The 72,089-nt window shown below is 45.1% G+C and overlaps 1 protein-coding gene and 1 long non-coding RNA gene across 2 annotated transcripts; one reads left to right on the forward strand and one right to left on the reverse strand.

The window, feature by feature from the left end:
- Positions 1 to 1,443: 1,443 nt before the first annotated feature.
- Positions 1,444 to 3,337, reverse strand: LOC132085405 (uncharacterized). The gene is made up of 3 exons (XR_009420207.1): positions 3,256 to 3,337; positions 2,611 to 2,711; positions 1,444 to 1,830 (listed from the first exon to the last, which is right to left on the reverse strand). It is a non-coding gene; the product is annotated as an uncharacterized LOC132085405 (long non-coding RNA).
- Positions 3,338 to 18,765: 15,428 nt separating this feature from the next.
- FOXF2 (forkhead box F2) lies at positions 18,766 to 24,642 on the forward strand. The gene is given in 3 exon segments (XM_059483934.1): positions 18,766 to 18,789; positions 18,791 to 19,967; positions 23,935 to 24,642. Coding segments are annotated over 3 exon segments (1,368 nt in total). The 3' UTR covers positions 24,102 to 24,642.
- Positions 24,643 to 72,089: the final 47,447 nt, after the last annotated feature.

Here is a 72,089-nt window from a genome sequence, read left to right on the forward strand (position 1 = left end):
CTCCTTTAGCCCACAGCTCTCTCAGTGTAATTTACAAGCCTAAGCTTGGCATCAACCAAGAGCTGCACAGTGCTCCAACATACATTCTTCCTTTTCATGGACACAGTCTGGTAATTTAATCAGGTCAACACAACAGCGGGTACCTCTCAGTGGGGCACAATTTCTTGTTGTTAATTGTTTTCTAGATAGAAGAATTCATGGTGCTGACCCTTGCAGCCAAGGACCCCACCAAAGCATCCAAATTCCATTTCTAAATCCTTTTGATTCTCACTCAGCAGAGCAGAGACCTGTAGCACAAGGAGGTGCTGGTCTGCATGTCTTGACTTATGTCTGCAGAGAGACTGAATCTACCAAGGACTTGCCCAGGAGCTCAGCTCTATAGAGGCACTGGAGATGCCCCATTTTCTGTTTCTGTGATGTCCAAATCTGATCCAGCAAGTGTGATACCTGTGCCATGCACTAGGCGAAGTCACTTTGCAGTCAAGGATCAGAGCAAAAAACTTCACACCTACACAACCCCCAGTGATGAGGAGATTCCTCTCTTCCCACTATCCAAATGATAATTGGGTCAATTTTCTTTTCCCAAGGTATTCAGTCTTCCATGTTCTTCAGCAACAAGCCCTGGACACACTAACCCTTTTCTACACAGGCTGAAAAATCTCAGATTCAAAACTTTCCCTTTTCTATCATCCACCCTTACAAAAGGAGAGGATGGGCCAAATATTCTGTAGGAATATTTGGCTCTCATTCTATTCTTGAAGCATATGCTTTCCAAAGAAAAAAGATAAGACAGAATTTGATATTACTTCTTGGACACAAAGCTAAACATCCTTCAATATGAGGGAATTTGTAGGTACTTGTAGGAAAAGGCACTTTCTAAGCCAAGATGGGTTTAGCTTTCAGCAGGAACATCAGCAACCCTTACAAACCTTGTGTCTCTTAGATCAGCTCGGTAGGAATAGATACATTACCATTAGAACTGATGAAACACCCACAGTATTCTTTCTCCCCAGTTAGCCTGAGCAACACCATTTAAAACGTCTAACCAGCATTGTCTTAGTTTGGAGCCAGTTTGCTGGCTTTCTCTGGACTCCAGTTTCTACAGCTGGTGATTAGTACACCATTAAGAATAAAAACAAAGCAGAGCCTCTGTGGAGGTGAGCAGATAATCAAGGCAACACTGCAGCCTGCAGGTGTGTTTTAAGATAACACCAGGACACACCTGGATACTCCCCTGTTCTCCACTCCCTGAGGACAGCACACTGGCAGTGACAGACTAGAGGATCTTCTGAAGTCACTTCAACGGGCTATGTATGTATTGAGTAGACAAAAAATAAATTATTCAGGCTGTGTTCATAACTAGAAGGAAATAATTATTTACCTTTCCTTCCCTCTCCCCCCCCAACCCCCACACTTCTCAATAATTGAAGGACTTGATGAAGGTTATTTGTAGAATTCTGTATTTATCCACAGATGTTTATGTGCATGGGAAACTCCATAAACCTCAAGATGATGAGCAATAAATGTAATTTTACACGGAACTGGGAGCATAAGAGGGAAATAGAGACTTGGGACTGAGAAGGAACACACAAGTGGGGACCAAATCAGCCAACACTCATTACCTTCTTTGATTTAGCAGCCAGATACCCTGTTAAAGTCCCAGTAGGCAGCATGGTGAGGGCAGCTTTTTTCAAGTCTATTGTCCCCTTCCATTGCTTTAACATATTTCTCTCCTTGGAGCTCAGGTGCTTTACCACCACCATTTTCAAGATATTTCAGATGATCCTCTTCACTTAAATTACCTCAGAACTTCAGATCCTCTGTCAACTTCTTAAATAAGAGCCAGAAATAACATCTTTTACTACTTTCTCCACATTCCTACAGTTAATGTTCTCAGCACAAAATTTTGATTAGTTTTGTCCTGCTATATTTTTTATTAAAAGTCTTCCATGACCTGCCTTTTAAATCCTTCTAATAGTTACTCAAACCATATTCTGCTCTAATGCCTCCATTCAGTTTTGTGACCTCAAAAGGCTTATGGATCTTTACTTCTATTTCCAAGAAGCATCCAGTAAACTAGGTACTCATCTCTTCTTCTCTGGAGAAAGTCTAAAATTCTTGGCATGTACTACAATCTCTCCTCTTCATTCCCCTGTCTCCCTTCTCTGGCAATTTATTCTGATGTAGCAGTTGTAAAATCCATCTCCCAAGTTTCTACAATACCTGTTATAACTTATTTTTGGCTGTGGTCTAAATGTCTGTGCTTAGGACATTTTTTTTAATTGCCATACCATTAGCATTAGTGTAGAGAGATCCCAAGTGCTCAGTTCACTGCCCTATTATTCTCAGTTCTGTTTCTGGGATAACGTTTATAAGACTCACCATTCTATCTTCAACAGGTGTCAGGATACTCATTTAGCTGTGGACTCTTGCCAATAATCTTTTGAAACCTAGTTCTGTCTTCTGTCAATAAATGTTTTCTCTCTGCTTAACTAACTGGACATCATATTTTATTTCTTCTTTCTCAGAGCACACGAAGTTCATGATAAGCAGACACAGAGACTCTATCTGGCACCTTTGCTCAGCCCCACACTCCCCTCTGGCACTTACCTGTTCCTGCCTGACTTTACTTATGAGGACAGGAGCTGTGGCTCTCCCAAGCCCCAAAATTGTTTCCCATTTGGGTAGGGTCACACCTGGCTGGGGCTCCTCTGCACTGACATAACAAAAAGCAGTCAGAGAAATGCAAGACACCTTAGTGCAATACAACAGAGAAACACTATCGCAAGTCATCTTCCCATCATGTCTCCAACTTAAGTACTTCCTACTGCACAGAACAACAGGGCAAGCAGTCCGAAGACCATTTCTGTACCCTTCTGAAGCCTGCCACTGATCATCAACAACCTCTCTGACCACCAATGAGTTCTCATCTCTCAATATTGCTGACATTGCACTCATGTCATCTTCTGCCTTTTCTTCTAGAAAAAGTCTTTCACAGGCTCACATACAGAATTACAGCTTGTCTTATGCAGACCCTATGCCTCAATGACTTCTAATTAACACCATATCAATAAAGAATCACACACCTTTACCTTCAAAGATACCAAGAACAAGGTCACGTGTTACAAAAGCCAAACAACAAAAAGGCTCAAGCATACATTGGATCACTTTCTGCTAAAGATGACAACTCCTTTTCTTCTGTCTCCCCCAGGTTACCCAAAGGGGATTGGAACAACTCACACTACAGCTACTCACCAGATTTTGGTTGGTCTAAAAAAACACATAGCACATTGCACTACAGCAACTTCCCCATTTACAAACCACAGAGAATACCCAGTTGTGACCACTAACACAGCCTGCAGGCCACCCTCACTTTTATGGTTGCCTTAATCAGCAGTATATTGAAAAGAACTGTGCTGCTCAGGCTCAGAGCATTTGCATGCATTCAGCCTGGCCCTATATTCCCTCAGAACAGCAGGCAGGTGGTGGTCATCACCCTTCACGTGGTCTCTCACATCTGTACAAGAGTGGATTTGGGATGGATGTTAGGGCCCCTGTCCCCTAGTGCAACTCCTAGAGGACAGTGTCTCTCCTGCAGCTGTCTGATGCAGGCACAACTGGAATTGATGTGATGGGCATTATCTATTGGAATGGCTTCTACTTTGTCATTTTGGCTACTTTTCCTGAGTGTAGATGGATCCCTCACACTGCTTGATGCTCACCCCAGTGGTGGTTTCCAGGATGGGTGCCAGGCATGCACAGAAGGAGTGAAACAATATGAAGCCATGACAAAAAGACAGAATGACGTGAACCTCATAAGTTCAGTTTATTATATATGTTTCAATATTCCAGTAATAGCTCCTTAACTTTCTGTGCCCTTAGGGTAGACATAGATGTCTTCAAAATCTGTGTGATTTTTCAGCCTCTCCAAAACTGTCTTCTTCTGGCCAAAAATTTCACTATGCACTTAAGGCCTTTTTAACAGTAATGTTTGAGTGTCAATCTGTAAGCAAAGTAATGCGTGATTTCTAACATTTTCTACATGACATAAATGGGCAAGGAAATGTAGCAGGAGTAGTAAGTGTTCGTGTTATGCTGTATTTTCAGTGAACAGCAGCTAAAGTTAAGATTGAGTTTGAATATTGTGTTTAGGAAAAGCAAAAAGCCATAGACGTGTCACTCATTTCAACCAGAACCAGGACTTTTTTATGATTACCACTACTTTAGAAGTAAAAAAATTATTATTGGAGGTTCTTCCTTGTTTCTTATACTCAATCCAAAGCTGTTGACATTAGTGGAAAGTTTCCAGTTTAGAATATTAATTGGATTGCTCTTTTACAGGTATATTTTTATTGAGAAAAAACAGAAGGTAAAATACCTGTGAAGACAGTGAAATTATCTCAGTGGAAGTACATTGGGATAAATAGTGTTAATGTAGTTCTTAATGAAGCCCCAAAAGAGCCCTCAATAATTCAAGTGAGTTCTTCCAAAGGGGCTTTTTTACTGGTCTAAGAAGAAGAGCAGAATGTAACACTCACTCCTGCACTTCATAATAAAACCCTCTTGAACACCAAAATAGCAGAAGAGAACAGAGATATTGTCTGTCTTTAGACAGTGTAATGCTGGCACCTTAAACAGCCACATGGATACTGTTAGCAGGCTAGACAGGTTCTGTGCTGAAGGACTCACAGTCCAAATAGGTAAGATAAAATGCAATAAAATAAAAGCAATCTTCTTATCCCTGTTTTATGGGTGGGAAAGAGAGGTCTGAAGAAATTAAGTGCCTTGCTGCTCAAAGCCATACAGGAAATCAGTGTCAGAGGCAACAAATTGAAACCTTAGTGTCATGGTAGTTCCTTCCTCTTGATACCACTTTGACCATCAGGGCTGCTTTCAATTAAGCCTTTTATTGAGGACATCTCTTTCCAGCTATGCAATTTTTTTTATTGCATATCCCACATGGTGGACCTGTAGAATTAAAAGTGTCTCCAGCCAGGTCCTTTACTGTGTTTTATGAACCTTAATGAGCCCCCCCACGGAAAGCCGAATACCTGCAGGGAGGGGGCAGGGAGCAGGGAAGCAGGAATAGGGAAGCAGGAATAGCACCATTGAACGCGGCTTTTGGTGTGCGGTCCTGGCTCACCCCGTGGTGGGTAAACAATCCCATTTGCCACGTTTAAGGACAGGCACAATCTTAGGAAATCCAAACACCCTGTTGGCCTACTGACCTCTAGATAACCTACTTCAGCAACAATGAAACTTACAGTGCGCCGGGGAGGCGGAGGGGCAGCGCTGGGAAGATGCTTTGCTGCCATAGGAAATGGGCCAAGGAAAACTCTGTCATCATTTTGATGTTCGTCTGATGAGTCTGTAAAAGGAGAAGAGTATCACATTTCTAAAAAAACTGTTTCCTGACAGAGATTTGAAGTGAATTTTTGTGCCCTAGCAGCACCAGCTAAGTGGTGCTGCCTCCACTTGCCTTGATCCTCTTACCTGACAACTCTGCTTTTCCACAAACCAGGGTGAAATGGAATCCAAAGAAAAAGTAGCTCCACACTGTACACAGCTTTTCAACCTGAAGGCACAGAGGGAGTGGGCAAATCAAGCTCTTCTGCCTTAGATATATAGTTTCAGTGTGGATTTTGGTCATTCATACCAGAGGATACCAGAAATGCAAGTGCAGACACAGAATTGAAAGTGAAGGGGAAAGTAGGGTCAAAAGCAGAAATGGGGGTTGTTTGCATGGCCATTGACAGCAGCACACATTCAGTAAGCAGCTGATTGTATAAATACCTTCAGTTCACCTTGCCTAGGTTTCTTTTTCCTGTGCACAGTCAGGTGTTGGTCACACTGTCATGAAATCCTTTCTGTACAGGAAGGGCTGGGAAGGGGCGTTACACAGTGAGGATGCACTACCATTTCCATTTTTCACCTAGGAATGATGCCTGCTTACATCTTTTGAAGTGCTTTCTTGGCTAATTCAACTGTCCCCACCCTTTAGCTAGTCTACTGCTCAGAAATGTACATGGAAGTGGCTTGTCCAGTGACAATGCAGAGGACAGAAGGGATTTTTCTTTATTTTCTCTAACCAGGGTCACTTTTAGCTGCTGGGAATGACTCTAGTGATTAAAAGGAGATTGCATGTATCAGTTTAATATCTGGTTTATATATCCAGTTTAATTTGTTTGTGTTTCTAAAGCTTGGACTTACTGTGGGAAAACTGAGGAGAAAGACCTTTACAGCTTCATCAGTTTTGTGGTGGAATACAAAGGGACCTCGAGCAGCACTGTTAGGTGGGCTCACCACAGCACCGGGTGAAGAGAAACACAGGCTACACAGAATAGTTTCATTGTAAGCCTGTCTCTATTCAATCTTTCGAAAAAATCATTTGACTCTTTCTCCTCCCAGTCCTTGCATGTGACATACTGGAGGTTTGTTATGCCCAGCACTTGGATAAATAAAATCACCGCACGTGGTTCATGTAGGAATAGCAACAGCCTTGAGTACAGTATTGTAAGAGCAAGAGATTTTGTTCTTTATCACCTTGTTACATTGGTCCTGCAAGCCTAGCCATAAAAAACACCTTGTAACCATACCTAATATCCAATATGTCTGCAGCAAAACACATTTTTCATGTATCGAATCCGGGCACGGCACAGAAAGAATGACTTGGAACGGGAAGAAAGACGGAACATTGAGCTCTAGGAAAACTCAAAGGAACATTTTATTGTAACATTTATAATAGAAGTTGGGGGGTTTAGTTTTGCCTTAAGGTGTAACTTGCTCATAAAAGTTCTGGAAAACCTGCTGTGTATAAGAACCCTGGCCTATGATGTCAGAATTCATTATGCACACAGGGGCTATTTACAGCCTTGTAAAGTTGTAGACAAGGAAATTGTTGCTGAAATATTGTTTCAAAAGTTTAAAGGTAATCATTCTACTGATGTATACACCTCAGCTATTGAACAGATCTTTTAAACTGTTCCTGTAAACTGAAAAAATCATATGGCTTGAGTTGTAAACATCCACTAATGTTTCTTCATATGTGCCACATACAGAATTATATATATGTACAGGGGTAATAGTGAGATATTTATTTTTATGCCAAAGTTATCTGCTAAATTATAAATTAAGCATATTCATAAGGTATTCAGAAATAAGACAAACTGAAAGCAATTTTCACTTTTTCACTGCCCTCTTTTCACTCCCCATTCAGACTTAAAAAAAAAAAAAAAAAAAGAAAAAAAAAGAGGAAACTAATCAAGAAAAGAGGGACAGCAAAGAATAAAATACAGAAAGGAACAAAAACGTTTTCAGCTTTCTAAATCTAAGGGTATTTTATCAAAAAGAGACTGAAGCATTAGTTGAAATATGTATTTCTTCACAGAACAACTGTGGATGCATGAAGCCCCATCTAGGATCAAGCAGAATTTGATGCAAAAGCCCTGGTTAGTTTAATGTGTCAGGAGAGTCTGCAGGAACCACTTGAGAAAGCAGTGAGTCTGTGCTTGTAACAACCAGGACTGGCAGTGCTGTATTTAAAACTGAGGGAGAAAAACTGTTGACTGTGGAGTGTGCTCTGTTTCACTTGATTGCTGCATGCTGTTTTATTCTTTGGCTCTAAGCATTTTAATTGCTGCTGTAGTGATTTTTCTGTCACCCTGAGCAGGCTTTGTGACCAGATGTTATTTGTCAATTGTCCCACAGTAGCTGGCAATAATATAATTGCAAAAATATAGAAAAATATGCTTAGCACTGGGGATTAATAGCCAATCCAAGCATTTTCCTACTGAATAATCTTTTTTCAAATATTCCTTCTCACAGCAGTCCAAATTATTTTCTAGCTCTGGATGAGGTAACTTCCCAAGCATTCCAGTTATATTTATTTTTTCTAATGCACTTGTCAGCTACTTCAAACTCCACCCCAACTCCTGACAGCAAGGCCAATTGAACACCCTCTCATGGTGGTTGCATGGGGGACCAGCTCACAGCCTCAGAAATGGACTGCACCCAATGGCAGGAGCCCAAAAATAACCCCACCACTTCCACTTTTTTACAGTGTGCCTGCATTGTTCCAGTCGCACTGAGATATTACTGCTGATTAATTCTGCTGTACAAAAACATGCAAAATGGAGGAAAGCTGTAAGCCTGCTTTTTTTTTTCCCCCTGCTTTTACTCATGTTCACAGTAAAATTTCTATTGGCTTCAATAAGCTCTGTATACCAGACTAGCACTATCACAGTTTCATTAACTTATCTGAATTAGTCCTTGTTTATTGCAGTGGAAGTGAGTGGAAAATCAAGGCCAATGGGATAGGAAACAATCCTATTATCCTGTCCATCAATATTGCTCTGGTTTTGGAACTGAGGTTTAGTTTTATCATTGGCTTTTTTAGTCACCTAAGCTTTTACACCTTTCCTTGCTTTCCACAGCCATTTTGGTGAGTTCACTCTTGTGTCAATCTTTCAATTCTCCTCCCTCCTTCTGCTGCTGGGCTTCCTTCTTTGCCAGATCTACCCAGGGGCAGCAGACAATTTGTCAGTGATTCAAGGTACTTACTGATCCACTCAGATGGCCACAGAAAATGAGTGTCTAGTTAGCAATAGTCCTCCAGGTCTGAGAATCCCTCCATGCCATCAAAACACGCAAGGCCCAAAAGGCAACAGTGTGCATGGAGAAGGGATCAAGGCACAAACCAGGCAAACTTCTATCACATCCCTCCAATCCTGTAAACCAAAGGCATCACCAAGTCACTTACATGAAGAATACTTATGCTGCCACATCTTATTCACCTGCATCAGAGATCACCAATGTCTCCAGACAAGTGCAGTGATATCAGATTTATCTCATGCATAAATACCATTTGCAAAATAGGATGGCTAAGATTTCACCTCTGTGTTGGTCAATCTGACATTACTCAGTAGTTGTGTTGGGAATTGATTGAGCCACAGCTGAGGTTAACATCATAGAAAGAAAGATAATTGTACATGGATACATGAATTGTACATGGATAATTGTTCCTTTAATACACAGCCTGTCTGGACTGCACTTGCTGGTGAGTTTATGCAAATGCTTTAGGTACATGCTATATGTATGCCTATGTAAAGATACAAAGGTAAAAGTTGTGTGTATGTGCAAACGTGTGTTTATACCAATGTATAAAAAAATCTTTTATGGTTTTCCATTTAGGAGTTAAGTAATTGATGACAGTCCTGTTGCTCCCAACTCTCAGCTGGGAATGTACCACTTTGCAGGGCTAGGTCCAGCCTCTGGGAAGAAATAACTTTAAAATAAAATTACTGATGATTTGGAAAGGCAGACAACCATTGAGATATGATCTGGATGTGCACAGATATCACTGCCAGTTATTTCTACATCCAGACATCCTGGTGAGATGAATGTGCCAGAGTGCTACAAGTGCTCAATTTTTTAAAGAAAATTACATATCTTCACCCTCAGCACCAGATTCATTTTTCTGTGTGGAGCTCAGAGACTTGAACCTGCTACCTTCTGTGAGGCAATTTCCCCTTGGATCCACACTGCAGATTTCAAGAGCTGGAATAAGTTATGCTTTGGAGAATAAATTAGTTACTGGCAGGACAACTTTGGCAACAGATTCATCTCCCAATCAGTTGCTCTGCTAGCATTCTTCTAGCTGGGAAAAAAGGCCATGTCCTTTTCCTCTTGGGTCTGGTGTTTCTTGGAATGAGTCGGTAATAAGATTCAATTTGGAGAGTGAAAGATGTGATGTTTTCTGTTAAATAGAAATGCTCCTGCTCTATTAAGGCCCATGGGATTTTTTTTCCTTTTCTTTCTGTCTCTTTTATGAGAACAAAAAGAGTAGAAGGGTTAGTAGTAGAAGGGGGGGGGGGAAGCCTAATTAAAATTAAGCAGGATTTGAATAGCTGAATTTGAATAAATACAGGACTTTCTATCCTCAGTACCATGAGAAGCAGCAGAGCTGCCTTCCCTGGGGGGAATCTCTACCTCTCATCCTCTTCACGGCTGTTGTTCCACTTATTTCTTGGCTCTCTCTTAGATGTCTTCAGAGCCTCCAAGCCAGTTTGTCTGATCTGTTGAAGCAATCAGATGCATGGTTAGCCATAAGACACTTTAGCTAATGTCTTCTCAGAGTGCAGGAAATTAAGCCTCTATCCCATTAAGATGTACGCTGTTCCAGCCTCTGGAAAAGGGGGAACAGGACATATTTCTGCATTCATGTGCAGCCTGAATCAGGCACTCCACACAATTTCTCTCACTGTGTAACTTGTGCAACAAGGGCATCTGTCAATTCCCACTGCACACCATGGCTGCATTGTCCTGGGGCTGGACACACAACAAGGAGACACACAACAAGGACTCCTGAATACAGTGAGTATGGAACCTATTTCCTTGGACATGGCATGGATCTCTGTGATGAAATCCAGCAATCTGTAAACTCCCAGAGCATTAATTAGCTCTCCTCACATCTATAATGCATGACACTGTATTTCTGGGGTGACAGCTGGAGATGGAGCCAGATTCTAACCACAGGAGCTATCCCTCCATCCTGAGGTCCTTCAACCAGGGTGGGAAGATGAAAGTATTTTCTTTTCATTTCTTTTCTTTTCATGAAGAAGAATGAGGACAAGGGAAAGGAAATAAAGGCTAAAGAAAAATTGTCCCTCAAATCCATTTTATCCTATTCTTATTTGCCTTTTTGTTTTTCTGAAGACTGAAGACAAGGAAGAGAAGGGAATTTAACTATATCTAGTGCTGGAAAAGATCCATTGCTTTGCATGTCACATGCAGCTTTAAAGGCTGTTAGGGTTTGCAGAAGAGGAATAGTAAAATGTCTTCACGACTGCATCAGCTTGGACATTTTTCTGCTCTTCTCTGGTGCCATTCAAATGGTTTTTCACACCCAAGCAGCCACAAGTGTTTCTTCCTTCCAGGGAAGGAAGAAGAAGCCAGAGTCGGTGCCAAGCTGCCCTTGAGAGACCTCGGGGAAGAAGCAGCCTGTGCCCATGCACTGCCCGGGGTGCCTGGCATCCAGGTTCCCCCTTTGGCCATGGCAGAGGGAGCCCCGGGCTCCCTGCTCACTGCCCAGACCCAGGACAAGAGGTTTATTCAGGTCCACATAACCAGCACCATCCCTCCCAACAAATCTCACCCTTCCTCTCCCTTCGGTCCAAACTATAAAAACTTCTCTCAAAGTTTTAATAAAGACGAACATATATATAATGTATGTGTGATGTCAGCCTCGTGTTTAAAAGGCATAGCAGCTCTTTATAAGCAGAGGATATTGCTCTGCCCTGAGACAAATCCGAGGCGAGAGTTTTCGCTTCTGGAGTGATGAGGGATGTTCAAACCCAGCCTGGCTGCGAGGAGGAGCGGGACCCGGCTGGGGCCGCCCCTCTCCGCCTGTCAGCTTGGGAATTTATTTTCGTGGCAAGAAGCAGGCATGGCTGGCGTTATCGGCAGGGATGACATGAGAGCCAAACAAGGGCCCCTTTGAAATCGGAGGGGTCCCCCCTCTTTCTCTCCAGGCAGTGGCATAATCCACCTGGGTAGGGGGCGAAAAATTTCGATATAGACGTATCTTTCAAAAGGGCGGTTCGGGAGCTGCTGTGGGAAGGCGCCCAGCGGGGCGAGGCTGGCAGCCCTGGGCTGGGGGCGGCGGGGTCCCCGGGCTCCTGTCCCGGCAGGTGAGGGAGGCCCGAGCCCCCATTCCCAGGATCCCAGCGCCACCCAGCGGAGCGGCCGGGCCGCGGCGGGGTCCCCTCCCGGGGCAGACCGAGCATCCCGGTGGTCCCACGGTCCCTCCTTCCTCGCCCGGACACACCGCGCGGAGGAGATGGACAGCTTGCGAGGACATGGTTTTACAACCTCACGTTGTATTTTCCGTTTTTCTCATCTCCTGCAGTGAAAGAGCTGGATCTGCCAAGCTGCAAAGCCTTAATGAATTTGGGAAAGCAAGCAATAATGGTGTAAATGGTGTGGCAGTGAAAGTTTTAAAAAAATAAATAAATAAAATAAAATAAAATAAAATAAAATAAAATAAAATAAAATAAAATAAAATAAAATAAAATAAAATAAAATAAAATAAAATAAAATAAAATAAAATAAAATAAAATAAAATGGAAAAATAAATCATGAGGAGGGTTTTTTGGCCGGGACTCCATGATTCCGAAAGGTCAGTGGTATCATTTTGACGTTGATTATGTAGCTGCTCTGGTCTCAAGTCGGCTCCCCTCCCCTCCCGGCGTGGTGTGCGAGGATTGTATTTGAAAGGGAGGAAGCAGATACCGAAAGTGATGGCTGATGAATTGTCTAAACCCTTCAGAGACATTTCGTGCGGGGGCTCGAAGGCAGCTCATCAATAAAAGCCTCCCGGATGGAGGAGGCAAAGCGAGAAAGGGTGATGGAAGTGGGGGGGATATGGACCGCAGAGGCACAACTGCTCCCCCTTTCCCTTTGATCTGGTGGGGGATCGTAGCAGACACAGGGCTTCGGAGGTATCGGTGTAAAAAGGTGTGTATGGAGGGGGAGAGGTGGGGAGATGCAGCCGGAAAACCCACAGCCCCAAAAAAATTAAAAAAAAAAAGCAACAACAATAACAAAATAACAAAAAAAAATTAAAATTGGTTTTATGGTTTCCTGCTCCCGCACCTTGAACCGGCCCTACTGAGGGTCACCGAGGCGGGAGGTAGCGGGACCGCGGCCGCAGCAGCCGTGCCCGGGCCTGGCAGGCTCGCTGCTGAGGTGCGATCTTGGATTATTACTTTTTTCCAAACTATGTTCGTAAATCATGTAATAATCCGGCACTCAGTAACTCTGCCCTACCTTTGAGTGGGTCGTTATGTTTTATGGGCTTTACTTAAAAATTAATGCAAACCTCTCACGAAAGGAGGAGAGGGGGGTACGGAGGGGGAGGCGGCGAGGAGGGAAGGAGAGGCAAAGCGGGGAAAGCTGCTCCTGATTAGCGCCTTCCCCAGCTCGGGGCCGAGGCTGCGGGCACCGCCGCGGTGCGGGCGAGGGGCGCAGGGTCCCCGGCGGGGGCTGCGCGCATCGCTCCGAGCCCTTCTTCGTCCCAAATTAAAACCCCCTCGCACACCCTGCGATGCTGCCGACACGCCAGCGGCACCCGAGGGCTCCCCCCTCGCTGCCCCACTTCGGGGGCGTCCCGCGGAGCTTTCCACGCGGGTTTCTGCGGGAAGAGGATGCTGTCCCGCCGGGAGCGGCGGCGGCCGGAGGGCTCGGGGTGAGGGGGAGCTCCTGAGGCGGGAGGAAAGCGCAGCCCTCCTTCAGGGCCGGGGGCACCGCTGGCTCCCTCACCCCACTGAAACTATTTGTCTGCTGCCAATGGTATGGAAAGTAATTAAGGTCGGCGCATGTATGAAAATTATTGACAATGTGTAAAGTTAGAAATCTCATTTGATCGGAATGTAAACTTGGGCGGGGGAGAAGCCAGTCAAAAAGGTGCCGTGTGTTCAGATCTCGGGCCAAAGCGTGTTTGCCCTTATTCGCGGCTGTCAACGGGGTATGCAGAGCAGGATCGGGAGACGGGGGGGCTCTTCCTGCAGCCTTGCAGGGACACGATGAATCCCTACAAGGGCTGCCGCTCACATTTTTTGCGCTGGCGCTGCTGACTGGCACTTGCGCGACCTTTACCACCGAGAAACCTTTAGGATGTGAACGGGTGGAGGGCACCGGGTCCCACCCGTGTCTTTTGCAGCCTTCCCTCGTAGGTCTGCCCGAGCCCCCAGCACGACTCCTTCCCGGGAGCGCGGTGGAGCCTCCACCTGCCCGGAGCCTCCGCTCTGCTGCGCCGGCACCTCGCCTCTCCTGTGATCTCGAAACATCCCGCTTCTTATTTTACCCCGCGCCTGTCACGTTTTATTTACACCGACAGAGGATGCTCGGAGACAAAAGAGTATTTTTTTTTTCTACGTCAAAGATGTTTTATATTTTTGGAAGGGTTGTGTTTCCTTTTAGAGAGGTGACCTATATCCTGACCGCTGTAGGGGGTTTATTTTGATGCTCCGGGAAGTTCAGTTGGAGCTGCGCAGAGATGGGAGGGGACAAAATCTTTAACATTGTCATCTGGTATAGGAAACTCAAAGTCTACGCACAAAAACACCCGGTTGGAAGTACTCGGGGGCTGACACAAAACCAGCGCTGTTGCTACACGAGGAGCGGGTCTCTGGGCAGGTTTATTGGCTGCGGTGTCCGCGCAGCTCCGGCCGGTGCTTGAAACACCCGCGTTATTTGCAGGGCAGCCAGGTCCCCTCCATGTGTCTGAGCCCCTGCTCTACCCCGCATCTGGGGACCCCCCTTTCTCCCGTGTCCCACCATCCCGAACCGCGGGACAGCACAGAAGGACGTGCGGGACAGGGTGCCCGTGGGGCCCGGCACAGCGCCAGCGGGTCCCTGGCACAGCCCCGCAGCCCGGTGGCATTCGGCGGGGCTGAGCCCTGGGTTTCGGGAGCTCAGACGGAGCTCAGCGGGCACCTCAGGCTCGCAGGGTGTCTGAGTGCCACGGCTCCCGGGCAGCGAGGAGGCTGCGGTGGGATGCGGGGATGCGGGCAGTCTTGGAGGGGGAGAGCTGGGGGGTTAAATGCGACAAAATCTTAGGCAAAGGTGTCCCCCGGAAAGTCTAAACGCTGAGAAACTCTTTTCCAGCCCGCTGAAGACACCAAATGCCTGTGAAAGCAGGACCTGTCCGGAGGCGGAGGATGGGACGGGCGGCGGGGGGCGGATATTTCTCGTCCCCGGTGTTCAATGCTCGCACTTCCCCTCGGCGGGGTCCTCCGGAGGCCCGCGGAGCCCCGGTTCCCTGCGGGACGCCCCCAGGAGCCGGGTCCTGCGGGTGCAGCGTGGGAGAGTCGAGCAGAGGCTCTTCTCCCACCTGCTGAGGCCGATTTTCCCTTGGAACACTCTTCCCCAAAGGCAACTAGATTCTGCCCTTCGGCTGGCTCCTCGCGCCAACTTTGTTTCCCGCCTGGTCTTTCTCTCCGTCCTCTGAGGACTGGGAGGCTGAACAAAGCTGCCCCGGCCCTGAGGGCTGTGGAACGGGGAGGAAAGGGAAAGGTGCGGCCCTACGATTTTGCGATCACCACACTCGTGTAGGTGTCCTGTGCCTGGCTTAGCTTTCTGCCACATTCAGACACTGGTGAAAAATGTCTTAAGGTATCTTCACGGAAAGCCAGCCAAACCCACGTGGCGATTCCCCAGGTGATCCCCTGTAAAATGCTGCGAGAGGTGCCCGCTCTGTGCAAGGAGAGTGTCTGGGGATGCTCTTGGAGTCAGGCTTATTTTTGGGGTTTTTTCCCAACACGGGAAAAAGCAATGCATTTGAGCTGAATGTCCTTGTCTGCCCTTGAGATGCGAGACGTCTCAACCCCTCGGATTGCCGTGATCATCTCCCCTTTTCCTCTGCTTCCGAAAGGAGGGAGAGACCGACTCTTCAACAGGAGCTGGGAAGAAAGGTCCTGATGGCAGCCTTCAGGGAGACTTCTATAAAAAGGGTCACGCCTGCTGCCCATTGCGTACGCTAAGAAAAAAAAAAAAAAAAAAGGAAGGGGGGGGCGTTAGAAAAAAAGCGGAAAAACCTCTCTAAACAAACATCGGGATCGCACGGCTACTGCCAGAGGTCCCGAGAAGTCAAGAGGTCCCGGGAGCAGCACAAAGGACGGGACAAGACCGCTGGGAGTCCCTTCCCATGCTGGCCCTTTTGCTCCCTGCGCCGCGGTGGGATTGCCCCCCTCCACGCCCTCCAGGTGGTCTCCCCGAGCCGCCGGGGCCGGGAATTGGGCGCTGCACTGCGGCAGCAAGGCAGCTTCCATCTCGTTAAAATGCCCGCATGCCCCTCATGCGGAAAGGGATCTCTGTCAGCCGCTGCAGATCGAGATCTAAATCCAGGCACCCTGAAACTGACAGTTGGAGGAAAATCCTCCAGGGCTTAAGGAAACGCACTTTTACAATACTGGAGGGATTTGTTTAAGTTTCAGTCTCGGCTTTAATTGAAAAAACGCTTCTCATCTGCAGAACCTCAGAGGAGAGGAAAGAGCCTGAAGCACACAGTTAAAAAAGGGAGGAAAAGAACAGAAAAAGAACAAAAAGAGGCGGGGGGGAAAGAACTCCAACATAACCGTAAACATTTATCTTTCATATTTGTCTTCCATTTTCTTAACTGGTTTAGTCTAACTTATTTCATTTAGCTCACGAAGCAGAAGGGACTCTGTTATGAACGTGAAACTGAAACCGCAATAATGAAGAGATTTCCTAGAATAAAAACTATGATTATACAACAACATCTGAGTAACCAAATCTGCCAAAAAGTTTAATTTCCGTATACTTTGGTAAAACAAACCAGTTGTGCTCCGAAACTAGGATCAGCTCAGAAATGGATACACCAACCAAAATAAACATCTCCACAAAACAGCAAATGCACTTCTGTTTAATCATAGGCAATTTAAATCATCTTTTAAAGTATCGGGATCATGTCTTGGAGACTTTTTAATGCTGTGCTTCAAACAAGTATCTGCTGCGAGGAAGAGGAGGTTGCTGACAGGTAGAGGATTGAATGTGTTAGCCCCGATATCAGAGCCGTGTCAAGTCAGGATGGAAGCAGCATTCGGCTGTGCCACCGGGCTGCCTCTCCCGGCTTTGCTCCGCTGCCTGTCCCGTCCCGCACCGCCGGGTGACATCGTGACACCCCGGTACATCGTGACACCTTGTGCTGCGAGAAAAAGATTTTTCTCGCTCGACTAAAAGTAATGCTCCAAACGAACAGTCTGAATCGGGGGCAAGTTAGAGTGATTTACAGGCGATGATCGTCCCCCCTGCCTTTAATTCCTTTGGTCTCCTGAAGATTGCAGAGATTACTTCAGCGCGTCATCCGAAGATGACATTTAGACAGAATTCCCGCCGAGGAAGGTGGAAAAGCACCCTCCCTCTCCGATCTAGAGCAAGGAAAGAAGTTTTTATATAAAACCACAGATATTTAAAAAAGAAGGGGGGAAAAAAGGCAAAATAGGTCGTTACAACGAGATCAGGAGTCTCACATCGGCCTCCCTGCCTTTCCAGGGAACAACAGGAAAAAAAAAAAAAAAAAGATAAGAAGACAGATGGTTGATAGAATTTTTCTTTTTTTTTTGTAATTATGGGAACAATTTAAATCGATGCCCTAGGAAAGGTAAACATGGGTCTATGGACCGACCTATTATTTTTTCTATTAAAATGTGTCATAAACATAGCAGGGCTTGGTAGTGTTTTTCTTAGCTTATCCTCAGATACAATCAAGCCATTTTCGGACACATTCCCATGTATGTAGCAGTGGTGATCTGGAGGAAGCTGTCGACGCCTGTTCAGTTAATTTAGGTTTTCTTTGTCTAATTACTGTGGAGCTTAGGGAAAAGGAGCTGGGCTCAGGGCAGTAAACTGACACTTGGGCTCTGTGTGTGGTATCCAGGCAGAGTTTGATGGAAAAAGCCTGCTTCCACTCAACTGCAGGTCACTGTCTGGGACCAGCCCCACCCCCTCCCTGCCCGTACCCACCAGCGAGCTCTCAGCACGGAGCTGCACTGGAGACAGACGGACGCACAGACACACACAGAGAACTGCAGGCACGCCGCTGACACGGCGTCCCGCTCTGCCCGCGTCCTTCCCACCCCCGTCCCTTCGCTCCAGCATCCCTGTCTGCTCTGCCTCTCGCCCCGCCGCCGTCCTCCTTGAGTCTCCAGTTTGATTCTGGAGCCTCTTCCATCATTCGTGAGCAGGCCTGTGCCTCCGCCGGCCCCTCTCCTGCCTGTCCCCTCCGGTGTCCCGTTTCCCCGGGCGAAGGGCGCTCTCAGCACGCGTGACCCGCTTCCCACGGGTGGAATACCCCAGGGCGTGCAGGGAGGGCGCATCCCTGGTCCTCGGACTCTGCCCCGGCTGCTCGAGAAAATGAATGACATTTTATAGGGCCATGGGAGGTGGCAAGGGGTAGCGAAAAGTCTTACAAAGCAAATGCCTTGCAGGCTTGAGGAGCGGTAAACCCTGCTGCCTCGGGCCCCGCAGGGTGGGCCATCCCTCACACGCGCGTCCTTGCACCAGCGCCCCTGTGCCACGGCGCGCACCCGCGGAACTCGGGGTGTTCGCCTCGCCCCGGGGCCGTGTCGGGAGCAGAGGGCAAAGCGGTGCCCGTGGGGCCCCTGAGGGAGCCCCGGGAAGGCGGAAAGCGGGACCGGCGCTAGTCCGGTAGCGGGAGCGAGCCGGGGTGGTGCCGCAGCGGCAGCGGCAGCGGCAGCAGCAGCAGCAGCGGCTCTTGCCCAGATGACGGGTGGACAGAGGCCAGCTGGAAAAGGGGTGGTCTCTTTCTTCCCCCTCTCGCTCCCCCTCTCCCTCTATCTCTGCTGATTTCTGGGCCGGATTTAGGGGGGTCTGCGGGAAAAGGGAAAAAAAATAATAGCGAGATTGAAGGAACTGATAGGCGATCGCGCTGTGCCTTTGACGAAGAAAAAAAAAAGTATATATGAAAGAGTAACAGTGCGGAAGAGATTGCGGGGCGGGGGGCAGGCTTTTGCGCTTCCTCTCCTTGCCGGATTAGGCAGCGGGATGGTCCCCAGGTGGGGGGCAGAGGAGGAAGCGGAGCGGCGCTGAGCGGAGCTGCGCGGCGCAGGGAGGGAGGGGGCCGGACCGGGGCCGGGGCCGGGGCCGGGGCTGGGCCGGTCCATCCCGCCTAGTGCCTGGCTCCGGCGGAAAGCAGAGGAGCCATTGCGCAAGGGACCGCGGGGAGGGATGCGCAGGGCGCTGCCGCCGCCCCACCGCCGCCCGCCGCGCTGAGGAGGTGCCCGCAGGACAGCGGCTCCCGCCGCCCCCCCCCGCTCTCCCCCTTCAGGGCACCCCCGCCCTGGTACCCACCCCGCCCGGCTCCCCCCCTTCCCCCGCAGCCTCACCCCACCCTGCCCCATTCCCCTCCCTCCGCCAGATGACCACCGAGAGCGGGCAGCAGCGGCTGGAGCCCCCCGTCCCTCTCCGCTCCTGCAGCCCGGCTCCCGGAGCTCTCCAGATGAGCCGGCCGCCCTCCTCCGCCCTGGAGACCTCCACCTCCTCTTCCTCCACCTCCACCTCCTCCTCCTCCTCCTCGGCGGCGGCGGCGTCCTCCAAGAGCAAGAAGGCCAGCTCGGGGCTGCGGCGGCCCGAGAAGCCCCCCTACTCCTACATCGCCCTCATCGTCATGGCCATCCAGAGCTCGCCCTCCAAGCGCCTGACCCTCAGCGAGATCTACCAGTTCCTGCAGGCCCGCTTCCCCTTCTTTCGCGGCTCCTACCAGGGCTGGAAGAACTCCGTGCGCCACAACCTCTCCCTCAACGAGTGCTTCATCAAGCTGCCCAAGGGCCTGGGCCGCCCGGGCAAGGGCCACTACTGGACCATCGACCCGGCCAGCGAGTTCATGTTCGAGGAGGGCTCCTTCCGACGGCGGCCCCGCGGCTTCAGAAGGAAATGCCAGGCGCTGAAGCCCATGTACCGCATGATGAACGGGCTGGGCTTCGGCGCCTCCATCATCCCGCAGGGCTTCGACTTCCAGGCGCCCCCCGCCTCCCTCGCCTGCCACTCCAACGGCTACAACCTGGACATGATGCCCAACGCCATGGCCGGCGGCTACGAGGGACTCAGCGGCGGCCACCACGTCCCGCACATGTCTCCCAACCCCGGCTCGACCTACATGGCCAGCTGCCCTGTGACTGCCAACGGGGACTACGGCCCCGACAGCAGCAGCAGCCCCGTGCCCTCCTCGCCGGCCATGGCGAGCGCCATCGAGTGCCACTCGCCTTACACGAGCCCTTCGGCTCACTGGACAGCCTCGGGGGCCTCGCCCTACATAAAGCAGCAGGGCCTCCCCGCCGCCAACGCCGCCTCCTCCGGCATCCACTCCAGCGTGCCCTCCTACTCCCTGGAGCAGGGATACCTGCACCAGAGCCCCCGCGACGACCTCTCAGGTAGGGGCGCGGAGGGGCGGCGGGGGCGGCGGGGAGCGCGGCCACAAAGGTTTCTCTCGGGGGAGCCCCGGACCGCCACGGTGTCGGAGAAAAGAGGCGCATTGTCTGCGAGACGGGAAAAAATACGCGTGGGTTGGAGCTGCTCTGTTTCGGGACAGGGGGGCTGTTTGAGGGGGGCGGCTGTGGGCACGGCGGCGAGCATCCCTCCCGCTTGCCCGGCGCCGAGAAGGAGCGCTCCGAGGAAAGCCTGGCTTCGTCCGGCTCCGTCCCGGTTGTCGCGTCCCCCTCCCGGTGCCGGCAGGGTGGCAGCGGGGCCGCCCCTCCGCGCCGTGCTGCGGCTTCGCTTGGCGGGGAGCGCCGCCGGGCATCGCCGCCGCCTCGGTAAACCGCGCTCCGCGGAGACGCGCCGCGGCAGTAATCAAATAAAGGCGTCAAATATTATCCTCCAAACCCTACCGGGAAAAAAAAAAAAAAAAAAAAAAAAAAAAAAAAAAAAAAGAGAGAGAGAGAAAGAATTAAAAAGAGAATAAAAAACCCTCCAACACCAAACCAACCGCTTATCTTTGCTCGAAAGATTAAAGCGGATCCAGTATAATTCTGCAACCGGAGGGAAAGAGTTTTCTGGTCGCTGTCTCCCACCCCCTCACCCCCTCCCCGGCCGGTGATTACAGACAATGTCTGCTCAGAAAAATCCGAGAGCAAAAATGGGTAAAAGATGTTGGGCTCTTACGGGGAATTTTTCCAAATAGCCCTTTTAAACGTGGGTCCCAGAGGTTAAGCAAACAAAGACAGTCTGGGCTGGACCACACCGAAGAGGATTTTAGCCTGACTTAACCCCTATGAGAGCGGGGTCTTGTTCAATTTTATGGGAATTTCAACAAGTAACAAATACAGGCGACCCTCAGCCCTGGGTCCCCTCCCGCCCCCTCCCTGGGCTCCTGTCAATCTCTCCCCTGTCCCCCTGCGAGCGCCGCAGCCTGCCCTGGCCGCCCCACAGCCCACTGTGCCGCGGGGAGGGCGGCGCCGTGCGAGTCCCCTCGCCGCCACCGCACAGGGGACCTGGGCTGTCAGGGCACAGACAACGAGCGGTTGCAAAGTTTCCTCCCTTAACAACAAAAGAGGCGAACCCCTAAAGAGCCCTGATGCGCCTTCTGGGCAGAGGCGGCCGCGGAGCGGGTCGCGTCTCTCCGGCTGTTCCGCGCAGGGAGAGAGCGGGCGGGATGCGTCCCCAGCCGGGCTCCCCTGTGCCCACAGGGCTCTGCTGCTCAGGTTCAAACCAACTTTTCGGAGCCATAGGGAATCCTTCCATGTGCTTTTGGAGCCGGGGCGAGAGGCCGGCGGGTTCACAAGGGCATCCCCCGCCGAACTACGTACCTTCTCCGTTAGGAATTTCTGCTTTGGTTTGTTGTTTTTGCTTGGATTTTTGTTTTCTTTTCTTTTTCTTTCTTTGGATCTTTTCCCCCTCTGTTTGTTTTACTATTTGCGGCCGCACAGTTCGCCACGCAGGGCCCATGGGGCCACGCGTGGTGCAGGAGTGGGGCTGGCCCGGGCAGCGGGGCTGGGAGGCAGCTGCCCCCTCCTCCTGCCAGACACCTGAGCTAAGAAAGCTGATTCCTGGGAGAGAATTTTTCATTTTCATCCAGAAACAGCCCAAGAATACCTCCACAAAACAAAAAGCAGAGGGAGAGAGAGCGAGGATTCTGGTCCTCCCGGAGTTCCACTGCGGTTTCCGAGGCCGGGCGGTTTAAATCCGAATTGTTTCTGTTCAAGGACGGATACAGACTCATACGAACCGCTGGACGCTGTCTTAATGTCGACCACCAGCGTCCGTTTCCAGCAGCTCAGATTTAATGCAATCACTTTGCAAAACGGTGTTTCTGCGCTTATTTTCTACAGCTTCAGTATCTGGGCCCAAGACTTTAGTGCAAACCATACGCAGTCCTTGATTAACTGAACAAAAAAATCAAACCAAATTCTTTATTTTATTTTATTTTATTTTTTAATTTTGTTTTTAGTGGATCCAATCCTCATTTGTACCTGATAAGTAAAATCTCTATGGCACAAATATTTCAGAAGAGTGAAAGGAGATGGGGGAAAAGGACCCGAGCTCTTTTATTTGTACTAAAATCAGCAATAATCTTTCCCCTGCTGTCTCCGCGAAAGCAGTAGCAAGTGAAATTCGCCTTTCCCTTTCTCTTAGTGAAATGCAAAGCAAATTCAGTGACTAATCGCTGTTGGTCGGTCAATAATTCTCTACCCATGACAGCGTCAGGGACGACTTAAAACCGTGAATTTATATCAGACTCAAGAATAAGAGAGGTAAAAATTGGAAACAGGAGGCTTGATTCTGCTAAAAGGATTTTGAAGCTGGGGGGCGGGGGGAGCCGGATTTTTTTCGCAGACTATTAAATCCTGCTAAATGATTGAATCAGGATTGTAATAAAGTGCCCCAGTTTATGGTGAGCATACCAGCAGGGTTATTAGAAAGCCGAGGAAATCCAGCGAAATAATCACTTTTATAAAGTGAGCTCTGCGGGGTGAAGGAGGGGACAGCGCCGGAGGAGAGCGGGCTGTGCGCGCCGCCGGCCGGGGCTGCCAAAGGGTTCGGCTCCGCCATCCCGAGGAAAACCGGGCACCTTTCCCTCCTGATTCTTTTTCTTTTCTTTCCTTTTTTTTTTTTTTTTTTTTTTTTTTTTCCCTTACACACTCACTCTCCTGCTCTTTCTTTTGTTGTTTTTTTTTTTGGTTTTTTTTTTTTTTTTTTTTTCTCCTCGCTTTTTTTTTTTTTTCCCCTTGACCCTCGGTCACATTTGACAGGATCCCGCTAGCCGATTTTGACGTCCACACGCCAAACCCAAACCCTCTCTGGCTCTGCCCTGCGGGCCTTGCTCGGAGCAAGGGGAGCCCTGCCCAGCGCTCCCCTCCCCGCCGGATCCAGCAGGAATCCTGCCAGACCAGGGATCCCAGCACCGTCCTACGGCTCGGAGTTGGGGCTGGGGTGGCGTCTCCCATGCGGCCCCCGAAAGGCTGCCTTGGGCTGTGGGAAATCACAACGGGAATTTGCGAGGTCATTTGCATGTCGGTGCCACGGATGTACTCGGCTTGTTGTTGTTGATGAACCGTAGGGTGTATCTTGTGTTTATGAAAGCGCACACGCGAAAAGGCGTGAACGCTCTTACACACACATACACATAAATAAATACATACTGTATCAACACACAAACGGATCCTGACTGGAATTCAACCTGCAGCCGCTCAAGTCAGAAGCTAAATCCTCCCAGGAACGGGGTAGGGAGCTGGAAGAGCGAGGAAAGGTGGGAATCGGGTTCAAATGGCTGTGGTGCGCGCAGGAAAACACGCAAGGGGCGTCGCCTCCTCTTTCCCTCACACACGCACGCAAAAAACACACTCTCCCTTATCCACTCCCACGAGGGGGCTGCGCTACCCCTCCGCGCTGATGAGTACCGAGGCAGAGGGCAGACAGAAGCAGTCCGTGTGTGCCCCCGCAGGAGGGATGTCCAGGGATGCCCGCGAGGCCGGGATGCGGCCGGGCACGTGTCCGTGGGCATCTCCCTCCGCACGCCTTCCTCCCCTCAGCCTGCGTGCCGCACGGCCGTGCCGTCTGGAAAGGGCTCGGGGCTCCTACGGGCACGGCCGCAGCTCCGAGCCGACCTGCAGGCGGTGGGGGGCTCCGCGGAATGCCCTTCTCCTCCTCGCTGGGGCAATGGAACCCCCGGGCTCTCTGCCCCGCAGCACGTCAGGCGCTGCCCCTGGGGGACCGTCCGAGTCCTCCGCCAGGGAAGGCAAAGATGAGTTACCAAACCTTGGTGACTCCTGGGCGTGAGGGAGCGGTGTGCCAGCTCTGTGCAGGCAGCCTCTCCTCCCTGGGGTGAGGGAGGAAGGGCTGCTCCACCCGGGCAAAGCTCTCCGACTTCTGAGCAGCTCTTGTTATTTCCTTCTCTTGCAGTGGGACTTCCTCGCTACCAGCATCATCCCTCCCCGGTGTGTGACAGGAAAGATTTTGTCCTCAATTTTAATGGCATTTCTTCGTTTCACCCGTCTGCTAGTGGATCTTACTACCACCACCACCACCACCAAAGCGTCTGCCAAGACATCAAGCCCTGCGTGATGTGAAGGCCGCGCCCCAACAGAGACAATCAGGCGTCACCGAGCAGAGCCGAGGTGTAGACGGAGCCACGCAGATTAAATATAATGTGCACTCTGGTAGCATTGGTAGTACACGAGTCACTTAGCGAATTTGCCTAAGGAAGCAGTGTTTTCCGTCCCACTCCACCCCCCGAAGGACACGTACAGCCGGTATAGGGCTCCAAAGGTCTTACCAAAAGAAAAATGCCTTGCGTGACGTTTTGGCTTAGGGGGGACCTAAGTGTCCTTATGCCAAGTCTGACCACCTTAATCACAAACCGCCTTTCTGCCATCTCCCAAAGAACCGAGCTTTGGGAAAGGGAACAATTCGACACGTTTTTATACGAGAAAGTGTCTTTGCATAAGAAAAGTAAATGTCTCCGCACCTGCGAGGACTCCCCCTTCTGTTACTGCGTTAGAGGGAAATGTACTTTTTTATTGTGTTCTCTCCCCGAGCCCCACCAAGGACACTTTGTATGGACTTCAGCACCGACCAATTGATATTATTAAATCAGTATTGTTTAGCCCTTTCGTGTATAGACTGTAAGAAAAGTTCATTTTTTTCCAGTATTGCAGCAATAAAACGTTTTGTTTTTTTATTTTTACAAAAGTTGTTTTCTACCACAATATTTTTTAAAAAAATATTTTAAATAAATCTCGTGTATACTCACACACTATTGCTTTAAAAGGAGAATATATTTGCACTTATGTATACTTTTTACAGTTTGCCAAAATATTTTGATGTAAAAATTTTTTTTCCAATAAAATGTATATAACGACTATCACTAGACAGGCGTTTCTTTTCCCTTGGCTCCTTCTGAGAAAACTCTTCCACCCCGGCATCCGAGAGAGTTGAGGATGCAATCCCAAATCCTCCAGTCACTGCAGGCGGAGGAGGAGAGCGAGGCCAGTGCCACGCTCTCCGGGCCGCACTTTCCGCCGTCACCCACTTCCCACCTTGCTTTCCACGGCTGCTGGATAGGCTTGGGAATAACCGAGGCAGAGGACACAAAAGCAGGAGGGTCGGGAGTGCATGATCCTCTTTTGGAGGGCGCCTCCAGGTCTGGAACGCCCTCCCCACTCTCTGGGGATGCGTATGGGCGTCCCCGTGTCCCCTTTCCCCACAGCGCCCTCGGAGTCCCTTTGTGCCCCAGGGGACTTTGCCAGGTGTGGGGACAGGAGCCCTTGTGCGATGCGGGCTTGGACCCGGGAGGGCAGGTCACGGGTGGGGGCAGCGATAAAACCGTGGCTTGATAAGGTCTGGGGCAAGCACCCACCAAAGTGAGGGCAGAGAACCGGGTCGGAGGGGAGAAAAATAGAAAAAAAAAGTACAAAAGAAAACAAAAAGAGGCCCCCCAAGCACCTCAAGCGAGGCGATCCCTGTCCCCACGGTGCCCCGTGGATGGCGAGCGGCCAAGAGTCGGAGCCGGGCGCCAGGAGCTGCTCGTCTGGGCATCCTGCAGAGCCCGGGGCCGCGCCAGCCCCACGGCCGGGGGATGCGCTCCGAACCCACCCGGGCCCACGGCGGGGACCGGCCCGGGGGCAGCTGGGCACGGCCACCACCCCACGTGGGACGGGGACACAGAATGGGCCCCGCACCGCAACGTGCACCGACCCCCGACTCTGCCCAGCACCGAGCCCGAGCGCTGAAACAGGGCAGAGAGTTTCAGCAAAATGCTCTGTGCATGTGTGCGCACATATAGGTGTAGATATATATACTTACACACACACACACACACTCACACACACATATATATATATATGTGCATGCACGCACACCCCCCCCAGCCATATATATATATATATATGTATATAAAAATTATATCTATGTAATTATACATAGACATAAAACTCTTCATCTTTAAAATACATATTTATGCTCAGACATGCCCTTTTCTTCCCTGAGCTTCTCAGGGCCTGTGATAAATTATAAAGTCAGTTTCAGCGTTTGCTCCGACCACAGTGCTGTGTTTACATTCTTTCCGAGGCAAGCCTGCATGGTCGTAATTTATATCCTAAACACTTGAACGTAACTTGTTTACACAGGAATGACAGGACCTCAAAGAGAAAAAAACTGCCTTTCCCTGCCGGCGGCCGGCGCGGGGCTCCAGTGCCCTCCAGCGGCCCCGGCCCGCACCGCGCCCGGCTCCCGCAGCCCCGCAGCTCCGCACGATGCCGCCGCAGAGAATGCTTTTTAATTATTATTATTTTTTCCCCCACCTTCTGAGCGCTGTTGTATAGCAGAAGATGTGAGTAACGCTCCCAGCGGCTGGTCTCCTAAGAGAGGGGAAAGATTTGCTAGGGCATCTTTCGGTTTTGGACTTCTGTGTTCTTCCTTGGTGATTTAAGACTATTAAGGTTCCCCTTTCCCCGTTTAAGCCTCTCAAACAAAGGACGTTTCAGAAGCTGTACTCTTTAGACATCAGTATGTTTCTGGGTGCTGCCAGTTAAACGACCTCAAACTCCTTCTTCTGAATTTAAGGGTGACTTAAATGACAGGGAGGAAAAAAGTGGACAGATTTTTAAGTTAATTTGATCTGATCTTGTTTTGATATTTGATTTTATTGCAGTACCTTCTACCCTAGGAATTCAACCCTTGTTTAGTCTAAAGAACTCCAGTGGCTGCAGAGCCAGTGAGAGTCATGACCAAGAGCTATGCCCCTGTGAGGACAAGGTATTTACATTTTAGCCATACAGTTAAAAATTCCCTACATCTTTTAACATTTGTTAACAGCCATTGAGCATTCCCAAATACTTCACATTTCAGACAGAGAAATTCTCTGTTAGATATCCAGCACATTGAGACTTCTAATCACAGCACCAGTGACGCAGTACTCATCTCTGAGACTAGTGGGGATTTACGGTGTCAAAGTGCCGGAGAAAGCTGAAATTTCTAACATTAGAAAAACCCCCAAAATCTAGATGTATACGTTTAGTCTCAGCATTGTGAAAGAGTCCAGGAAGGCAGACCCAAAACTCAGCATGCATTTGCTGGTCTGTAGGTATTCCTGTGGCTGCTATGCTAAAGTGAGCACCAGTGGGTATAAAACATGGGAAGGTCTGTGTCTCTGCAGCTCTCCCTTACTGCTCTTTTCTTTGACAATAGTCTACTCTCTTCCTCTTATTCTCTTGATTCCTTGCCTGCTAACATGTCCCTGACTGCTTTGTTTCCTATGTTTTGATTGTAGGGAGTTACAAGATACGTTTTCCCCCCTTTAGCAATGTTATAAGATACGTTTTCCCCTGTTTAGCAGTGTTATAACCCAAATAGTACCCAACAACAGTCTCACACCTCTGCTGTGTCTGGAAAAAAGTCACTGCCTGCTTTCAGCCTAGGACTGCAGCCTTCACAGTGACTTTGTCCTTTCAGGTGGGCTCAAAGGAGGATGTGAGCAGAGAACTTCTAGGTACACTTCTAGTCTATCCTAGTGAACATCTTGTGCATCCAGAAAGCTGCATGAGCTTTTCCAACCAGATCAGTCAGTTTAATGTACTAGTAATGCAAACCGTGCCTCCCTAATGACCCCGGACCGCCACAGCTACAAGAGAGCTACAACTAAATTACAAATAGTTAGTCATGTAGACTGATGGCATAGCTCACATTTGGTGAGGTGCTGAGGTAAATGGATTGAACATAGACTAATCCAAACATTTCCATTATTAGAACACGCTAGGCAGAGTCTCCGTGGGATGGGAATGAAATCACGCTGGAGTGCCTCAAACAGTTTGCGTGTGATCCGCTGTAATCTTACATATATATTTTCTCCATTCTCTGGTTTCATCACAGTCTTACTGCCTCAGTGGAGGGATTTTGCTTGTGAGGGTGTTTATATTACACAGAAAAAAACCCCACTCAACCACTTGAAAGCTGGGATCATTTGAGTAATCATTTTAACTTTGGCAAAATTAGCCAAATGCTGAGATATCTTATGTGGGATGTTGAGTTTCTAGCCGGTAGTGGACCAAAGCTTTCTATAAAACAATGACTTTATCAATCCCATTAAATCTCCTTGCCCATTATTCTATTAAGACCAACAGCAGATTAACATCTTGCTGTGTTTTGGCTCAGCTGGCAAAATACCTGTAGCCAACACAATATTTTCAGTTTAGTGTGAGAGTTTTAGCCTGCTTTGGATGCAAAGAAAAGTAAAGATTTTTTTAACTCAATAACAATAAACCTGATTTTATTGAACTAGAAAGATTTGCTCATAATATATACATGAGGTAATATTTAAATAAGACTGTTCAATAAAATGCTAGGTATGTCACTTAGAGAAAGCAAGGTGCTGTTTTCAATAATAATTTTAATATACCTGAGCATGTGAGTACTCCCATTAAAGTCAATGGGATTATGCAGACGCTTAGAGTTAAAAGTGCTTTGCTGAAGAAGGATGATGGGACGAGAATTAAACACTACAGGTTCCTCCCATGTGCTGCAGCTGAGGTCTGTATAAGAAAAGGAGTAGAATATACCTGATTCATATACAGGATGAAAATTAATTCAAAACATACTCCAGCTTTGAATAGAGATGTATTCTGCAAAACCTGCTGGCATTAATCTGCATGAAATACTGCCTTAGCTAATAAGAACACCCGGGCTTTATTTATATATTGAGCCATTTGATAGATATAAATGAAGAAAGAGGTAAATAGAAGCCAACATATTTTTGAATAAAAGCCCAGAGGTTCTTTCAGAGTTCAATGATCTTTGTGTCTAGATTATAAAGAATTCAGAGCAGCTTCATGTGACTTGCCAACTACTGAATAGAGCTCCAAAACATCTGTAATATTAAACAACTTCAAGCCTCCTTTTTATGCTTGTTTTCATCCAGCAGTGATTTATAGAAATCTATTGGCTTCTCCACTGGTCTTTTCTAAAAAGAAATATGCAGGGAGGAGGAGGAGGTTTTAAAATATGTTGGGATACTGCTACCAAACTGCAGCTGGAAATTAGAGATATTTTAACAGTGGATTTAGATTTATTTAGGAGATTATAGAGAAATACTAACTGCATTACATTGATTATTTTAAGCACTGCAAAATGAATTTGTGGTAGTGTGCAAAGTACAACTGAGTTCACAGGTAATGTGATGTTTTTAGGGCAATTCAAAGAGACTGTGCTGCTTTTGAGGAACAGGATTTCTTGGACTGGATCCCCACTGGGAACATTTTCCTTGCAGTAGAGTTGCAGCCCATTAATTCTTACTGTCCAAATATAGGTAGCATTAGTTTAAATTAGAAGTTTTATAACTGATTTAGTTGAGCTACTGAAATCCCTTTTGTACACAATCTTATCTCATTTTCAGAGATCCTCTTTGGATTGGTTTATACCTGTCCCGATTAACATATACCAAACACATTTTACTTGATGAAAAATCTCTCTAACTAGTTTAAAATCATTCTTTGAGACAGTGTCTCATGCACAGCAATTTTCTGATATGATGAAAAGTGTGATTTAGTTCAAACTGCATAACTGGTGTTTATGGACACTCCATTACTGTAATCCTTCTTTTAGACATGTACAGCTGCAAGCTGCACCAATATGACCAACTTTAAAGTGGTATCAGCTGCCCAAAGCTGATTGAAACTAAACAAGGCAGTGTCTGTGACTAGGTGTTCTTGTGTTATAGGGCTGCAGCTTTTCCCTTTGAAATAGCCGACTGTTAGAAATTGGATGTAAAGCATGATTACTATCATAACTTTCTGGACAATCTTATGGAATCAAGACCTTAAAATCAGACCTTGAGCCTTCTTGAATAAATGTTTTTTATAAATGTTTTTTTGGGTTGTTTTGTTTGGTTTGGTTTTTTTTTTTTTTTTTTTGGCTGGAGAGGTGTTTGTTTTTTTTTTTTTAAATCTGAATGTTTCCTTGACAGAGATTTGTTGACCACTGGTGGCTTTCAGAGCACTTTCTGGTGGCTTAGAGAAAGTTATTTGGTTACGGGATGGTGCTTCTCATCCTTTGTGCTGGAGACAATATGAACAATTGGGAGGGGGAAGATGTAGTGAAGATTAGAGTCAGCTACAGGATTCACTCTTCTTTAGAAAAGGAATAAAGAGCCTTCAATAGGCTCAAATTAAAGATAAATTAAAATTGCAGAACACAGAAATATTTCCGTGTTCTTCCACTTGTCTTTCGACACATGGTGTCTTAATGTCAGATGGTCTCTTGGCCATTAATGAAGGGAAAGCAGAGCTGTTCATCACAGAGGAAAAAGGGGCATCAGAAAAGCACTGAAGGGGTGTACTTTGATTCCAGGTAACTTTACAGGCAGGGCCATAACAGAGAGGGTGAAGATTCCAGGGAGCAATGTGAATGTTATCAAGTTGGGGCAATCATCAATAAAAAAGGTTCAAGAATAGGAGTAACATCTGCAGCCAAGATAGGAAAATCCACTATGTCATAATGAAAGCCAGAATTATTAGGTCCCTTAAAATCAGATATCAAGTTCTGCTCCTCATATCAAGTGCTAAATCCTGCTTTGATTGCAGTGTACTCCTTTTTCCTTTCTGAAGCAGAAACAAGCTGCCCTGGGAAGCGGGAACACTCCACACATCAGTGTATTGGTCTTGCTTAGTGTGAGGCAGCACGGATGAGTGGACAGAAAAAAAGCAATAGCTCAAGATAAGTGACCTCCAGTAAACAAACATAAGCTCGTTCCAGGGCAGCAGAGGAGCAGGGGGTAGGAGAATTCTGGCTTGATTACTCGTTGAAGGTGTCCAGTGTAGTCTGAACAAGCACAACCAGAGTGCAGGACTCAGCCAAGCTGCTCAGCAGGCTCAGAGGCTCTGTCAATAAAGCATTAGAAACTGTTTGGTGAAGCCTATCTTAGACACAGGCACATGTAAAGCAGTCCAGCCTTGCTCAAGCTTCCAGCAGTAGGCAGTATGGAGAGACATGCAGAGATGGTAGCTCTTCAAATTCCTTTTTTTAAAGCATTATTTCTTCCGCGGGAATCAACCAACAGTCTGAATTTCAAAAGACTACTTCATCCCTGGATATGTGCCATTTCAGGCTTTCTCAAAGATGGCAAATGCTCATCCCTGCCAACATCCTGGGAAGCGCAACTGGCACATTGCAGCCCACTGCAACCTCCAGACAGTGAAGCCTGATCTAGCCCCCAAGAGAGGAAAGGACCACAGCTCTGTGCTTGCCTTCAGCAAGGCCATAATGAGGACAAGGATGGGTCTCAGCTGGAGCACTTTATGCCTGATGTCAGTGTGTCTGTGATGGTAATAGAGGTGAATATTCAGGAAGGTGGTGACAGCAGCAAGAGTCTAATCTTCTGCTGTCCCCTTTCACATTTCCATGCCTGTTGATTACCCAGAAGATTTCTATGTCTGCCAAATTGAGCTTTATTTCAATCCTGGGACACAAACCTTGCTCCCATACTACTTCAGACAATGGCCTTTGTTACCAAAACTATGGGGGCAAGGAATGACTGTGAGTGATTCATACACTACTGTTTCTGTTCTAATATTATATCACCAGATATGCAGACCTCTGCAAGCCCTTGACATTTCCTCTGCTTTTTCCACTGATTTCCTCCTTATTGTTACTGATTAGTTGCTTTCACTGCAGTCCTCCTACAGGATCAGGGTTTAATGATACCCCTTGGTAAAAGAAAAGACATCCACAGCTACTTGTTTCCCACATCTGAAGGAACAACCAGGATTCCCAAAATTATTAGTATTTTTTTTTTACTGTTGTCTGCTGATTCTGAATTCTGAGTCTCTAAGTTCCCACCTGTGGAAGGAAATTTCCTCTAACTCAGTTTCTGAAGGAAGGGGTCAAGAGAGAAGGTGGCCAGAACAAATGAGGGCAGACTCAAGGCGACTCAACACATCAGACCCACAGGAGATGTAGGGAAGGGCAAGAGAGGACAAACATTGGATTTAGCCCAGCAGAAGTGGGCTAGGTCTTCTACCAACCATTACTGTATTTGGTTAGATCCTTCTTGGCCCCATCCTTCAAACTTCAAGGGAAATGTGATCAAAATTCCATGTTCTCATTGAGTAGAGGAGCATCTACTGTAAGCAGCTGACATTTGTTTGTTCCAGGAGATCTCTGTCCTCCTTTTCAACCACCACTGGTTGGGTTGGCTGCCTCCTCAGGGATGTATGTAAGAGAAGTACAGAAATACAGACATCTGAGTTGTTTCCACCTGCCCACAGTTGTTTCTGGCTTTAAGTACCCCCAGGGTCCCCAGGCAGGAGCCACACTCCAGGGGTGAGGAACAGAAAACAGATGGTCATATGAAACAGACCATCCCATCTAGGGGCATTTCAGGACATATTAATTAGTCAAGAGCATGAACCGCGACAAAACATGGAGCTCCTTCTATATGGAAAAGCCTTTGATGGTTGGCTAGTAACGGCTAAGAACGAGACAAGCCCATAGTGCACATAGGCTCTGGGTATGCCAAAAAGACCCATGTGCTGGCAAACATGCTATTCAGCTTGTTCATTTCCTGTACGCTGTTTGAAGCAGCCAGAGCCCTTTCTCACTCTTTAGTCCTTTGAATGCAGAGTAAAATAAAAACAGAAGGAGAAACATGCAGCTAGCAAAAGTTCCAAGCTCAGCACTTTAGGAGGCACTTGAGCACAGGGAGAGCAGACAGAGGACCCCCCAGAGCTGGGAAAGCCCCCACTTATAGCATATGTTCTGCATAGTCTGCTCTGGGGACATGTTAATAAATTTGTCTCTTGCCCACACAGCTGTCATTCACAAGGTCACTTTTTTCCACCAGAAGGAGGACTTGACAACTCTCTCATGTCCTTACAGACACAGGCAGTAGGCAGAAGCCTACAAAAAAACCCCATCTTTCCATGAAGTACACATGCTTTCATGTTCTTTCAGGTGGAGTCACGTCATTAAAAAAATGTAGCAAGTTCCTCATCAGTCCAGTCTCAAAGCCCATGTGCTCTAGGAACTTGTATTTGAAAAGGGAGGAGAAAATTGGTGGACTTTAAAAAGACTATTAACAGTCTAACATCCCCTGCTCCTCGTGAAGTGTCTCTGGAGGGTGTGACCTACATCCTGAATGTCCTTCCTTGTTTTAAAAAGATAGTCATCACACATAATTTTGCCAGGGCATTCAGTTCCCAAGATATCCACTTGGCAGTCTAAGAACTTCCGATTGAACTCAGAATTGATTTATTCTCTGAACCCATAGGTGAATTATGTACACACAGATATTAAGAATACATAAGACATTCTTTCATCCTGCTCAGCCTATTCCACCCCAAGTGCTTCAGGAGATGCAAGACATTTTGCAGCAGGCAAGTCTGTATCCACACCAATCCCTCTTAGAGAGTGAGATTTTCAAACTCGTGTTTGAACTCACTCTTGGCCTCTCTAGCATCCTGTGCTGGGGGATACTAGAGACAGCTAGTTAGTATTTTAAAGACACCTTTCTGTGCATTTTGTCTCTGTTTATTTTGTCTTAGATGCCAAGACAGAAGCTCTTGATTCATGTTAATTACGTTTTTATTATTTTTAACTGATTTTGCCACATCTGCCCTCGTCCCCTTCCTGAAGCAGCTCAGCACCATCTTCAGATATCCTGGCCTCTGGCTTTTTACTGTGATACCTTTAATTCTCCCATTACAGAAAATTAAAACTGCTTGGGCAGGAAACTGCATTTTTCTATAGCATACATATTAATACTAGTTGACAAAACTCCTTTAAGAGAAAAAGTCAAAATAGGAATCTGAGGAAGAGTGATGGGATCTCTTGGAGGTGTCTTTTTTAGAAGAACATGACTCAACCTCTGCATGCACACTTCTCTCCATCAGCTGTAAAAGAGCTCAGACAGCAGGCTCAGGTGAAGAATTCTGCCCTGTGGTTAAGGGAGATGAATCCTGGCCAAGATGCCAAATCCTGAACAACAAGTAATAGACAAAATTGCCTTGCTGGCTTCTAGAGTCATGCTGTGTAGTCCCCACAGCTCTCCACAGGAAGCAGAAGTTTCTATCAAGCTGCCTTCATAAAGACCCAAGTCTTTTTTCAGAGCTGTTATCAAGTGCTCCCCCACACATGAATATTTTGTCTTCCCCTCTACTATATTTTTTTTTGCATTTGCCCCCACTTACCTCTATCTGCCACTGTATTGGGCCTTTGCCTGCTTTGCTGAAGTGACACTGACATGCTGCCCCCAGGGAAGCACTGAGCTTTGACTAAAATAAATAACTGCATCAATTTTGCATCCTTACTCCCATTCCCCTCTCCAGACTGCCAATATATTTGTTAAATAGTACTAGATCCTGGCACTTCTGTGCCAACATTTTTTCAGAGACAAAAATGCACTATTTTTTATGTCAATTTCCTCCAATTTCTTAGATATCTTCAGTTCATGGTTTCTCATCACGTGTTAGCCTTAATTTCTTAAGTAAACACTTAAATATCGTATCAAACCTCTTTAATAGAAGGATGTGGGATGCTGGAATTTTGGTTTGGTGTTTTTTATTTGTTTGGTTGGGAATTTTTTGTTTTTTGTTACAAAAATCAGGCTGGAAATTGCATATAGATGCAATGGAAAGATCAATTCCCAGAGTGTATACATTGCTTTTCAGGCCTGTGGATAAACTTCTCATCTTAGTTACACCAGTGCAAACTAAGAAAGCAAGCAAAAGCTTTGTTAGTTTGGGCTGATTACTTGGGCATACTTATCCTAACTGAAAGAAAAACCTGCTAAAAATATTTTGGAATTTTACAGTCTGATCAGATACTGTATTATAAATACAATAAGCTAGTATTTTCAATAACAATGTCGTTTGTAAAATCACCTTGTCCACTGCACTGGAAACACTAAACACTTGCAGATACCAGTGTTTTGTTATTGAATGCACATGCTAATGCAGTAACAGTGATCTGGAGAACAGAGTAAGAAGAGATGAGAATGAGAAAGAAAACCAGCAAAAATGAGGAACCCATAGAAAATTAAAAATGAAAATTGTTATGAGATATGTTACCATGTCTTTCCTAAGTGTTATTTTCTGTGCAGTGAAAAACAAAGGAGGTGGGTAGGAGGAAGTGCACAGGAAATGAAATAAAGGAGGTTCTAAGGTTCCCCCAGAAAGAGTGAGCAATGCCCAGGGCATCGGGAGGCAGCTGATGATCCCAGCCCTGGCCTGTTTGGCCCATGAGCTGGCATGCCACCAGCCCCATCCGGACCCAGCACTGACAGACATTTCAGTCCAACACCATTTCCGACAGAAAGACAGAGAGCTGTGTCCTGCCTCTCCCAGCCCAAGAGCAGAGGTGCCAAGATGCCATGGAACTTGCCCAAAATTTGAGAGAGAAGAATGAAGCTTCAGTCATATTCACGCGTGCAGGCCTTCTTTTGTTATTTTAACCCAGTTACAGAAGCAACGTGTTCCTGTTGATTTTTTAAACCCTATTTTGTTTAGAAAAGGCCAAACTGCGTCACTGGATGGATGCATTGTCTGGTTACAGAGCTCCCAGGAGTGGGGAACTTCCAGCCAGCTTCCAAACCAGCTCAGCAAAATGAGGAGACAAGGGGATTTGAAACCAGAGATCTAGTCTGAAAGGGATGGTCCCCATCTGAAACGAGAGAGAGCACAGGAAAGGGGTGCCCAAGGAGAGCAAGGGAGAGCAGCAGGCACATTCACCATGGAGGGGTTATGTTGATATTGGCAGATGGATACTGGCTCTCATCATAATTTGGGGCTGTGGCATGCTGATGTGAACAAGCCTTTTACAGCTGTCAGGGCTTTTCCCTCTTTCATTTGTGATTCTACATTTTGCAGACACAAAATTGCCTGGGAAATAGGTCTGGGGAAAGCATGACATCCCTATGGTCCTGAGGGATGCCACCAAGGAGATGTATCACCAGTAATGTGTCTGGAAAACAGGGAAACCCAGAGGAATGACTACAGGAGAAGGATGGCTTTACAAAAAGCTAGCCTACAAATAAAGACTTGTGATCTATGAATGGGGAAGCACATGTAGAATTAGGTCTGGGAAACAAGTATGAATGAAACAAGTATGAAAGAAAAAGACAAAAGAGAAATGGTCAGAATCATTCTGATAGAAAAAGAGAATGGGAAACCCAAAGAAAGGAGAGCATTGTGCAATGGGCAGGGTAGGACAGAAGCAAGCTGGGGAGGTGGGAAGGACTGAATAAAATGATGATCCTGGGAAGGCCTTTCCAAATGAAAGAGGGAAGTTAGGATGGCTAACCTGCAGGAGGGGAAGTCCTTCCTGTTTGGTACACTGCAGGAGGGGAAGAGCTGCCGAAACACAGCAATGCATGCAATAAAAATGCATGAGTCATGGGGAAAAGACAAATCTGCATGGAGGTGAAAATGATCTTTCCTTAATCCTGGGTAGGCCATTTCCTACTCATTTCTTTAGAGGTTTTATTTTCCTCTCTCCAAGACATACCTAGGTGACTAAAAGCATATCAGATCCTTACTGAAGTGCACATGGTTTCTGTGCTCAGAGGGACACGGAGATCTCAATATATGGTATCTCCTACTAAAAATTATTTTTGCTGCCCCATAAAAGTGCATTGAGCTTACACATGGATAGCATTTGTGGATTCCTTCAAAGATGAGCTTTAGCTGTCATAACTATCTCAGTATTCCTCTTTCCCTTATACCTGTAGTCTGTCTGCAGAGATAAAGTCACTGAGAAAGAATATAGATTTTCTTCTTCAGAAAAGTCTTATTTTTGTCTTATCAGTGAAATAAGTACATCCTGTGTACAGAGACTAAAAAAAAAAAAAATTAAAGAATCCAAGTTGCTCAAGACGTCACCATTGGCTTACACTGCCAGATTATTATAAAATGGCTTAGGTAAATAAATAACATTGCATTGTCCAAAAACTCCTTTCTTGGAAAGCTTTATATCCAAGCTCTTTATGCAATGAAGGTAGCATTTACATCTTCCTGGTCCTTTAAAAAGTAGTCTGTTACATTGCCATAAAAAATGTGGAGAAAAGATACTCCAAAATTATTCCAAATAAGGAAAATCTGAAGCATAATTTATTACAGCTATAAATTCTCATGTAAATGTCAGCAACCAGTAGGTCCTGGATTTCAGTGATGGCAGCTCTCCTAGTAGGAAAGATACTGTGTTTGGTTTGAGGCTGTAAAAATGTTCATCTGTAGCCTTTGGACAGCCAGTATTGAGAAACTGCCTCCCAGCCAACGAAAAAGACTCAAGTGTGACAGATTCCTGTTAGGATTTGTGTCATGGCAACAAGAGCACTGGCAAAGCAGGGTGGTTGGTGTGGGACACTGTGTGTCATCTCCCAGGACCAACCTCAGCTTTCATCTGGGGAACCCAGGATGCCTTTACTAGGGAAGGCATGTGCCACTTCAGCAAGACAAGAAGCCTGTTGCCTAAAATTGGATGCTGTTTGTCACTCATCACTCCCAGGGCTTTTGGGATCCGCAGTATCTTGAGGGACCCAGTCTGGAGAATATGTGAATTCAGCTTGACAGTTGGTAGCAGAGGTGCGGGAATAACATCAGGATTTTGAAGCAAGAAGCCTGTTTCTGCCCCTGGGCTAACTTCTTGTGTGCTTTTTATTTGATTAGGCCAACATATTTCATCCATGCTTTATTCAGCCCAGGGGAGCAGAGTTTTTGTGCTCAAGGCCCCTTGCATGCCCTTCTCCCTAGCTCTGTCTCTGCCCTTGCCTCAGCCTGCTCCCTGGCATGCCTGAAACAGCCTTTGCCTTTGCTGCAGGGTAATTCAGATGCAAGACAGGAGATTATTCACAACAAAAAGCAACATCAAAGTTGGTCCACCTTGTACAGAGCTCAGCTGTAACATAACCTGCCAAGGTAGAGATGCTTTTTATGATCAGATATAAAAATAATTTATTTACAGGTTGACATTCCCAAGGTGAAGCAACAGCACCTATTCAATGGGAGGAGTGCATCTGGAACAAGGAACAAGGATGCTCTTCTTTTCCTCATTTTCTCACTTCTCATCTCCTTTGCTTCAGATTAATTCTCTTTCTATCTCTACCTCACTCATAACAAATTTGAAACCCTTCCTTTATTTCTGTCCCCTGTTCCCTTTCTCTGCAAGCCCTGTACCCAGTGCCAAAATTACAGTTTCCCAGCAGTGGTGGGAAGGAGCAATGGGGCTGCTCACACTCTCAGACCTCAGCCCCATCCTGGACTGACACTGGTGGTGGCTCTGCGACTGCAGCTGGCCCAGCTCACAGGTTGTGGCTAACCTGCTTTATAGGTGAGACATCTCTGGAGCAAACATTCTGGAGATGCTTACCAGACGCTTTGCAGCAGCAAGGCTCAGTCCCTCCCTCCAGGGCTACTCAGCTGGCTTTGGAGAATGCAGCCTGACCACACAGTATCATGCCATTGACTTTGAAGCCAAATTCCTCACTGATTAGTCTTTTTTCCTCAAAACTGAATGTTTACAGGCAGTAAGTATGAGGTGCTCAAACACTCTTGCAGTTCCATCCCCACACATTAAAAATGATTGGGAATTTTTCAGTGAGTACACTTTCATGTTAGTAGGTGCACAAGACCATCAGAGAGAATGGAGAAAGCTCTATTTTTATTTGTTGCAAAGATGTCCAAAACTGAAGCAAAAATCCAGGGAGAATTAGGTACAGGAAGTGACACTGTGAAGGTAGGTGATGTGTGGAGCACCCTTTAGAAGGTCCTCCTCAGGCTTGGATGGGGCTTTGATGACATTTGGCACTCACTGAAAAAGGTCTTGTCTGCATCAGCCTATTGCTCATGTCAGCAGCTTGCCCATCACGTCAGCCTCAGGCTCTGCTGGGGCCCCAGGGTCACACAGGGAGAAGAGTTGCTGTCTCAGATCTTCCTATGGGAAAGCAAATGCAAAGGTGCAGCTTTAGGGAAGAATTAGCCCCTAAACTCTAGAGGAATGAACTTACAAAGAAGTCATCACTGTTTATGCAAGATCAGCTTTCCTATATGTTTTAAATCTATACACTTAGAGGTGATGTCTTAGAGAAGAAAGATGCCTTTTTAAATTATGATTTTAATTTCTAACTACTGTATTTTAAAGCTGGTATCCTCAGAAAGTGAGGGCTGCTTGAGTCAAGGTCTCAAACCTTTTCTCATTCCTGAGCACTTCCCCTTTCTGCTCCTGTCAAGGGTGGCTCTGACTGCTTCAGCCTTTCTTTTGAATTTAAAAACACAGATGTAAGCAGATAATGAGGCCACAGGAGGAGAATCCTTCAGGATGTCTTGTTTGGTTTGGAAATATTTAAATGTCTGCTGCATTTCCTTTGAGCACAAGGCAGGAGTCTGTGAAAGGGCACTGCTCCTTTGCTGCCCACAGCACTGCTCGGGGTGGGAGAGCGTGCGTGCATGCAGACACGTGTGCATGTGTGCATGAGATGGCTCCTAATCTTTTCAGCATGGCTCTCTTGCCTGGGATAATGCAAAACATTTCCGTGGGTCACATTTCCCTGGAGGAAAAGGTTTTAACTCGAGTAATTCAGGTGAAGGTTGTTCTATCTAAATAGTCTGCCAGTTTTGCATTACTACACTGAATTATTAACTTACTAAATCACCGTGAAGAATGATTCTTTTTGTGGTTTGCATAGGTTTAAGTGCTTGTGGCCATTATGAATGATAGTAGGTTATTTTATATTAAGATATCATAATCAAAGGGAAAATTTTATTATTGTGTCATATATAAAACAATGAATGGTGGCTGGATGAATTATGTGATGAGTCTTAGAATGAGAGTCAATCACCTTTACAGTGTGGGTGGTACAATGCAGTTGCCCAAGAAATGCCAACACAGAAAGAGAAACCTTCCTCATTTTTCTCCATGAAGTTAAAACTGTGTTGGAGGCTGCTCTTGACTTCCTACTGACAAACACCTTGTGGTCTGACTACCACAGATGGGCCCGGGGCAGAAGTGGAATATAACTCCAATTAAAAGGCAAGGACACTTCATGGCAGGCAAATGTGTACAGAAGATCGATGGGTTATACCACAGATGAATAAATAAATTTAATATCCATGGACTTTTCATAAGATTTGAAAAGTCAGTCACATGCAATCCATGGCTTCATCCAAAGACAGCTGAGATATATAGAAAGTATTAATAATAAAATGCTGTATACAGAAATGTTCAAAAGAATTGGCAGTATTCATGCTAGAAAGAGTTGTGCCATTGCCAAACATGAAAGATCACTTGTTGGCTTCACTGTCTTGTTTAGGCCCTGCAGTTCAAATTTAGAATATAGCTATCAATATAAAGAGCAATAGAATAAATTTTCAACACATAAATAAGAGAAAATTACAGTCTAATCCAAGAAATCTGATGAATTTGAGAATGCCCTGACCATGACAAATATTTGTGACATATTGAATTGATTTGTTTGGGCTTTCAGAAACAAGATTGTTTCAAAGAAGTGTAAGTTACAAATACCATTGCACACTGGTTGTGTCCACATATGCTATCCCAACATGTGCTTCTAAGCCTCATCTTAATTATGATTTTTTTCATGTATGCTTGAAAGTAACTGTTTTTTATTGCCTATGCCTTTGTATGTAATTTTAATCCTTGCATACTGACATATCAATGTTTTTTTTATCCATCTTAAAAATATTCTCAGCTTCCTTTTTTAGCTCACATATTTTTGAAAACAAACTAGTGGAAGGATGAAAACTTTCAAATGTTTTATTTCAATTTCTAAGGAGACAATAACTGTGAGGAAATGTTTTTAATGTAACTTATTGTATCAGTGGAGACTGTATTGTAAAGAACATTTTTTTCTACTTCAGTTCATTGTGCCAACAGCTGAGTGATGCAGATACTCTGCTGTTAAAAACAGTAGTAATATTGCAAGTTTAAAGCAGGATACCACAAAATGCACTCTACAGCCACAAATGCATTCCAAAATGTTGTTGCTGGTAAATATGTGTCATGGGCTTGCCTTGTGGGCAAGCCAGGGAGTGGGATAAATCCATCTTCTGAGAATGGACACTGGATGTGAGCTCAGTGAATATGCATAGGCATGCAAGCCTGCACACACACACACACACATGCACTAACACACATATAAAAGTAAATATTTATTAAATGGATGTCTCAGTGTCAGCCCTGCTCTGTATGTTGACATGATCCAAGTCTAGAAGCCGCAGCTCAAAACAAAACAACCTGTGAATACTTGACCTGGAAGCAGCAAGAAATTCTTCTGCAATTCACTGATCTTCTAATGTTTAACCCTTACCAGCTCCACTTCTGGCATCTGCATCTGCATGAATGTTTGAGACAGAGCTTGAGCGACAGAAAGTGAGATATGATATAATTATGTATCTCTAATAGATTAACTGCCGTAAGAAAGAAGGGCAGATGAAATAGGATGTGTTCTGAACAAGTGGAGAAAAAACACACAGTACATGCTTCTCCCAGAAGGGTAAAAGAGGAAGAAAACCTTTGAAACAGCAAAGATTGTTACATTCAAATTAGTCCTTTCCAAGTCTGTAATTTCTCAGCTAGGTCAAAACAGAAAATGAGTGATTACTGTTACAACTGGCATACACTCTGCACTTTGGCTGCATTTAAGATACACAACATTTTCCGGAGAATCATGTTGGATAATTTGTCTTGTGTATTTTAAGCCTTTTTCACATGTCCTGAAAGGCATAAGCAATAAAATACCTTAAGGAGTGCAGTGGCTGCAGAGTGGAGAGGCTTGGGCCCAGTGTCAGGGCACCTGGGTGCTTTCCTGACTGTGCTCCCATCTATCATACAGCTCCAGATGGATTGCTGACACCAGGACTCCCCAGCTTGGCTGCCCAAAGCTCAAACTCTCTTTGGCAAGAGTGATTTCCATTGTCAATAGCATTGTTTATCTTCACACAGAAGAAAAAGTAACTGCACCTAGACACCCAAGAGCAGATTGACGGGCAGAAATAAGCACTGTGGTTTGCAGAGCTAAGCTCCCACGGGGTCAGTGTGTGGTGCTGCACCTGTGCTGCCTAACTGGCATTGTAAGGAGAGAGGATTCTCAAAGGAATTTTACAGCAGGAAATGCACTTTGGTTCTAGGGAGACCCCACATTTGCAGTGCCCTTGTCATCCAGGCTGCCTATCTGCTCTAATGGGCTCTCACTTCTCCTTGCCTAGGCTACTTTCTTATGGAAAACAGATGAGGAGAAGGAGGCATTGAGGATTAGAGGGGCTCTCACCTTGTGTTCAAATGAATGATCACACACATGTGTTGGAAACCAAATGGCACTACTGAGTTGCCCAGACCAGACCCAAATTTGGCTTCTTCCAAGGGGGATCCTGTCTCTTCCCACTGCCTCCATAAATGGGCTGGGCACACTGGGCTTCCACCTTTGGCAACTACCCAGTATTTTCCTGACCCCAAATTATGTGGTATATTCTATAAATTTCTTTGAGCAACGTTTCCCCTGACTTCTTCTATTATATTAAAATCTCCCAAATTAATTTAGATAACTCCTAATTTAACACTAAAGAAGTAATCATGTATAAATATTACACCATTCAGCTTTCTTAAAAGGGCATCTTTATACACTTGTCAAACTTGAAATACATGATCTGGCCATATTAAGTTCAACACCTGTCCACTTTCTCATAAATAAATTATTTTTCTCAAGAGAATTTCTCTTTAAATTCCTGGTCACAGGTGTATTCCTTGGCTCAAATTTAGTTACTGCTATTAACTTGGGAAAGGACAGAAAATTTAAACTGAATTCTTGAAGTGTAGTTCTAGCCAGGAGAATCAATGTAAAAGTAGAATTCTAGACAGTAGAATTCGCTGTCTTTGTTCTCCCCATGAATTCTGATTGCTTAGAGGTAGACATCTTTTTACCTATGGCTAATATGGAGAATTCAGACAAGTGCTGAGAATCAGTTTCCCTGAGTCTATAAGGTCAGAAAGGACTGCCTGGCACAGGTGACTGAGGGACTAATGAGGAGAGATGTTCTCTTGGACCTGTTACGTACAAATGAGGAAGAATAGGTCATGCCTGTGAAATTCTCGACCAGTAAAAACTTACCCTCTCTGGAGGAGCACCTAGTTAGATAATATTTAAGCAGATTGAATACACAAATCTACAGACTCTGATGGGCTGCAGCCACGAGTGCTGAGGCATCACTGAGTGTTCATGAATGCTGAGCACATATCATCGTGAGGCCATTCTTGATAATATTTGGAAGGTCGTGGCAACTGGATAAAACAGGACTGGATAAAAGTGTCACTGCTAGCTTCCAGAGGGGCAGTAAGAATGACCTGAAGAACCACAGTCTCACCTTGATCCCTGTGAACACGATGAAGCAAAATATTCTGGAAATCATTTCCAAACACACACACAAAAACCCCAAGATTCAGAGTATTCACTATGGATTTATGCAGGGGAAATCATGCCTGACTGACCTGATGGCCTTCTAAAATGAGGTGACTCAGTTGATAATACAAAATGATGGCTGACACACCAGGCAGGCGTGATGCCTTTCAGAGGGACCTCAAGAGGCTGCATAAATTGGCCAACCTCAGCCTCATGATGTTCAGCAAAGGGAATTGCAAAGTCCTGCATATGAGCAGAATAACCCCATGCACAGTACAGGCTGGAGCCTGGCCAGCTGGATATCAGCTTTGCAGAAAAGGATCCAGGGGATCCTGGTGGCCATCCAGCTGCCCATGAACCAGCAATGAACCTAAGAAGGTCAACAGCATCCTGGGTTGCTCTAGGGATAGCATTACTGGCAGGTCCAGGGGTATGATCCTTCATCTCTATTCAGCTCTGGTGAGACCTATATGCAGTGCTGGGTCTGGATCTGGGCTCCCCAGGACCAGAGATACGTGAACATTCCAGAACATGTTTGTCAGGGAGCCACAAATATGGTGAGAGGCTGGAGCATTCCTCATGTGAAGAGAAGACGGGAGAGCTGTGACTGTACATTCTAGAGTAAAGACGGCTCAGAGGAATCTCATCAATCTGGAAAAATACCTGAAAGGAGGGAAAATGGAACCAGATACTTCTCAGTGTTACCCAGGGATGGGACAAGAGAAAATGGGCACAAACTGAAATACAGGAAATTCCATTTAAATACAAGAAAAAAAAATTCACTGAGACAGTGGTCAGATACTGTCACAGGCTGTCCAGAGAAGTAGCAGAGTGTCCATCCTTGGAGATACACAAAAACAGACATAGTCCTGAGAAATTTGCTGTAGCTGAAACCGCTTTGAACTAGATGGTCTCCAGATCTGCCTTCCTACCTTAGCTTTTCTGTGATCCTGTGACCTCTGCAATCCTTTTGTCTAATCTCATGCTGTACACAGCCCACAGTTTCATTCATGGCTTCCTCATATGCACAAATCAGATTCTGCTAACTGAACAAAATGTCACTTTTAGAGAGGTGTCTACACGTGGCTGTAAGATTCTGACTGATGGCAAACTCACTATGCCCTTGATGGAGTTATACCTTCAGTAATTCCCTTTGCCATTAAGAAAACACCCTTCACCTTACCTAATCATCATCTTCCCCCATCAATATTTAACAGCTAATCATTTGAAATTTCAATCAACTAAATTAAGCCCTCATTTCTGCTTGTGCAAAAATACTGCATGCACTGAGCTGAAACCCAGTAAGCTGACTTAAACTTTCCAGATGTTTCTGAGGGTGACACATGACCAAAAACTGGGGCCAACTATCTCTTTCAGACTGAGACAAGTAAAGGAGGGGAAATGGACTGCGAGTCTAGAGAGAGAAGTGGATTTGCTGAGCAAGAACGTAATATTTTTAAGATGCTTTTCAAAGTAAAATTATCCTCTCACAAATAAAATTACCACCCAGGTGTTGGCAAAGGTTTCCTGTTTGATATGTACCAAAGGAGCTGATAAGTGCACCTGTCCCTTCCAGTTTCCCCTAAAAGCTCTTTCTCCCTCTCCTTAATGCCACCAAAAATTTCCTCTGCTCAGTTATCGCAGACTCAGAGCCTCTTGCAGAGAGTGAAACACAAGCTAGACCCAGTGCTGTTATGATGTCCTGGAAGATTAGAAAATAACTGTATAGATTGTGTAAGCCACAAGCCACTCAGCCTGACTTGAGAGCACATAGAGCTTCCCACTTATCAAAAAGGAGGGCATCTCTTAATTGGGAACCTGACATTTCAACCCATTTTTGTGAAACAAAGGTACACATAATCCACTACTGAAATCATTACAGTAGCAAGCTCACATTTTCACTTCTAATAGTTGATTTTGCAAGCAAGACTTTGTATTCCTAGTACTCTGTCATCCTGGTTTGGCTGGTATCTAATCCCTACCACAATACTTATTTTAGCTAATCTCCATCATTTTTCCTTAAATAAACCCACATTAACCAAAGCGGTGAGGGAATTAAGTACATTATTTCTTTTGTAGCCCAATATCTCCATCTTATGGTCATAGCACGTATAAGGACTGAACTTCTCAGTATTCATTTTACCATGAATTGTAGTGGAGACTACATAGCAGTTAAAACACAGTTTAGTATTTTATCTGAAATAGGTGAGATCGTTGTGTGTTTTTTCAACTTTTAGGATTTTTAAACTGAATGCTACTATTGAATTTTTTTCTTAGGGAAGGGCTAGTAGAAATTACTGGTGATTGATACACTTTTTTACATCAACCTACACTTTTCTACACATACATCTATAGGTATTGTCCAGCAAACCATGCATTGTCACCACTGTGCACTGTCACCACTTCCACAGAATTCCAAAGGGAGAATCAAGTCATGTTTGCAGTATATTTTCATGAATGTTTGGAATCAAGGCCGTAGGGGACCAGGCAAAATCAGGAACAGATACACTGCTAAAGTTTGTTTAGTGAATGGCTTAGTGCTGTCCTAAGTTTGCTGTTTTCATGATCTGCACAGCCTAGAAAGACTCAACTGGGCAGAGAGCAGAGGAGACCAGGAGGAAATGAGCTTGGCAGGAAACAGCTGCTGGTAGAGAGATGTGATAGACAACAGCACTGATTGCTCTCTCAGAAATGCTCTCCACCACATATTTCCATGGTGATATGGCACACTGTGGCTCACTGAGTACAATTTTATTTATATGGGACTAGAATATCAGCTCCTTTCTCTGCCAGAAAGAAGGATATAAATATGCTGAGGCCTCAAGATCACATGGGAATCCTGAAATCAGACTAGCATACCAGCCAGGCTAGGGAATGTGCACTATACATCAATCATTCCTCCGTTAATGATGCAATTGATAGTGCACCTTGTCTGTCACACAGTGCTCCTGTTCTGTCTCTGAATGGCAGCACAATTTGTTTTTCTGGAGAGAAGGGAAAAACCCCAGTGAAACTGGGCCTAGCTAGCCTCAAAACATCAACTGCTTTATTTACCCATCTATGTCAGTCTCAGCACAGAGCAGGTCAGAGAATGTGCAAACAAATTATCCTTTCAGGAATGTCAAATAAAACCCATTTCTGCCTCAAAAGTTTACTCTAATCAGAGAACCAGGCGAGAAGCAAACACTGTTTTGCTTACCTTGTCCACTTTGGACTGCTGCCTCTTCACATAACTCTGAACAGCAGAACCTGCTAACCACACATTAAACCAAATGTTTCTTCTCACACTAGAGAAATTAAGTCAAAAGTTTATATTTATCAATACCACCTGGCAGAACCTGCAACAACAGCATATTTTTATGTGGGAAAACGAATAATTTTGACATATGGGTTAAGCACTTTCTGTCAGTCTTAATGCAGTTTAATGAAAATGGCAAACAGAAGACCATCCAGCTTGTCTACCCACCACAGCTCTTCTGTTTGGTCAAGTGAAAGTCTGTCACCAAATATCTTGCCAGGACTGCTTCTAATAACTTAGAATGTATGCGATGTTCCCATACTACTCAGCAGTTTTGTTTTGAAATAAGATCTAAATTCTTTTCAAGGTTAATTTTAATCCAAGCACCACTGCAAAGGAGCACTGAGGGAAATTGTATCATAAGGAAACACACAGATTCCTGCTGTCATACAGTGCCTGTGTGGGCCCAGGAATAGGAAAGGCTCTGTAAGTGCGATGTAATACGTGTTCTTGTTTATTTAAAATATCACCCGACTACTGAAAATCTGCACAGCATGAGTTACATTGAATTGAAACATTCCCAATCCATGTAAGGAGGAGAGACTCCAGAATGGCTGGGTTCCATGATGCAGACCATGAGGTATGCATGAGGGCCCACTTCCAAAAGATGCAAGCAGCATATACCTGTTTTCAGCAATGCAGACTTTTCCTTAAAATGAAACCTCTCTACCTGGGCTTTGTAAAGAGAATGATGGCAAAATGAAGGAATGGGAAACCATTACTTCATACTTTGCTTTGTCATGTATTTTTCCAGCAAAATCAAATCCCAGAAGTCTTAATTTAGTCCAATATTTACAAAAACCCTGTTTTGGAATTGTTGGTTAAAGTCATGGCAGGTGCCAGAATTCACAGATTTCCCAGCTTTCTGCAGAACAGCTTGGGTTCCCACTGCTTTGAATGCCAGTGCAGGGAGTCCAGCATGACAGCCCAGATGGGACCTTCTCACTCAAGTCTCTATTCTTCATGTGTCTGTGGATGACAAACAATTTAAATGAGATCTGTGAGTCATTTCTGGTTATGGGCCCTGGAGTGACTCACGCTGTGCCCAAATCTGCACTTGACAACAGGAACAGGCAGGAATAAAACTGAACCATTGCAAGGCTCATTTTTGAATGAAAACGAAACAAGACACTCAAATAATGTCAAGTGTAATAGCAAGAAAGAAAGAAAGGTGGATCTGAAAGAAGTATGAGGGGAGGAAAGCTGCCATTACAGGTGTTCCTTAATTGAAATGCTGGTAAGTTATAACACGGCGCTAAGTTCCAAAATCACTCACCTCCTTGTGTAATTCACACATATACATCACAGAATTGCTGCTGCACCTACCAAAAAATTTAAATGGTTTTTTCCCTAGTATATCAGTTACTAAAAGTAGTCAGTGGCCATTTACCACTGCCAGAAAAGCTGAAACATTAACTCTCTTTTGCTTAAGCTATAATGCTTTGAACCAAGACACCAACCAGCTTTCTTCGATTGCATCAGTAAAAACAGACAGCTGACCTTCCTAAAAGATGGTGAGGATCATCATCCCTTTCCCAATTTAAATCTGATTTTCTCAGTTTGCTATAGAGAAGTCTCATATGGGAGAGATCCCATAGCACAGAGCCTGGCATTCTCCCTGCAAGGTCAGGAAAGGCTTGCAAAGGGAGGATAATACAGGCACACTTCTCTGCAAGACAAACCCCAGGGGAGAGAGTCTTAGGCCTGTAGTGGGATAATGCCTGCCTTGAATACTGAACTTTTCCTTCGGAAACAAGAAAAGCTGCTCACAGAGTTTCTGATCTGAAGGGCCCTTAAATAAAGGTATCTTCTGGCTTCTTGCATTTTATCATTCTTGGACTGAATATTGCATTTTCACAAAAATGCTCATGAGTGCCACCTTCACAACTTAAAGGAGATTAACAGTGTTGTTTCCCAGGAACAGTAGACTATAAAATATCACCATGGAGAAATCAGAACTATGTAAATGCTATCTACTAGTAATTGCAGTCTCCTATTTAAGTCCTTTTCTGGCTCATCAATAGATAAAGCTGCAGCCTGTGAGTCCTTATTACACTTATCTTTATCTGTATACACTGCCAAAAGAGTACTGTCATGGCAGATATATGCTCCACAGTAAAACTGGGTGTGAGACCAGTTATTTATCCATAGGATTTTACAATGAAGCTATCTCAGGAACAAAAAGAAAAAAAAAAAGAGAAGATATGTATTAGATATGTATTTTCATGCAGAATAAACATCCCTGCACCTGCTCCAATGTCAGTGGCTGCAGCATTCTGGCAGGTGTTGCTTTGCTCAGAAGAGTCAAAATGTTTTTGAGTGCTGTTTGTGATCTCAGACCTTTAACCTGAGATAACTCTGAACTTCCTGGGCATTTCTTTGGTGATAGTAACCTTTGTCTTGCAACACTAAAAAAAGGTAAATAAATAATATAGAAAAATCTGGTTTAAAGTAAATGTGTAACAAAATTTCAAACTCTCACAAACTCTTGGTGTTATAGAGAGTACAATTTCTCTTCTACTGTATAAATAGTATAGGATCTAGGGAAAGTGCAGTAGATTTATTCAGATGGCTTTCTTTGAAGAGGTGAAGAGGAAAACTTATTAATGGAATGACGTAAAAATTGCACCTTCAGCTCACAGTACATATTAGAGAACAATATGTGTGCATCATACTTAGAGACAATGTGAAGGATACAAACCAAAAGTAAATCTAAGGATTGTGTGCATGGAGCAAAGCACACCAGAGCCTGAGTGAAAGCACTGCTTTGACAACTGGTGAGGCAGCACTTACATGAAAGCCTTTTCCCAAGGAAATGCAACAGCATAAAATAGCTGAAGGGCAGGGGCCAAGGCCACCCACTGGATCCCCACAGGTGTGCAGCTCAGAGTTTACAAGTTTCTCAGCCACCTTCACTTACAGTGAGGGCCAAGGGGGACCTCCAAAGGCAGGATTTGCTGAGCACTGTGGTATGTCTGGAGTGAATCTGCTCAGCTTTTCACAGGACAACTGCTTTTGAAATCTCAGCATTGCGCTGGTTCCAGGGCAGGGGTGGTGGCTCCAAGCATTGCTGGGGCTGTCTCCCAGCACACCTGGGCTGCCTGGACAGTCACAGTGCTCACACATCCACAGGGCACTGGGTCCAGTGAGGAGCTGCCTGTCTGAAGGGGCCCTGGGAGCAGCAGGGACTGAAGAACTCGTTCCATTAGTTCTTGTCTTGCCTTCGCCCCGGGCAGTAAATGGGCCTCTCTGCCCTGCCACATGAGTAAATCACCTTGCATTCCCCTGGCTAACTCAGCTGGAAGTGAGCTGTTGGCAGGGCACAGCCTCTTCCTTTTACTCCTGCTGTCTCCATCCCCAGGTTTGTGTTCCCAAGGGTGACTGGCTCCTAGGCTGGAGAGTGGCAAAAAGGCAGAGTCCATGACACTGGGAGACTTACAGCAAGCAAGCAGTAGAGAAACACAAATAGCTCAGGAGGTATACAAAGGATTTTCCAGGAATATAATTAAATGTGGATTTTGAGGTTCTTGAATAGGACCTAAAGCAAGCAGTATTCCATTTCCACGCACCTCATGAGTGTTTCGTGTTAAGCATTAATCATGATCATTGAATGTTCAAGCACAAAGAATTAATGTGTTTTCTGACACACGTGTTGATGTTGGATGTATAGTTAAGATATTCTAAAGATTAAGTGCTCCCGTTAGTGTTAGCAATTTAGAAGGCACACAGCTATTTCCTCTTGTCTAAATATGGGATGATGCAACAGCCAAAATAAATACCCTCAAACACAGTCAGGTTGAAGTGCCCATAATATCAACAAGAGACAGCTCTTATATTAGTAAAATACTGCTTGTAAGGGTTTGGCTGGATTAGAGAGAAGAAAAAAATGCAAGAGTAGATCCAATATACACTCATAAACCATTGCATAGAAAAAGGGATAGCTGCAATTTAATTTAAAGAATTTTGAAAAGAAATGTCTTTAAATTAGAATTATTAAATACAAGCAACATATTTACACTCATATAAATAAATTCATTTAAAAAACATTATTTTAATTGAGTTATTAGAGCTAGTTATATTTATAAAGCTCTGAAACTTTGTCTGTTGCCTTTAGAGAAACACAATATTAAGCAAAAATCTAAAGTGATGCCTTGGCCCAAAGACACATTCCTTAGCTTGGCCATCTGGGGCTTCCTCCATGTGCGGGAAATGCTAGCTTGGCACAGGGCACCTGTGGTGGAAAGAATTCATATCCTTTAAATTTTTCTGCTATGGAGTATGACTGGCATGATTGGGAGAGAAGTAGGGAGCATGGGAAGAAATCATGGCATCTGGGGTGGTGGCCCATATGGTAGAAACCTCAGCAAACCAATTGAATGCCCTTTTCCCCATGCAAGACCAGGAAATTAGGGAAGCACAGAAGCTATCAAGCCATTTTTCCTCCCTTACTTCTCAACGTTTGAAGCCATGTCTATGGCACAGGTGAAAATCAGCACCACAGAGCTTGGTGGAGCAAAGCAGGAAGGGTGACAGTGGTTACACCAAGTGTGAAAGCAATTTTGTATTGGCTTCATCCTGCCAAATAAGGTGGAACTGCTCCTTGCCAGCCCCAGTGAGCACCTTTCAAATAGTTGCATTTTATAAAATAGGAGGGCTTTCAAGAAGTGATTTGAAGAAGGAAATGGAGGGCACTGACACACATTAATCAGGAGGCAGCATGGAAAGAGGCCCTGAGGCAGGACTGGGAAAGCAGAACAAAAGGAACAGTCATGGCAGATCACCAAGGGCAGGAAAGAACACAGCAGAAATAAAAGCACTATTTTCAGTAAGGTAAGAAATGCAAAGGGCTTAAGGAGTTCAACCATCTCTGGAGGGGAAAAAAGAGATGAAGACAGCATAGAGATGAAGAGCCAAGGAGACAGGGAATGAATGGTGTGAGGTGGTGAGCTTGCTGGAGAGATTTGGAACAGGCCAAGGGACCGTGAGCAAAATGGGGTCAGCCCAGAGACTTGGATGTGATAACTGGAGGCAGAAATTACCAGAGAAATCCTTCAAGTGTTGGCAGAGGGAGCAGTGGGAGATTATTCCCGTTGGAGCACTCGGGAAAGAAAGCAAACCCCATTTAAAGCAGCCCAGGATGAAGTGAAAACAGAAAACTCCCACTGAATGATGTCACTTAGCATTTAAAGAGAAGGAAAAAAAAAAACCAGGAAGTAAGGGTAAGAAGAGCTCAAATCAAGTACAGAAAGGGGCTAAGGGTAAAAAATACACACATATTTGGAATGTCAGAAAGGCTTATGGGACCTGTGAGATTCCTGCCTCCCCTCTGCCACACAGAAGTAGCCCATGCTCTTAGTGGCATGGCCATGGGGCCTTTGGGTGGCTGCACACACACGTGCATTCCCTTCCCACCCCACCCTCTATAAGGGGCGTCTGCATCCCACGTCCCTGGGGACTGGGGAGCTGTGGCAGGGGCTCTGCATCCTAAATGCCCACCAAGGTTACCCAAGAAAGCCACCAATCACTGGGAAAACAAAATACAGCAAAGCTGATCCCTGCACAGCCCCTCAGTTTGCTGGTAACTCTAGGCCAGGCCTTCAGCTCATGTAAGCTGGCATTGCTCCACAGACACCACTGGAAATGCTTTGGCTTCCAGCAGTGCTGAGTAGCTGACCCTGTGTTCCCATCATTTGCAGGGAAGAGTGTGTGCATCTCTTTCTGTGAGCAGAGTCTGGACTCAGACCCTTCACTGAGGACCAAACTGTGCTAACAAAAGTAACGACCCACCAGTAATTTAGTAATGTGAAATTCCTTATATTTTTTTTTAAATATTTAAAATAACTACTGGACACAAGACTCTTCAAAACCTGCTTTATCTCCCTCCATCCATGCTTTGTACTTCTTCTCCCAGCCAGTGATGATGTCCCAACAGTAACAGTGCTTGATTTTTCATTTTCTTTTTTTCTCATTTCAAGACTTACTACTTATTTCAGAAGTAACATTTTTTGGCATCTTTGTATAGTCAGGTCATTAAACCTGTTAACACTTTCATTTAGAACAATCCCCTATCTTAAATGAGCAAGATAAATAGCTCTGTTGTACAATTGCTTCATTTTACAGTGGTTTTGTGTCACTTTATATCAGTGGAAACACAGATATGCTCTTTCTTTAGGAGTTTGAAAATTAAATAGCTGGTGCACATCTGTTTAAATTTAATTTGAACCTATAAGCTTCAAACAGAATGTAAAATGGGGATGGAGGGGCAATTTGCTGTTTTTAAAAGTAGACCAGCAGAGTGCTCTTTTATTTCTTATTCTCCTATGTAATTATTAATTCCCCCAGACTTTCATGAAAGTCTTTCTGGAATCTGTTACTTTCATTCCACTCTTTCAATTTCTTTTATCTTCTTCTCTACAGCTCCTTAGAGCTCTGTTACACCGTATATTCTTTTCCCACTGTGTATTACATTAATCCCCCCATCCAATGAACACCTGTAAAATGTAATTACCCCTTTCTAAAAAAAATAGTGTTGAATTTTAAAAGTCAAAATCCCGTCTAGTTAACAACAAAGCTTGTTTTCTAAGTGATGACCTAGAAGCAGCCCAATAACATACAGTCAGTTCCTCCAGCTCTGGCAGTGACTGGGAGCTCCATGGGGCTTGGGAGCAATTGGAAGACAAGAAGGGCACTCAAATCCTTGTGAAACCCACCTACAGGACCAGAAGGAGCACAACTGTGGACACAGGCTCTGGGAGAAAGTGTGAAAAAGAGGTGCATAGGGGAAGCCTGAATTGCCACCCCTCCCCAGGTCTGCTGCGAAGAGACCAGGCATGCAGCAAGGCCTTTTCTTGGAACAGCAGCAGGTCAAAAGTCTAGCTGATGTTCTCCCTACTTCTTCTCCCTCACTGAGGATAAATGAGCAACCTGAAATGTGATTAGAGACTTATCAGCAACCAAAAGTACCCCTGAAAAACCATGAGCTGAAATAACTCCAGGTCTTTTCTAGCATGGGATGTTCCAGCTGGATTCTCAAGTTCAGGCTGTCCAGCTTTGTGTGAATAACAACCAAGTCTCAGACAGCCTAAATATCCTCCTATAGAAACGAACACCCTACTCCCCTGTGGGGAGAGGCTGAGCAAAGCTTTCATGACCCTTTCTAACAAAACCAGCCTCTGACTCAGTATTTGGCAGACGAGGGAGAAAGGAGGGATCCTTCTCAGTGGGAGGGCTCTGTTGGGGGAACATCAGAAGGACCCACCAGATGGACTCTTGGACTACATCTAAAGCTTTCTCACATTTCTTTTCCTTCCTCCCCGCCCTCCTTCCCCTCACACACACACACACTCAGTTTACCTCTTCCCTACTCATCTACAAAGTGGCTGTTCAAAGCCAGGGATGGTGAGGGATGCCCACACGTACACGCAGGATGACACTGCATGTTCCGACTGCTGCAGGAAAGGTCCTTGGAGACCGGCAGTGCAGCAAGCACCAGACACATCCTCCTCCTCCAGCCCAGACCCACACTGCCCATTAATCCCTTTGGACCAGCCTGGCCTTGGTGCCCTACAGCCTAGCCTCCTCCAAAGCCTCTTCAGGCACAGCCTGGCTGGAATGGGACCTCGCACGAATATGCTCCTTCCAATAGGCAAGATATCACACAGGCAAGGCACAGAGCAGGCTGTTCCTACAGACCTTCCAATGCCACCATTTTAATGCCACCAGTAAAACTGGCATAGGGGAAGGAGAAAGGAGGAGTGGAAGAACACCTCTGAGCTGATTGCAGTGGGATTTGGAGCTAATTTAATGAGCAAAATTACTCCCGGATCGTAAATTGCTATGGTTTCCTCTTTGATTGAATGTTGGTATTCCTTTAAGCTTTTAAAGGAACAAATATGATTACAATATGGATTTGATAAGTGAGTATTTCTGGTTATTTTCCATGTAATTTACCTTGTTAATCTTTATCTTTTCTCAAAACAAACAATGGTTTGACTCTTCCTCATATTGAGGGCATTAGCCTGCTAACAGGCTGAAAAGCATCAGTTCACCATTTTGAGCAGATCTATTTTCTTCAAGTTCTTGGCAAGAGAAACCCCTTTGCTTTAGAAGACAGTGAAGTGCCCTGTCTTGTCTTGTTATTCCACTGGGAACAAATCATTCTTTTATGTATGCTTTGATGTTGAAATAAAAGGGGTTTAAAATACCATTTCACTGGACTGGTTATAAAAATGCTGTAATTTCCTTGTTATTTGTCTTATTGGAAGTAAGTCAGCAACAAAAGCACAAATACCATATACACAGAAACTTCCTAAAGACCCCTTTTATCCACAGTGCTGTGTTTTATTGAAAGGCTCCAAACCTATTGTCTGTGGACGAAACTCCATTGTTATTGTCTACATATTGTTATTCTCATTGCAAGCCTGAGTATGGACATACACATTAACCTGGTCATTCTGCAATAAATCACACCCCCACTCAGCCACAAATTTAACAGGAGAGGTTGAATGCAGTGTGGATTGCGTGTTTCCAGTCATGTTTTGCACTAGGGGCTGTACAAGGCTCCTGTATTTGGCCTTGCCAACACTAACAGTCCTAGAAAGCACCTTGGTTCGCAGATACTAAGGTCCTGTTTGCGACTCCAGTGGCACTTGCACAGCAGAGGTCAGTGGACACGTGTGAACATTTACAAGTCATGCATTAAATCCCACTTGGATGAAACTGGCACACGGCATAAATTCAGCCCACCACAGATGTCTTGAGTCATGAGCACAGTTCATGCCAAGAAAACTGAGGGCTATTAAAAACACCTTTTATGCAGAATTCAAAACACCGAGTCTTACAACTCGCTTGCACTCGTATGACTGCATTGACTCCTACAAGGCTTCTTCCCACATAGTCCAGCAGAAGCAAGAGAAGTGTCAGGCCTCTGTATTTACCTTCATTGCAGACTTGTGCAGAGATGTGTACAGACCTGTGTTCAGACCCAGTGCAACAGAAAGCACATTGTTCTGTTACCTCTGTGACACTGCTCTCAGAATGTGTTAGCACTTCCACTGCCAAAGCCAGCATGACTCCCCACTGAGACATAAAGTGCATGACATTATGCAAAGGAAGGTAATCAGACTGCTAATTCTTAAATAGATCTTAATGAAAGGCAACAGAAAATCAGTGTCAGGAAGAACAATAGCCACAAAAGGAAGAGGAAGATACAACTTTTATTAACTTCTGCTCACAACCACAAAGAGTTCCTCTTCTATAATCTGCTGCTATTCATAGTAAGTGGGGTAACTCCTCAGACATTCATGAAACACCACAATATAATTGTACTGTTGACAGTACAAGTCAGTAAGCCTTGGACAAGATTCATGATGAAATCTCAAATAAATTGTGGTTAAGGATGTGTATTGGTCATGGATGTAAAACAGTCATAAAGAAACAATGACTACCTTAAAACACAGAAACAGGCCTGCACATGCTGCTGCAAGACTAAACTGTGAGAAATTCAAACAATCCTTTTGCTTTGTTTTGCAGCAAAACTTGTGTCAGAATCACCATGGAATTAACAGAAATAATCAATCTCACATTCAGCTCCATAGAGAGGACAGGAAGGTGTGCTGTGGGAAGCTAAAGAGGAGGAGTGGAGAAGGGAGTGTGACAGATTAAAAATATCTCAGAATGCTTTGTTTTACCTTTGGAAACCACATGCTGAAAAGAAAACTTATAGGCAGTTATGCAGTCCAGGCTATAGGGGGCTGTCAAGAAACATACAGAATCAGACAGGGGGGACAGTTTTAATCAAATCTGCTTTTGTGATCAGCAGACTCAAGATCAGTGAAACAAGGTGGAAAGACATTTTATTTTTGGATTTTCAAATACTTATTGATGAAAGATAAAATGGTAAAAGCTTAGCTATATAACAAGTAACTCTGTATTTTACAGGTCTTTAAAATGCTTCATAATTTTTAACTAGTAACATAAGCCTGGTTTGGGTATTAAGAGCATAACAATTGCCAATTTTAAACACAAGAATCTGAAATACAAAAGTCCAACAAATTTTAAATCGGGAACAATGTTTCATTGTCAGGGACCATGCTTAACAGGTGTCCTTGGTATTTAGCATCCCATTATCTACATGTCCCTTGACTTCTCTGAGAGGCTGAGCTGCATCTGAGGCATGTGGAGACTTCCAAGCTTGTGGTAGAGCAGAAAATTCTAGATTTGTGCTTTAGTCACTGAACAATACTGTCTCTTCTATCTCATACAGGTCTTCTTTCCTTTTGGAGGCATCTTCTAATCTGAGTGTAAAAACAATTTGCCTGGTCTCTACCCAGTCTGGGCTGACTTTACCTCAGCCTTGCCCTCTGCTTTCTTCATTTCCCACCTGCAAAAGGGAGCACCAGACTCTTACAGGCAGCTACCATCACAGCACTCAAAAGGTGTAAATTTGAAATTGGTAACATGTTCGTGCCTGCTAAGTTGCAATAGGAGATGGAGCTGGGGCAGCTTGTCTCCAGTAAGGTCCTCTCTCTTCTGCTGATATTTATCTCAGTTGGCTGACTCATGGCAGCCCACAAGAGAGCCAGAAAGGGACTTTTACAAAAGCATGTAGTGGCATGACAAGGGGAAATTGCTCTAAACTGACAGAGGATGGGTTGAGAATAGATAATGGTAAAAAATTCTTGTCTGTGGGGGTGGTGAAACACAGGAACATGCTGTCCAGAAAAATCTGCAGATGCCCCCATCTGTGGAAATGTTCAAAGCCTCTTTGGAGGTGGCTTTGAGCAATCTGGTTTAGTGGAAGGTGTCTCTGCATATGGCAGAGGGGTTGGAATGGGATGATCTTTAAGGTCCCTTCCAACACAAACCATTCTGTGATCCTTTATATATCCCAAGTGCCTTATCCTATACATAGCATTAATACATATATTAATGTTCATTTGGAGTGCTTGAGGTATCTTCTGATATCTCTGCAGGCACTGCTAACTTCTTCCTGAACTTCTAAGGGCTTCCAGGTTGAGAAAAGCAGGACAAGATCTGCAGGGAACATGGACTGATGCAGTTGCCAGTAAAGTGAGGATCAGGCCCAGAAACACAGTGCATTTCCTCTGGAAATGAAAGCCCCCAACCTCTTTCACTATAAATATACCAGACTTGTGAGCTTTGTTTTGAGTCCAGTTTCCTAAGGAAACCAGGTCTATGCAGTCCTGCTGTGTCTGTCTGTTTCTGTTCCCCACTCCTAACTCTCATTAGTTGTCTTGACCAGATTTGACACTGGGGGCCAGAGTCTCCAGTACTTCAAGGCCCTTTGTACCTCAGTGACCAAGGGGAGAAAGGTGTTTGTTGTCCTTTATGTCTCCCCTAAGGGAAAAACATTATCATATGATTTTTCTGAGACAAAATCCAGACTAGAAGAGACCTTGTGAGACAGGTTAGCAGGAAACCAGGTTGTGTTAGTTCATCTGCTCCAGGAACTACTTGTTTAGTTTACAATCTCCACAGGAAGTATCCAGCGTGACAGATACCATGCAGGCAGTGTCCCAAGATACCTTTTTGAAGCTGTACATTACAATTTTCAAAAGTTACAGATCTTTTTAGAGATCTGAGAGGGTACTCTGTTAGCCTTTGAAATCTGAAGATCATCTGATATTTCTCTGCCAATCGCCTCTCCATCTTTGGGATGTTTTTATCTTCTTGGGGCAAGAAGATGTTGGGGTGTACTGGAGGACCTCCTTGCCCAGGTTCTCCGTGCCTACACAAATCAGGCCTTGCAGATGGTGCAAACATTTGCCTCTCTACAGATTCAGTGGATGGCAGGGATCCCCAGTCATGGTAGCAATTTGTGTTCACCTGCTCATGTGCATTTCCATTAGAGGAAAATGAAACCTTAAGGATCCAATAAGAGACCATTTTATGCCCAGCCTGTATAGAGTGAAAAATGCACACAGAAAAATGCAAGAAGTCTACTCTCAAGAGAGCCATATTTGTTTTACAGCCCTCTGTTAATCACAGCAGAGTATTGTCCTGTGATGTATATGCATAAAATCATCACTTTTTTTGTGGTGTAATGATGCTCCTTTATCCACTGCCTCTGCAGCTACATATAACAAACACAAAATCCATGCTTAAAGAATGAAACACATATTAAAAAGAGAAAAAAAAACAACAATCCTTAATTCAAAATTGCATTACAGGTTCCATACAGGATCATATCTCATCTAGTTTGCTTAACAAACATATCACGTAGACATATCTATCTTAAGACAGACACAACTATTCATTGCAAAAATGACAGCTATTTTTATGCAAACCAGAAACTAATGAAGTAAGAAAATGTATTGAGAGATTTTTGGCTACGAAATTTTGGATTGTGAGCGTGGTGTTTACATGGCAGCTGCTTTGCTGGATACTGCCTCACTGATGGCTTGTGGCATTGATTTATTGACATTCCCCAACTAGAAATTAAGGCAGCCTCAGGGGAGGATATCAACTGACCTGTAAATTGGAACATGTGTTTTGGGTTCTTTTGTTGTGCCTTTTTTTTTTTTTTAACAGGACTTCTACCACTGACTTCAACTTTTTCCATATAGCACAAAAAATTCTTCCACATTCCAGATGTATTCAGACCATGACAATAAATTAGGACAATGGGCTCATGCTGAATTCTGTCAGCAGAAGATCTAGCTCCTGTGGTTGAATTTTTTTTCCCTATACAGTATTACAAAGAAGAACTACCTTTTATTTTTCAACAACTTTTTCCAAAGTCAAGATTAATCTCAAGTAACGAAATGTGAGGTCAGTGAATACTGAATTCTAGCCAGGGTATTAGCAAGTTGGTGAAAGAGCATTCTCACAGAGCTGTCTGCCACATCTGCTGATGTTCCACAACAGAAGAGACTCCCCAAAGTCCCTGTCTTGAATTACCCCTACACCAGGTTTCTGCCAGTCTGTCAAATTTTATCTGAGTCATTTACCCGCCCACTCTGACAGGAGCGTGGGAGCAGCGAACAAAGGGCAGGCATCCACTGGGAACACAGCCAGAGTGAAGACTGACAGGCCACGCTGGGCCCAGATGATTTGATACTGTGTTTTCACAACCAAATTGTGAAGCAAGGATGCTGCCTGTCTTTACACTGGCAGAATTCATCCCATGATGGGGCCTGATACTGCAGGGAGAGAAAATTATGATGATAATTCTGTCATCCAGGCTACTTATGAAGCATCTGTTAGGTATTTTTGAGGCAGAAATGGTATTTCTGGAGCAGCAGAAACCTAAAGCCAGGAGAAAGTTCAAGGGAACAGTTCACATTTATGATGATTTCCAGGGGATGTCAGTGCCTGGACACTAAAATCCGGCCACACTTCAGCCACCAACAATGGCAGACAGCACAGGCACTTCACGGTGTGACCAGCCCTGATCCCAGCATGGTTTGGCAGGGCCCCTGTGAATCCCTCCCAGGCTCCACACCTCCTCCTGCATGGTCAGATATCAGTGCTGGTGACTGGCAGTGCCCTTGCAGCATCGCACCTGTGCCTGCACTGCAGCTTTTGCCTTGTGTGTGGCACTGGCAGCTCATCAACCACCTGGGACATAGCTGAGAAGGACACATGTCCAGTGGCAAAACACAGTGTCACAGCAGCCATTATCCCTGAGAAGGGCTGCACAGTACCTTCACTCCAGTTTTTATCCTTGCCTCCGGCTCATCATCAAGGTCACTTCCTGTGCACTCATATCAACAGGACCACATAGAGAAAACCACCTTTCAGTTTCCTTTTTCTTTTCTAATCAAAAGGTAGAACAAATCCTAACCATTGTATTTTCCTTACAATTTTTGCAATAAACCATTTGCGCACATGACAACACTGCCTGACTACTCTCAATCATCTTAATCTGAATATCCATCTCTGTCACACATGGCCGTATTAGCAAGCATTGTTTTACAGATGGACCAAGTTTCAGTGTTAGTTTACCATTTTTAGGTTGGTGGATGCTCTACTTGTTCCTCATCCCTCTCCAGTTCTACAAGATCTGAAACAAAGTGTTTTCCCCTCTGAGGCCTTAATTGCAGTGCAGCACAGGGGGAACATGAATTGCTCCAAGAAATTGCTTGACATGTCATGGAGTCCTTATGGCAAATACCTCACTGGCCTTGAGTTTCTCTTCCTATTGTAGATTTACTGTGGCTCTGTAACAAGGAAATTGTAATAGCTTTAATGTGCAAAACCATATTCAGTCAATTAAAGAGTTTCTTCTTTTTCCTTTGGTTTTACAGATGTCTACAGATGTATCCATACCATGTATTTTTTGCTTCCACTGGTGTGGATTGTTCTGAAAAGCATCTGTTTGTACAAACACTGGAAACTAGAGGTTTTTTTACTCAGTGAACTCTGAATTCATTTGCACTGAAACTAGAGCAAAAGGAAAATAGTGGCCTCTCTTCCTCAACACCAAGACCAGAAGGTGAAGGAAATCCACAGCCTGTCTCTAGATCTCCACCTCCAACATCAGACAGAGGAAAACAATTGCCTTCCTTGAAGACCTCACAAACAATAAAGCTGTTACTAAATAGACTTCTAGGGCCAGCAACTTTGGGAATTACTCTGTTGTTATTGTTACAGCAAAATCTTCATTGAGGCTGAAGGAATTTCATGTGAATGCAAAAGACTCTGAAAAAGAAGCTGAGATAACAGCAGGACACAATTCCTAGGTTGCTTCCACTGCTGCATCTCCAGAGCCTGCTGGTTCAACCAGCCTGATGACACCAGCCAGCCTTTCCTTGCTGCTTTTTCTTGGTTCTCTTAAGTGACTACATCTGAGAGCATCCAAGGCTAGGCATGGAAGAGTGCTCATGACTTGAGTTATGGACATCAGGGTAGGAAGAAAAGCACACAATAAGAATCACATGTCAGCATTTATTCAGTCATTATACATCACTAAACAGCAAAGAGAAAGTGAATTTCACAAATATTAAGATCTTAACATTTTAACAGCGGCAACTTTTTTACTCATGTAATGGTTGTGCTCAGAGAAAAGGCATAGGTCTAAATTTGGTCTCCAAATGCAGAATTTCTAAATATATGGAATAAGCCTGGCTGTCTATGCTTTCCAGTTCTCAAAACCAGTCACCAGGGCCCCTTTCAAAGGCCTGCACCTTCCACCTTCTCCAGCTCTTCTTCAAGCCAGCCAGGCTTTGCCAGCTCCACCCCAAGGTGCCCTGAGCTTGCATGGATACTGCCCACCTCCCCTAAATGGTGTGTGAACAGATCCAGAGTGCCTCACGGGAAGAGCAGGAGGGAAGCAGTTGTGACTTCCTCCTTGCAAAAAGAAAATGCAGAGATTTATTATAAGCTGATGTCTGTGGAAATACTGGCATCACAGTGATGGGCTTGCTGCTGAGCTGGAAGGCAAAATACTGTGAAGGGATGTGATGGGGAATACTCTAATTAAAGTACTTATAATTTGCAGGTCTACAATAAAGGTGTTTTATTTGTTTAGAGCATCAGCAGGAGTCAAGAGGCTGAAGCTCTACCCATGATTTGCTATGCAACTTACAAATGTTTACCTTCTCCAACACTCAGTTTGAATACTTAGAAAAGAAAGAATTAAGAGCAGTAGGAGACACAATACATTAATGCTTGTAAAGTTCCTTCAGATATTGGCTCTACTGTAAATTAAAATATAAATTTTAATGATCTCTTACTTATTGTGAGTGAGATAGATGGAAGCAAAGCCTCTGGGTAACCTTAAAGTATTGCTTTCATTTCATACCAACAATTTATTAACGTTCTTCCATTTCCATTTCCCAAATCCATTGTAATTTACTGTGAAACATTTCTGAGTATGCGCAGCCTTTTATTTAAAGAGAGGTGTCCTCTCCCCAAAAGGCCCAGAAACACTGGCCCGTGATTAGAGGAGTAGGCTTTTAACAATTTATAAAACATTTTTCTACAGTTTTAAAGAGATTTCTCAGTCACCTCTGCTTGGCAATGTGTCCCCACGTGAGCAGCAGCAGGTCCCTGGCCGCGCCTCCCGGCACAGGCGCGTGTTTATTGCCCAGCCCCGCCGCCAAGCAGAGGCTGCCAGTTGCACTGAGCTGTACTTCATTAGGCCCCGCTTTTACGAGGTGGGCCGCAGCACACCGGGGACAGGCACGAGACCACCAGATTTACGGCATCGCGGTGCCGAGCTGACAGCGTGGCAGTGTTCACACAGCAAAAACCACATTACACCAGGCGAGAGAGCCCTGCCAAGAAAACACCCAGCAACCCAATGAGGTAGGAAGCTCAGGGTCAGGCATTAAAAATCCAGTGCCCAGCATGGCAATGCTCAGATGGCACACCTCCCCCTCTGCCTGTCTCCTGGGGTCTTTAATCCTTGGCTGTGAGTTAAAAAGCCTGGCTTTAGGGCAGCTTTTAGGCTCCACCATGCACAGAAGGCAGCTACCCATCCCACCAACACCAACACCTGCTCCTCACCACCATCTCTGTGCCAGCCATACTGACTTCTTGGAGCAACAGCCCAAAGAGCCCAATGGTTCATTTAGTGTCCACATGGACATCAAATGGGAAAGGAAAAACTGAATGCCTTCAAACCTGCTTTTAAAAGATGCTTGTCTCTCTTGCCCTCATCTCCTACCAATGAATGGGTTCTTGTTTGTCTCAGTGAGAACTACCATTTCAGAGGTATTTTTCAGAAAAAGCATGGAATTATTAAGAATAGTAGGAATGAAATTACTATACTTGATATGAACTGATAATGGAGTTTTGTGTAGAGTCAAACTTGGAAAGATTGGGATCACGGGGAAACTCAGCCAACACACGCACGCACACACACACACACACACACATACACAACTTTTTAGACCAATTCTGTAATTAGAGTGTTCTCTTTAGCCCAACATGATAGTCATCCTGGCAATTACAGGACAGTGGTGTCACATATGTATCTATCACTGATTCTTAGTCCCTCAGGGGAGAGAGAGGAGAGCAGACGTCTCAAGGGCATTTCTCTAATGGACCTTTTTCAGGAAGAACTGATCAGGAATCCACTTGGTGAATGGATTGCACTAACCAAAATGAGGAATCCTGTCCCAAAATTAAATGTACAGTTAATTCATATTGTACTTTACCTTGACACCTTTACATTAACCTGTAAGGTGGATTAACTCAAAATCCTGATGAACATCAAGGGCTGCAATGCTCAAGTCTGGCCTCTGTGCACCCTCACAGGCCAGAGGTATGCATAAATAATTTTTTCCTGCCTGCCAGAGCAATTTTCAGATACAAAAGATCCTGGAGAGGGTTTCTTGGGACCAAAGGGCACTTGGTCCCTGGCTTTCTGGGACAACCTTAGCTACAATCCCTTTTCCACAGCAATGTCCACTGCATCATGACAGGAAAGGGAAGCAAGAAACCCCCAAAGCAGGCACTTCTACAGGGCAAAGAGACTTCTTGCTTCTTTGTCTTGGTCTGAATTTGTTCTCTGCTATCAAAGGGGACTGAAATCACCTAAATGGGCCTTAGCTACACAGGCCCAAATTGCAATAATGCTCAGACAGTGGGTATCTTTGCTTCAGCAGCCTGAGTTTGATTATCTCACCCAAGAACTGCGTAAGACTACTGTAATTTAACGAGGAAACACTTCACACAGATACTGTGACTTGATCTTGTTTCCCCTTATCAGGCTTCATGCTATCCCAGGGCAATCTGGAAAAATTCAGATTTGCACATCAGCTCTTGGTTTCAGCAAACCAAATCCAGGACTTAGACAGCAAGTGTTACCATTCTGGCACCTCCTACTACACAAAACTAGCCCTGCTGTCAGTCTTACAAGATACTCTCTCTGTTTTTCCTTGTCTCTCTTCTCCTGACCTGGGATCTCTACAAGGCATGTGGAGGAGTTCACACCTGTCAGAGATATTGGCAGCACACCTGCCCCCCTCACAGCCATGTCCAGCATGTCATCCCTGTGAGGTGCCACAAAATGTGCTCACCTGGGGAACCCCTGGGGGCCAATTAGCCCCAGCAAAGCACGGTGCTAATGGCACTTGCCCTCCTTATTTTTTTCTTGAAACTCGGTGCACTCAATTAGTCTAAACCTACTCAAAGCCGGCTCAGGTGCCTATAACAAGTCACTTTATCCAGGACTAGCTCCAGTGCTCATCCAGCAGGCAGCTGTTTCACACATCAGGCTGCTGTGAGTGCCAGGACAGACCCATGGTGAGGAACAGTCCTGGAGCTGCTGCCTGCTGCGACTGTCTCAAAAAGCAGCACCTGTACCAGGGAGAAGGTCAGGGTGGTGCCAGGAGGTCCTGTGGAGGAGAAAGGGCTGCTAGCATAAGCTGGAGTCACTGTGGGTGATGTCCATGTACACACCATACACTGCTCCCTCCATTCACTCAGAGTTTCAGCAGAGCTCGAAACTGCACTCCAGCTCATGAAAAGGCTTCCAAAACCAGGACCATCTAGTGAAAGCTCACTACCATAATGATAATAGAGATAAGTGTTACAAATAAACAGTTCACTGGCAGAATCTGGACAGAGCACAACATGGACAACTTACCTACTGTGGAAAAAATGGACAGGAGAGGACTTTTGTGAGATTTACAGCTGAAATCTATGGTTTAACCATTCAAAATACTTTTCCCCAACTACCAAAAGTGGCTTTGATCAAAACATTTTTCTTCCTCTAAAAACAGGTTAGTAACTTTGGTTTCCTCCATATCCTTCAGAATAGATAAAATCATCTTGTAAGAATTGGAAGGCCAATATTCTGTCCTCAGCATGATATTTTGGGGTACATTTGGAGCTGACTCTCAGTGCAGATGTTGAACCTCTCAGCCTTTGGGCTTTTTATACTTGGAGTGTGAGTCAGTCCCATCCACAGTGAAAGGAAGTCCAGCCATGAATCTTGATGCAGATAGGGAGTGGATCAAGCCAATCCAGCAGTAGGATGAGCTTTTAGAGATAGACTTTAGTTACTTCACATCACAAGACTGAGAATTTTCAGATCAAAACTCTCCAAAGTATTTTAGAAACCTATCAGTGACAATTTCCATACTACTCTTTAGTGAAAAAGAAAAATTTAGTGAAGCTCAGCCTTGAGAAAAGCAGGCTCAGGAGAAATCTCATCACTGAATATAAGTACCTGATAGTGGGGTACAAAGAGGATTGAGCCAGGCTCTTCTCAGTGCAGTCCAGTGATAGGACCAGGGATATTGGCACAAACTGAAACACTTGAGATTCCCTCTGAACTTTAGGAAGCACTTCCTTACTGAAGGGTAGCAGAACATGGGAATGGTGAGTTTGTGGTGTGTCCAGCTTTAGAGGTATTCAAAAGCCATCTGTACATGATTCTGAGCAACTGGCTCCAGGTGGTCCTACGTGAGCAGGTGGGTTGGAGCAGCTGACCCCTAGAGGTCCCTTCCAACCTCAGCCTCTGATTCTCTGAAGAGTTATAGCCTGGAAAATAAAATTCACCTGAGGCATGAAATAGAGCAGGATCAGCTGCTCACACAGTGAAAGTGCTCAAAATAAACCTGGATACAACAGCTAAATTGCTGTGTAGAGACAGACATGGGAAAAGCACATATCCACTGAGGGAAAAGCAGCAGCACCATGAATGCAAATGAAAACGGAGGGTCGTTGGTATGCAGAGATTCACCCCCACCACCACCACACTCCCCAGTTGCGCTGGCCCAAAGCGTGTGGATATAGCCCAAAAATCATCTATCCCCTCCCGACAGGCAGCCTCGGCGGCTGCAGACAGAGAGAGCAGCACTAGAGGGCACCAGCAGGATGCGGCGGCTGCTGGAGCTCACCAACCTGCTTCGCTGAGGATTCAGCCCTGCTCTCTTCTCCGCTTTTATTTAGAAAAAATTAAAGCTATTTAACCCATAACTAGAAGGCATCACACACCTCTCTTCCGCACAGTCGTGAGGAACTTTCTGTTAAGAGAGGGGGCTATGGCCCTGACAGAGTTTTTGCAAATCCTCACAGCGCTGCAGAGTGGCACAAGCTACCCCAGGCATGGACATGAGGGGCACTTCAGACAGTCTGGGCAGCACGGCTTCCTTACAAACAGGAAACTGCTTATGTATCAAAATTTGAAATTTGTTGTATTTGGGACTTCCTGTAAGGAAATGCAACAAAGGAAGATAAAAGATGGAACTGTGCTAGCCAGCTCTGTGTTTTCCCCCGTGTTCCTGGAGGATTCTTCAGCATCTGCAGCAGGTGCTGCTCTGGCACCCTTGGCATCTGGGGCCAGCACTCTCCCATAGCAGTGGCTGTTCCACCGTACCCACACACAGGCAGGGGGACTGTTCACCCCGGAAGGGATCTCCCAAGGGATCCACAGGGAACTCCCAGACTGTCACCTGTCCGAGGCAGCTGCTCACCACCCCAGTTCATGCCAGGGGGTCACCTCAGCCAGCACAAAGCATCCCTGATTTGTCATTGCCAGCCAACACACAGCCCCAGCCAAGCCACCCTCACCAGGCCTACACCCTCACCCTCTGCAGGCACCACCAGCTCTGCCAAGTCTCATCTTCTCCTCTGTGCCCATATGCACTCTGGGGTGTATCAGCCCCAGAAACGCCATCTCCCCCATCCCCACAGGAAGGCAGGAGAGCTGCACTGGCAGCCAGAGCTGTTCCCCACCTCCCTGTCACCTCCAGCCTCCACCTTTGGGGACCAGCAGAGGGTTTATGCGCTTGCTGCTAGGCCTGGGCTGAGCAGAGGCTGCCAAGTGTGCTGCACTGTACTTAATTATGTAGTAGTTTTATGAGGTGGACTGCAGCACACGGGGGACCAACGTGAGACCACCAGATTTATTGCACTTTAACTTTGAGCTGACAGTATAACAGGCTCTAAGAGGTAAGTACTCAGTGCTTTATTCACTGATCTTTTGCCCTCTCCCTACATTTTCGTACAATGTTCTGGCCTGGGATTATGGGAAAGATCTGGAATAGTGAATAAAAGAAGAGAATGGTAGGCAAACGGACAGACATAGAGAGCCAAAATGTAGGAGAGGGATGAAAAAGGAGGAGAGGCAAATTTTTGCACAAACCAAATGCTCCAGGCCCTGAGTTACCACATTTTCTTTGCCATGAAATCACAAACAGGCCTTGTCAGCAAAGGCAATTCCCCTGGAGATGCTGGTGGATGCAGCCCTGTGGGACTCCTAGGGACCCATTTCTTAACAGCAACACTTATATTTCAAGAAAATAGCAAGAATAATATCTTCGGGCTTTTCAATTGGGAACAGGCCCCTGCCACTGCCATTCCAATGAGAAGAGGCTGAAGGAGTTACTTCAACAGGACATTTTCACTGACATCCTTTGACATGGAGTGGATTTAGCCACATGTGCTCAGGGTTTGAGGAAAAGAAATACTGCCTGGCTTTGGAACGTGGCTGGCTATACACACCAGGAGAATGGAAAAACCATCACACTTTTTTTTTTATCTGCACTTATTCAATATTTAAAATATTGCTTTGAATCTATACAGATTTTCAATTATTGGACCACTTGGATTTTTAAACCTCACTGACTCTCAGCCAGACTGCCTCCGTCTGCATTGAAAGGAGCCATTCTTCTTCTTCTTCTCTTTTTTTTTTTTCTTTCCTTCAGTGAAACTGGAGCCTTTCCCTTCCCGTAACTTTCAGCTGGCTGAGCCATTTCTAGATCTCTGCATTTTTCACTTCCCAGCCTGACCCCCAGGACTTCGGGAGACGCGTAAGAGAAGTTATGTGACACATTGGCTGCAGTGAAAAGCTGTGCAGCTGAAGGGAAAATGCTACAGATGTCAAAATAAAATAAAACAAAATTTTACATCTAGAAGGAAAAAGTAGGGTGAAAATGTTCTGTGAGGAATGGTACTAGCTACAAACTAGTGGAAAAGCACAGAAACAGAGCAAAGTTGTACTGTGCAAGAAATAAAGTGCCATTTTTCATTGTACTTGCTTTTTCTAGAAGACCACTAGGAACTGTGATTTACCTGTTTCAAATGCAATTATAAAGAAATAGTCACATTATTAGAAAATAATCTAATTGGGTTAAAATTGTAACTCTAAACTAGTTTGAATTAACAGATGTAAATTGTAACAGACACTTTATAGGCAACTGCACATTTTTCTTGGAAAGTAAATATATACCATTATTGCAGTGGGGATAAAATTATTAGACTGTTTAGCGGGCTTAAAAACAGTTCCAGAGCATGCTATCAAATATGAGATCACACAAACCATCAACATTTTCATGAGTCTTAATGTTTGAAAGAGTTTCTTAAAATCCCTGGGATGTCTTAGGATTTTTAGTACTGATTCATTGCAAAAATATTGTCAGAAAATGAGCTCTTAGTTTGTATGTTGCTGTGCAGAAGAGATCCACAAAATTAATTTCTCAGCCGAACATGGTGAATAAATTGTCTGGAGCCCTACACAGCCCAAATGTGGAAACTCACATTTTGCTCTATCCTTTTCAAAGAGCAAACAATCTTAGATGCTGTTTCATCTAGAATAAAGATAAATCTCTCCATTGTACCAGCTTAGCAAAAAGATAGATATAAGCTTCAACAAAAAGAAGTTTTGAAACACTTCTCCAGTAAAACACCAGTACACCATCCTCTAATATTATTTCTGGAATTACCTGGGGATGGACCGTTACTGACCTTATCACAAGAGCAAAAGAGATATTTTGAAGTTACAGAGAACTGTTGATCAACTACTGCCAGAATATTTATACTGTAATGTTTTTGGGCCTGCAGCTGCCTCTCACCATGTATTTATATCATTTGTAGCCCAAAAGAACCCTGATTTCTGTGGGGCACCTGGCTGCTATAGCAATAGGAATGATGAATACTAAAAAAACCCTAAATTCCTTGACAGGTGATCCTATGTCACTGAAAAGGTTTATGGGAAAGTTTTTAATACTCTGATGCCTCGTCTGACATGATTTCCCCCTCACCACCTCAGATCTACTAATATTGAAATTTAGGAAGGAAAAAGAAGAAAACTAAATTAAATTCTTTACATTCGTAATATAAGAATTTGGTAGACAAGATAGCCTTCAGTCTTTTCAAGATTCTTATTTTATTCACCTTTGCACAGATCACAGTGACAGACGCAGTTTCAAAGAAAAAAAATTTAAGACACAGATGATTGTAAGAATTAAACAGAAATAAAGGTTTCAACCAAAGTTCAATAATGGGACCTTACTTATCAGTATGCAACAGATGAAGAGAATCTTTTAAATGATGGTAAAAAAATATTTAAAGTTTCCATTTAGCACCTTCACAAGTGAGAAAGGTTGCGCTGCCCCTTGCTGCTAGACGCTTCTGTCAGTAACACACACTGACACTGCCAGAGCCCAGAGGAGTCCTGTTGGATCAGCCCTGCATACCAGCCCACATACGCAGCACTCCATCCCAGCGGGGCTGGAAGATTTCACCTATCCATCAGTGGCTAGGAAATGCGAGATAAGCGGACCAAGGAAAACGCCAAGGCACGATTAGGTAATCTCTTTCCTTTACGAAATGGTTTCTCATACTGGGAAGATGAATGGGACTCCAAAAAGCACGTGCCCTCTCCTGTCAGTAGCAAAACATTTTTTTTTTTCCAAAAGCAGGCATCCCACAGCTCTCAAATTCCTGGGCACAGAGGACGCGTTTCCCTTTGAGAGAACGCCGTTGATAACCATCCCCATCACCCAACAGCTACTTTGTGTCCCTCCTACGCTCGTCTGCTACAGTGACATGTTGTTTCTCATCTTCCACTTGTCCTGCTGCACTCACCGAGGCATTTGTGAACAATTTGGATCTGCATCTCAATGATATCTTTCAGCACCACCTGTAAAAATTAAATGGATGAATCATGCACAGAGGCTGTGTTTAAGGCATGGGTGCCTGTGACTCCCTAGTAATTTTACAACCTGTTTTCCAGTTTCAGCCAAGTTTGACAGAGGGGCAAACACCTCCTGAGACACAAAGTTCTCACAAGTTCTTGTCATCCACATAGAAGAAATTGGCAATGCAACTGCAGGAAAGGTAGCAGCTCCAGATCTGCTCTCACAAGACCAGAGTACACCCTACAAACACAAGAAAACCGTATTTCACTGGATCTGCAGTTCATGGAGATGCTTGATTGAATTGCATTGATTGGCAAAATGTGTCCCTGCATGAGTGGTGGGAGGTATGCCCTGTGCTTTCATTCCTGTGTGAGTGTCACCAGCAGGGTCAGGCTCACACTTTTCATTCCCCAGAGATACCCTACCCAGTCCAGGGGTGGAAAATTGGTGTGATTGGTGTGATTTAGAGGAAGCTCAAGGTGAAACTAGGCATGCATCCCTTCCTCCTCCTATTCCCATGTAACCTGACTTGTGCTGCTGCCCAACTTGGCCCACCAGGACCCCAAATCTAGGTTGTTCCTCCCTAAGTCCCTCATTCACTGCAACATAACCAGGTCCCAAATCTTCACCTGAACACAAAGCCACCTTAAATGGGCTAAGAAATGGAAAATGCTCCTGTAAATATCAGTTAAATCCAGACCCATCCACAGGAATTCAGCAGACATCTCTGGTAGGAAGAAAACAGAGCAGACACCAAACAAAGTTCTCTGAGAGAAGGATACACAGCTCTGTGCAAGCACCACATAGGCCAGAACATCGATGTGCCAGTCTGTCAGTGACATCCTGCAATTCTACATGCACACGGACACACCTGAGAGCCTCCCTGGAAAAGAAACACAAATATGTGGATCATCACTCACAAATTCAGCTTTTCAAAGTTCAGACCTTTTCTCAGAGGCTCTTCCTCCCTACTTTTCTCAGGACTATTTTTAATACATATCACTTAATAGAATTTTGTTTCTTATGCCCATGCTGCTGAGGAGCTCTCTCCTGCTTTTCTGCAGGAGAATTGAGAAATTTAAACCTTTACTTGTGGACAAAACATCCATTAGCAAAACTCCTCTACACATGGAAACGAACACATCCCTTTATTTTGGACAGTGTCTGTTTTTGGGAAGGAGATGGCTATAATTTCAGCCAGCTCATTTTGTAATGGAGTCTAACTCATTAGGATTTTTGCTTTTTTAAAGAGCTGTGGAGAAGTGATCAGGCCTGCACCACAAGACCACATTCTCTCTGTGTTCTCTTTGAAAATACCCAGCTGTCAGCTAATTGTATGTGCAGAATAAGTGGATTTTGTATAGAGCACTGGTGTAGAGAAATAGACAATCTGCACAACTACACTCATTTTCTCCAAAACTGCCCAGAGTTTTTCTACCTCCCTGACAATGACTCTGTGGTTGCACAGAAGGCAAGTCCATATGGCAAAACAGAATTCCTGTGCTGTGCAAACCTCTGTGAGTATGAG

This window comes from Ammospiza nelsoni, chromosome 1 (assembly GCF_027579445.1).
Source record: "Ammospiza nelsoni isolate bAmmNel1 chromosome 1, bAmmNel1.pri, whole genome shotgun sequence".
In the NCBI taxonomy this organism is placed as follows: domain Eukaryota; kingdom Metazoa; phylum Chordata; class Aves; order Passeriformes; family Passerellidae; genus Ammospiza; species Ammospiza nelsoni.